Source organism: Polyodon spathula, chromosome 10 (genome assembly GCF_017654505.1).
Source record: "Polyodon spathula isolate WHYD16114869_AA chromosome 10, ASM1765450v1, whole genome shotgun sequence".
NCBI lineage: Eukaryota > Metazoa > Chordata > Actinopteri > Acipenseriformes > Polyodontidae > Polyodon > Polyodon spathula.
The window spans coordinates 14,059,084-14,131,172 of record NC_054543.1 but is presented as its reverse complement, the minus strand read 5'-3'; the positions used below and the strand labels follow the sequence as shown (position 1 = coordinate 14,131,172).

General features: G+C 36.8%; 3 protein-coding genes across 3 annotated transcripts in view; 2 read left to right on the top strand and 1 right to left on the bottom strand.

Annotated features, from left to right (window-relative positions):
• Positions 1 to 11,057, top strand: part of LOC121322490 (bifunctional 3'-phosphoadenosine 5'-phosphosulfate synthase 2-like) — a 22,231-nt gene extending 11,174 nt beyond the window's left edge. Inside the window, exons 2-12 of the mRNA XM_041262557.1 lie at positions 3,151 to 3,265; positions 3,565 to 3,800; positions 4,405 to 4,543; positions 4,892 to 5,010; positions 5,618 to 5,731; positions 6,540 to 6,651; positions 7,479 to 7,684; positions 8,030 to 8,165; positions 8,256 to 8,524; positions 9,200 to 9,429; positions 10,723 to 11,057. Coding sequence (XP_041118491.1) covers positions 3,151 to 3,265; positions 3,565 to 3,800; positions 4,405 to 4,543; positions 4,892 to 5,010; positions 5,618 to 5,731; positions 6,540 to 6,651; positions 7,479 to 7,684; positions 8,030 to 8,165; positions 8,256 to 8,524; positions 9,200 to 9,429; positions 10,723 to 10,864 — 1,818 coding nt within the window. The 3' untranslated portion in view covers positions 10,865 to 11,057. The remainder of the gene's footprint in view (positions 1 to 3,150; positions 3,266 to 3,564; positions 3,801 to 4,404; positions 4,544 to 4,891; positions 5,011 to 5,617; positions 5,732 to 6,539; positions 6,652 to 7,478; positions 7,685 to 8,029; positions 8,166 to 8,255; positions 8,525 to 9,199; positions 9,430 to 10,722) is intronic.
• Positions 11,058 to 14,453: 3,396 nt separating this feature from the next.
• LOC121321861 (outer mitochondrial transmembrane helix translocase-like) lies at positions 14,454 to 24,651 on the bottom strand. The gene is made up of 10 exons (XM_041261155.1): positions 24,590 to 24,651; positions 23,150 to 23,337; positions 22,321 to 22,419; positions 21,526 to 21,646; positions 20,924 to 21,124; positions 20,087 to 20,193; positions 18,721 to 18,810; positions 18,139 to 18,189; positions 17,695 to 17,831; positions 14,454 to 15,531 (listed from the first exon to the last, which is right to left on the bottom strand). The coding sequence occupies exons 2-10, from the start codon at positions 23,321 to 23,323 to the stop codon at positions 15,411 to 15,413; spliced, it is 1,101 nt and encodes a 366-aa protein (XP_041117089.1). The 5' UTR covers positions 23,324 to 23,337; positions 24,590 to 24,651; the 3' UTR covers positions 14,454 to 15,410.
• Positions 24,652 to 33,840: 9,189 nt separating this feature from the next.
• On the top strand, positions 33,841 to 65,349 carry LOC121321860 (phosphatidylinositol 3,4,5-trisphosphate 3-phosphatase and dual-specificity protein phosphatase PTEN-like). Its single transcript, XM_041261153.1, has 9 exons — positions 33,841 to 34,690; positions 50,726 to 50,810; positions 53,918 to 53,962; positions 54,191 to 54,234; positions 54,483 to 54,721; positions 55,073 to 55,214; positions 60,263 to 60,429; positions 60,667 to 60,891; positions 61,567 to 65,349. The coding sequence occupies exons 1-9, from the start codon at positions 34,606 to 34,608 to the stop codon at positions 61,750 to 61,752; spliced, it is 1,218 nt and encodes a 405-aa protein (XP_041117087.1). The 5' UTR covers positions 33,841 to 34,605; the 3' UTR covers positions 61,753 to 65,349.
• Positions 65,350 to 72,089: the final 6,740 nt, after the last annotated feature.

Below are 72,089 nucleotides of genomic sequence, written 5' to 3'. Positions count from 1 at the left end.
TTTGTTTAATTGAACTGTACATGTTTTCAAATAGGGACCTGGTTCTAACAAGATCCTGGATTGGAATGGACTGAAACACGGGTACTGCTGGTTTAAACGGCTAGGGCCTTTGCATTCATTTTAAACAAATTTAAATAAACGTTGGTTTAAATGAAGGTGATTTTGTTTTCAAAGTCACTGCCTTGTACAACAGTTAGTCTTGATGTTTAAGGTACAGTTATTATTTGTCGTAAGATACATTTGGATAAAGGAACCAACATGGTGTCTAGTGGCCTTTTTCTGTTTGTTGTTGGGGTTCAAATGAGCTCCATTGTTAAGTGTAAAAATGACACATTCTAGCTATAATTGCTTTCAAGTCCTTCAGTGACTTGACCATTTGTGTTGTACCAAGTACAGTTTTTACAGAGAAACGTGTTTCATGTGGTAGCTGTTAGCAGAGTCAGGGGCAGTAACACTACCCCTTCATATATAATTACAGGAATCACAAAGAAAAAGAAGGCTGTGCATTTAATAAAAAAAAAAGGCAAAGCTCAGGTTTCCTTTTACTGGTTAGTTATTGGAAACTTACGAAACGACAGGGTGTGTATTTTCTAAAGGCTTCACGATTGTCTCTCCTGTATTCTCATCATCACCTTTGTACTAGTTTCATGGTGCTTTGTCATTGTTGTTTTGAAAATTTAGAGGCTCCTTTAAGCCTCTTGTTTGTTCTATAATGCCATTGTGATTAAGGTAAATTTGATTTTTTTTATATTGAATATATTATATATACCCTTGCACTTAATTTAAATCAGCTCTCCAGTTCTACAAACCAGATGCATCGACCTCACAGGAATCAATAAACTATACAGATTAAAATTTAAAGCTGATGTCAGAATTACTTCATCTCCATTTTTTATTCATTGACGATGGAGGTTACAAGTAAAAATTAATGTGTTTTGTCCCCAAGCGACCGTTCTCAGCGTTTAGGTTATTACACATTCCCAGTGATACCTACACCCAAGTAATACAATTGTTCAGTGAAATACTGTAAACAAGACATCTCCATTTAATAAGTTACAAAAAAGTAGTTCTAAATGATACATTTCCTACCTAAATTAAAAATAAATGGGTTTTAAAACATTCTCTGATTTACCTCAATGGACTACAGTTTTAATCTGCCAGCATTTAGCTATATAAAGTACATCGTAGTTGATAAATAGTTCCTAATAATCATTTTAATAATACAATCCATTAATAAATACAGATGTTAGTATAGATTATATAGTGTGTCCAATTTATTTTAAATTAAATAACTGTACTAAAGCTATTAGTAAAGAAAATTAGTTAATCAATTCTTGCCAGTTTTTCACTGCTAATCTTCAATTCACCGAATTCTACTTTGAGAGGTTATATAAAGGAACAGTGAAATTGAAAGCATGTCAGCCGCAAGAATAAGATTCTACTGGTACTGGAAAGACGAGCCAAAACGTGACTCTTCTGGGAGTTTGTGCTCCCTGTATTTTTCATTGTCAACTATATTCCATCCTGAGCAGATGTATAGCATTGAAATATATACATCTGCCAGTTATTTGTTCACTAATTTATCTCTGAGAAAAAAATGGGATTAGTTCAAATTTCAAAGTATGATTTTATAATTTTAAAAGATTAAACCAGATTCAGCCCACTGATGTAAGCAATTCTGTATTGTGTACTTCACCAGTTATTTAGAGGCCAGGCAAGGGGCAGAACTTCTATAATAGTGTACCAGGATTCAGAGTGCTAAGGTGAGAGCCACTGTGGCCTTGATTACAGTTTTGTTTTAACGATACTGATAAAGTTGCACAATCGGCCATCTTACGGATTGATAATTATCTAGTAAGGCTGTGCGTGTGTTTCTGTAGTGTATTGTTTTTGAGTTTTTTTTTTTTTTTTTTAGTTTTTTATTTAATGCGGTTCAGTAAATCCATTCTCTGTCCATTAGCAAGCTTGCCAAGAATATTTATAATATACAGTGCTACAAAATGGAGCCTGAATAGGGAGGTGGTCTAATGACTGAAGGTATAAAGTTGAAACATTTGTCAATAATTTCTACTGTTAATTACTGGTATTTTAGTTTTCTTTTGTTCTAATTCATTGTTTTAGTTTATAATAGGTTTTTAATCTTAATCAAATTTGCAAATCACGTTGCATCACGTTGGATCTTGTATTAAAACATTTTATTCATATACTTTGGTAAACATGTATCACTGTTTACTATTTATGCAGATGTTAAAATGACCTCTTTTTTTTTCTATACGATCTGCTGGCCATAGAGAATGGTTGTCAGTTAAAAAAATGAATGAAGTCATCCCTGTAGGGCCAGGGCTGTCCAGACAATTAGGTCATCTAGGAGGAGATGAAAAGCATTTGGCCAAGAAAAGCATGTTGCTGTCCAGTACGGTCATTTCTAAGCATGTACAGCAGTTATTATTCTGGATACTGGCTGCTATAAGTAGCAGGTTGCAAAGTGCTTTTTTTCCTGGGGAATATAAAAAGGCGTGCATTTGTTTACCTTTGGTAGTACCTATAAAAATTACAGTAATGACAGCTACAGTAAATTTTATATATTTTTATATACAAATGTACAGTATATTCCTGAATGTTTCCGACCTAAAAAATTCTAATTAGGTAATATGATCTGGTCAGTCTTTGGATGCAAATCTTTTCTTGGTATTTGTGGTGGTGGAAAACTAAAACATCTAAATATCACATTCCAAAAAAAAAGAAAATCCTTTACTCCTGGAATATATACAAGTACCAATACATCAGTTATCACACAGCTTAATGGTGATTACTGGATGGTATTTGTTTTACTGTTTTTAGGAGTGATGGCACGACCGCTCCAGGAATTCAGTAATGGCCTAATTTTGGAGTTAAATTAGCTTTAGAAGAGGAAACTACTTTTAACCAGGGCCTGTAATGACCATTCTCCAATTTGTGTATCTATAATTTCAAACACTCAATGTTAATATAAAAAATATAGACACATGTTTAATGTCCATGGGGTAAATCCCCTCAAACAGCTACCTGAATTTTCCTAATAGTTTTAAAAAATAATAATTGACCCTGTTATTATGTGGTTATTCTTCATCATTATCACGGTTTCTGAAATATTGTGTGTTTTCCTTTCAGGATCTGCAGAGGTCTACCAATGTTGTGTACCAGGACCACCATGTGAGCAGGAGTAAGAGAGGGCAGGTGGTTGGCACCAGGGCAGGTTTCCGTGGATGTGTGGTCTGGCTGACTGGTAAGCAGACTGTCCTTTTGAACTGAACACCAGCTTGGACTCTGCTAGTGCCAGAAACAAATTGCAGTCTCAAATGAACCCCTTTATTTTCATTCAGTTCATGAGATTTTTTTTTATAAGGTATATGATTTTAAAAGTTTCAAATTAGTTAAACATTAGGATCCTAATAAATGGTGTAAAACAAACAAGGAACTACTCAAAATCCTATATAAGGGTTCCTTTTGTGCCTTTTGATTGGCTTCAGAGCCTTTGATATCAGTTTGAAAATGTTCTAGTGCAGTGCAACTTTTGACCTGCAGGTCTTTCGGGGGCTGGTAAGACAACCATTGGCTTTGCCCTTGAGGAATACTTGGTGTCCCACGCCATTCCCTCCTACTCTCTGGACGGGGACAACATTCGCCACGGACTCAACAAGAACCTAGGCTTCTCCACCACGGACCGCGAGGAAAACATTCGTCGAATCGCTGAGGTGGCAAAGCTGTTTGCGGACGCTGGTCTCGTTTGCATCACCAGCTTCATCTCGCCATACACCAAGGTAAGACTGAGGCAAGCCACAAAGAAGATCAAGTGTGCTGGGGTTCTATGATCCCTTGTATTGTTCTTCTCGAATGGATTTTAGGTGGTATGCTTTGAAATAGCACAGTAAAGCATGCCCTCGTAGCTCTGCTAGGAAACCTCAGTCCACACCTGAATATCCCCTGCTATTTATTCATGGGCCTCTCCCAGCAGAATCCCAGAAGGTTAGAACTGTGTGGGCGTTTTCGGATGTTGGTTGACTGGGAGCTGGGTTGAGACCTGTAACAAATGTATATCCAGTTCTCAAAGGCAGGACAAACAAATGAATTAATCCACTGCGCCACCAAGCCCCTTGGCATAAATTGACATGACGTCAGTTTAATGTTTCATCCGGATATGAAAACAAGCGCAAGGGTCCCTAACACCTTTAGCTCAGAAGAAAGAGGTGCCTCCAGCACCAGTACATTTCATCTCTTTAAAACAACACTATTTAATCCTCAGGACATGTTGAAGAAATCTGTTAATAGGATTTGGTTAAGTTAAACAAGGCTGCATGCAAACCGGATTATTCTAGTCATCACATATAAGCTGTGTAGCATAATAATTCCTCTGTTTCTTTCTAGGATCGTGCCGAAGCACGCAAGATTCTCGAGGCTGCAGGGCTGCCCTTCTTCGAGGTATTCGTGAACGCACCGCTGGATGTCTGTGAGAGTCGAGATGTCAAGGGTCTCTATAAGAAGGCACGTGCTGGAGAGATTAAAGGTACTTTTATTCAAATCGTTTCTTATACTTTTAACAGTGCTTGCCAGAAGCAATACATGTCAGCCATAACACCAATAGTTTGTAACATCGTAACTGCTGTTGAGCTACTATTGCCTCGTAGTACAGACCTGTTTCCATTTCCATACCATTGCAGTGGTTTTGCATTGTGATTGCAGATCATTATGACTGTGTCCCAGTCCTATCTCTGTAGAAGATAAATAAAAATTTAGAGTTGAGTTAAATGATATGAAGCTGGAATTGTGCTGCACAGAAATATTCTAATCCCAGTTCAATTTTGAAAGGTGTCGTATGACTGCAAAACTTGCCTGTAACTGTTCCTTTGCCCAGGTTTCACAGGCATTGATGCCGAGTATGAGAAGCCGGAGGCTCCAGAGCTGGTGCTGAAAACTGGCCAGGCGACAGTGAATGAGTGCATACAGCAGCTGGTGGGGCTGCTGCAGGAGCAGGTGTGCTTGTGCTTAAATTAGGTCTATAGATAACACTATGTAACACAATTTTTGTTCCTGGGTAGTAAGTGTTATTTCCTAATTGTTTATGCCTCAAAAGTATAGAAAATGGCTATTATTCCCCACAAACTTTGCTTTTGTGACCAGGACAGGTAAATTAAAAAATATCACTGTTTCCAAGGAGAAAACGGGCGAATTTGTGTCTTTTCGTTCACGTAAAGTCAGAAAAAAACAACATATGAATCCAAATTAACATGTATTTATACTAAAGTAATACAAAAATGACTACAAAAGATTTAGAAGTGAGTTGTTTTTCAAGATTTACGATTATACTGTAAATGTAATTATTATTAATTTATTTTATTTTATTGGTATGGATATTATTGCCCGAATACAGTCAATATACATTTTCTTCTGACAAACTGGCTCTCAAGTGCATCAATTTCTTTTTAGCAGTAGGAGAAATGCATTTTGTTGTAGTTGGGATGAGGAATGTGTTTTTTCCAGGGCCCAGCTGTTGCTGTAATAGATTATCAGCCATCCTGGTCTGTCCCCCTGAGGAGTTGCTTGGGCTGTTGATTCATCCCGTCTGTTTTTTTTTCTACAGAGTATTGTTCCTACTTCAATGATGGAGGAGGTGAAGGAGCTCTTTGTGCCAGAAAACAAGCTGGACTTGGCACAGGCTGGCGCCAAGACACTGCCCACACTCAAGATCACCCAGGTACAGCGAGACTTCTACTCGGGGCAGGGGGGTGTAGTCCCTCAACGGCATGAGCATTGCAGTTACAGTCAGGTCATTTATTTATTAATTTATTGCATTTATATAGTGCCTTTTATACAAAAGTATCGCAAAGCACTGCCCTTACTCACTGCATTTATATGTCAACAACAATGCATTGATCTACTATTGCATGATACTCCTTTCAAACTATATATAAAAGTGTTAACAATACAAAACAAGCAAATTATTTTCTCCAAATGTACTTATTTACCTCAACATGCTTCTGTTTGTACTATTTGGTGTGTATTTCCATAATCCACACCAAAGCCATTTAAGGTTTACATTAAAATTTCTCAATGGAGGATTGGTATATTTGTACAAGCTTGATTTGCCGTTAGGCCTTGTTACTCCAAAAAGGTATTGGCCCAGGTTATTATGATACGAAGAGAGGAAAAACACAAACATACTTATACTTAAAACTGTAACAGGGATAGATAAGTTATTTATAAAACTAAAGAAAATGTTTGGACAAGTCCCTGTCAGTCTATGTTTCACACAAGTAGGCCACCTTTCATAGATTGCAGGGAATGTTTATTTACATTTAAGCATGTGCCAGTTACATGAGAAATAACTCCTTGTAGCTTGTTCCATTGTCGAAAGAGGCACTGAACTGTACACAAAGAAAAAAAAAAATAGGGGCAGGAGCAGCTCAGAGGTTGAGGTTGAAATACAGGCTCTTTGTTTGGTGTCGGTCTTGCCGTCCAGCCCTGACGTCTCTGGGTCCTAAGGTCTGTTGTGTTGTCTTCAGCTCGATATGCAGTGGGTGCAGGTGCTGGCTGAAGGATGGGCGACGCCTCTGAAAGGCTTCATGAGGGAGAGAGAGTTCCTACAGGTCTTACACTTTGGCACATTATTAGATGGTAAGTGTTTTTTTTTTGGTTTGTTTGTTTTTATTTGTTTTTATTCCACCCAGTGTTGTCTGTCCACTAACAGTTGCTTTACAGGAGAAGAACTTCAGATATACTGCGGAAGACTACATTTTAGTTATATAGCAAAATAAATATAAAAATCTTACTTTGGGGGTGAAGAGGTATTATATATAAGTTTTCATTACCTGTTAATTAGCATGTGTTCTCTCTCTTCTATTCTTTTCTTCCTGGATCATATTCCAGCAATATCCTGTATTCACCTTTTTATTTAAACCATGCCTTATGTATTAGTTTCCTTACTTAAAAGTGACGTACCATTCATTCAGATTCTTAATCTAAAAATACTTTTGGCTATATTTATAAAAGTGCTATGGAACCCATAGATAAAGCATTGTGCACTGAAGCTTGTGCAACACTAATATGCTTCCCCAACTTGCTTCCCCACAATCATCATTGAAGATTTTTTTAATCTACAGTCAACTCTGCACAGCCCTCTACCAGAATTAATTATAGTGATTTATCTGATGATTTTATGTGAATATATATATTCAGCATGGCAATTCAACAGTATTTAATGACCACTTTTAGATGGTCCTTTGAGGTGTCATTATATTCAGGTTGGAAAACTTTTATTTATAATTTAACCATAATGGAGATTTCTCGCTAGCAAACTCAGGGTTCAAAAGCCTTGCAATTCCAGGAATATCTCCCTGTTTTCTGTAATGTGTTCAGGAAACAAGGCTTGATTTGGTAGCCATGAAGCCACTACTAGACTCTGAGGTAGTGTGGCCTGTGATAACAGGGTGTACCCCATGCAGGAGAAACAATCAACCTGTCTGTGCCCATCGTTCTGTCCGTGTCCTCGGAGAACAAGGAGAGTCTGGACGGCTGTGCTGCGTTAGCTCTGGAGTACGAAGGCCGCAAGGTGGCCATTCTCCGCAACCCTGAGTTCTATGAGCACAGGAAGGAGGAGCGATGTGCTCGTCAGTGGGGGACCGTCTGTGCCCAACACCCTCATATAAAGGTTTCAGTTACATTTTGTATTTTCCCCACTTTTTAAAGTTTTGAACTGACCTATTTTAAAGAACATAAAAAGGTAAAAAAAAAAAAAAAAATAGGGATCCACATATTTTATTTTATGGCAGATCTCAAATGGCTGAAATCATTTGTAGGACTTGGTTCTTAAACTACCATTTAAATATTGTAATACTCACAGCATTACAGGAAATGGAAGACCAATGAATTAAACAGATATGCTAGCATGGATATGGCACCATAGTACCGCAGTGTATCACAGTGTGTATTATTTCATACCATTAATATTAAACACTGGATCTGGAGCAGTGATTTACACATTGCTTTTTCACAGATGGTGATGGAGGGTGGTGATTGGCTAGTCGGTGGTGACCTGGAGGTGCTGGAGCGAATCAAATGGAACGATGGACTGGACCAGTATCGCCTGACTCCTACGGAACTCAAGCAGAAATTCAAGGAAATGAAAGCTGGTAAGGAATGCCATTTGATACACTGCCTTGAGTAACAATCGGGCTTCGTTCTTGTTTGGGATTTGCTGACAAAATCTTCTCTCCCCCTAGATGCTATTTTTGCTTTCCAGCTGCGTAACCCTGTCCACAACGGGCACGCCTTGCTGATGCAGGACACGAAGCGCCGGCTGCTGGAAAGGGGGTACAAGCGCCCGGTACTGCTCCTGCACCCCCTGGGTGGATGGACCAAGGATGACGACGTGCCCCTGGCCTGGCGCATGAAGCAGCATGCTGCAGTGCTGGAGGAGGGGGTTCTGGACCCCACCTCCACCATAGTGGCCATTTTCCCTTCACCCATGATGTATGCTGGACCTACAGAAGTAAGTGTCCTGGGTCCAAGTGCTGGTTAAAGCTGGTGAGGGGTTACTTTTGAAAGAAAATAATTTGTCAAAAAAAACTTCATTGAAATGTTACAGTATTACGAGATATCTCTGTCATTTTTAATATTCAACCATGGATTCTGAGGTAAAAATAGAAGGAAATAAGTAGTGGCCAAACATCAGTGTTGTGCCTCATAACACCCTGGAAAAAAGGCCAAGCTCTGCTGAACACCTGTGCATGAAGCGCTTCATTTTACCAGGTAATCCATACCATACACATTTATATACTGGTACATTGCCCATATATTGAGCTCCACATCTGCTAAGTACAGCAATTCAAAAAAAGCTGTTCAGTATGTTGACAGATCGCACACCTGACTCGGTGTGATTAGACTCAGAGAAGAAGGTTAAATCCTATCACAGATGATGAATAATGTCAACACAATGACATTAGCAGTGAAATGTCTAATGAAACCTAGTTGATTTGAAACAACTATTGAAAATTCTCCTTTGATTAAGTCTTTGCTAGATGTTTGTGATAAGTTAACTCCGAACAGGACACAACCCTCCCATTATTCCTAAAGAGACCTAGGCTTTTACTACTTTACAAACACACATAAGGACAAGTAAATGGCACATTCTTTGACTGAGAATGGCTCTTTTGGTTTTTTCCAGGTTCAGTGGCACTGCAGGGCACGGATGATTGCTGGAGCCAACTTCTACATCGTGGGTCGGGACCCGGCTGGAATGCCCCATCCCGAGACCAAGAAGGATATCTATGAGCCGACTCACGGAGCGAAGGTTCTGACCATGGCCCCGGGCCTCACCTCCGTGGAGATCATTCCCTTCAGAGTGGCTGCCTACAACAAAGCAAAGAAAGCAATGGACTTCTATGATAAAGAGCGGTAAGAAGACTGGCAGCTAAAAGCAATTCTTTGGGGTGAATTCATTTTTTCCTTCTCTGCGGGAGGCCTGCTGTCACAAAGTTTGAGAACCCCTGTGACAGGGTGCTCGTGTCACATGTGTGGCCAGCCGCTGCTTGAGCAATACAGAGAGACATGGGAGGTGGAGTTGAAACTCCAGTACAGGCGCGCAGGATTTATTAATACAAAAGTAAATAAACAAAGGGGCAATGTGACGTTACCAGCGATGGTAACGCACAGAGGACATACAGCAAATTGTGCAAAAGGCAAAATAAAACACAGTGCAAAAAATATAAATAAAAGGTGCCACACAGGGCAAGCGCTAGCCTTGTAAACGAGGCGTCCCGCTCCAGGATCGGGCTACACTACGTAACCCTCGCTATACATTACATGGGATCACTATCCCCTAAACTAACCTACTTACGAGCCAGTATTCATACAAGGACTCCTGCTGCTTCATACAACCTTGGCTAGGCATTGCCTTCACATGCACCGCTTGCAGCTTCAGGGTTGCGTAGCTGTCGTTCCTGCAGAGTGGACGCTCTCCTCCTGAGTATATGCAGCTGCCCTCTGTAGCATGGCTTTGCAGTCACCCAGAGCCATCTCCACTGGATGTTTTCAAACTGACAGACACTCGGTCGAGACCCACCCACCTGCTGATTGTGGACCGGCACAGCCAATCAACCACTGCCCCTCCTCTCAACCATACGCATCAGGCAGCGAAGTCTCAATCGAGTGCCTGGCTGTAAACAATCTATTAATCAAACAAATCCAAAAAAACACACAATAAACCCATTTCCACATATAAAATTACACCAACACTAATTCCCACCTGTGCAGAGCAATGGCCCTGTCACAACCCCTGATCCAGACGGATCCAGATATTAAGGTGTTTTTTTGTAGAGAGAGAAATACACTGAAAATACTTGCATGCACCGTATTATCGTGTGATAAACACCAACACAGACATGAGGATGTTAGCAGGACAAAAATAGTCTAAGTGTACCCAGAACAACTAAACTCTGGAAGTAGATATATTGTATATCTGAGATAGTAACTGAGTTTATTTGTGTGGGGTGGGACCTAATGTGAATGGGTGGCAATGTGAAAACAGTGGCACTGTATTATATAAATCTAAAAGCAAATTGTATGAAGCCAACTAATTACTGAACCGGTCCCTATATATTTGTATGGTGGTAAGGGGTTATGGTGTTGAGATCCCCATATCGTGCTCAGTACACGTCAATATATGCATGCTGTGTTTTCGTTTTGCAGACACAGTGAGTTTGACTTCATCTCAGGAACTCGCATGAGGAAGCTCGCTCGCGATGGTGAATACCCCCCTGATGGCTTCATGGCTCCCAAGGCGTGGAAAGTCCTGACCGAATACTATGTCTCTCTGGGAAAAGAGAACTAACGTTTCATTGTAACTGTAGGAAACACTGGTTGAATAGCTGATTTTATGCAACTGTACGTTATCATCTTAAAAAACATATAGATGACCAGTAAAGCTGTCCAATTGTATAGCAATATATAGGCTTGCTACTATTCGATTTTTATTTTTTTGCCAAATCAACGATTAATATTGATGTTTATTTTAGAAAGAATGTTTTCAATCTTTATTTTTCAATTCAATGGATACATCGACCTTTATGCTTTATAAAAAAAAAATACTTTTTATGCCATTGAGAAATGTCTCATTTAGCGAAGCCCCTTTATCAAATTCAACATGCAACAAAACCGTGGTTACCAACACTAACTGAAATAATGTGTGGTCACAGCAGAGCTGTACCTTGTAAAGATAAAGATCCCACACAAATTAAAATATTGTCTCAAAGAAACCGTAGAAAATGCAGCATATAAAAGTGTCTGACTTTTATAGCATTAAAAAATAATATGCACAGTACTCATTAAGTGTTTTCCTCTTGCGCCCCATTTTCAAATCAAACTAGTAACCGTCACCATATACCTAGCAAAAGCCTACCTCAATTTACCCACTAATTTCAAAGTAGGCGCTCTGAAAGAGAGGCGCTTGAGCTGGCAGATGAAAGTGCAGTCGGTACAGGTCTTGATGATTAACAGTCATTTAAACGAATGAGAACATTCTGGTGCTGCTTCAGTCAACGAGATCTGTCAGAACTGGGTGAAATGACAGTGACAGTGAAACTGTACTACCAGATCACTGAGATGATTGACAGCGACCCCTAGCTATTCAGAGTGGAACAGAGGCGGGACAGAGAGTAAGTATAAAAACTAAACCAATTATGAAAATAAAAAATAACGAGTGATTTTACCAATGTTTATCTCATCTTATATACTGGGACATTTATTTCAGTCGGACTCTCATTTTTTGGGAGTTTGAGCTTTAACAAGCTTTACTGATTAATATCGAAAAGTAGCAAGTCTAGCTATATATATATATATCTTCTTTTTGATTGTTTACCTGAATGTTACCTTCTCCAGCCTGTCATAGATAAGTGTGCATTTAGCACCCCGAGTGGTAGAGGCAGGTGGTACTAAACTTCAGAAGCCAGCTACTGCATGCAAAGGATCTGCAACAAATGCTCCCAATTTTAAGTGACCAAATTGAAAAATTTTACAATGCAAAATCATGAAGCAGGTCTGATTGCTCTGGTAGAATGCTTGTTTTTATCAGTTTGCCGCTTTTTATTTGTTTTCCTTATGACTTAAATCAAGTAACATAGGATCTTTTACAACTAGTTGCTTTTTGTCTGTCCAAAAAGCATGTGGCTTCAATCACCTACATTTTATATTGTAGGTATCAGCCAATTCAGTTCTTCTGAGACAATTGTTTTTCAGCTTAGGAAATGCTGGATTCTGCATTAGTAGAAAACAACAACTGTCACGAATCTCCTGTTAATACCAACAACTGGAGAAATAATTCTTGAATGCTTCAAGAACAACTTGATCCTAACACATATCAACAGCTGCCTGAAGGAAATGCCTTTCACTTTTTTAAAGTTGTCGGCAATTTTTTTAATCCGGTTTTTTCTCCCCAATTTATTATGTGTATCGTCATCTCACCTCTCGCAACCACCCTGCTGAAACGTGCTCCTGCCAATCTGTCATTTTTCACACTGCGGATCCACAGTGAGCCACCAGACCTGTAGTGCCAGAGGACAACTGGTGGCTCAACTGCAGAACCACAGACGCCCTGTTGGCCACAGGGGTCGCTGATGCACCGTGAACCGTGGACTCCCCTGCCGACCTAAGCCCTCCCAACCCCTAGGAACCCTCGGTCATGGTCAGATGTGACATAGCCTGGATTCGAACCTGCGATCTCCAGGCTATAGGGCGCATCCTGCACTCCATACTGAGTGCTTTTACTGGATGCGCCACTAGGAAGCACAATGCCTTTCACTTATTGTATTGCAGCTGACAATCTCGGCACAAGAGCCCACATTCTCTTCAAGTGCCTATTTTTGTAAACCCACACTGTTTTAAGTGTTAAAAGCCTGGTTTAGTGACCAAAATAAATGGCAGTACCTCAAATGTGCTAAACATTGCTGTGAAAGTTGTAGTGTGCCGTTTCCTTGCCGGACAACTTCTAGAAAAACATGTTACACTTTATTTGGGTGCTAGATAGGAAGAAGCCTGTGCAAATGTTATTAAAGATTGGTTTTATATTGTATGTTGGTCCAAGTGGCTATCAAGCCTTTTAATTATTAAAACATAAAACAGTACCAAACATTATTTGTGTAACATATTTATTAAAGTATTGAATACCAAACTTGTGCCTTAAATCAGTCTCTTAACATGTTTGAAAATGTGTATCATATTAGCCAGTGTTGTATATCCCATACAATATGATTTAGGTTTTAAAATAAAAGTTTATACAAAACAATCTGGTGTTGTTATTTAGTTCTAATAACAATGTTACAGAATGGACTAATTTTTCAGCTTCTCATTTTAAAACATAGTATTTTATATTGAATTTTAATGGGATTTTCCATTACTGTTGCCTTTTTTTGTGTAAGCTATATGGGTTCTTGGAGGTTTTTATTTTACTATTATAAGTTCTCTTCTGATGTGTCTACGCTTCACATCAAATAGCAGTGGGATGCACTTAAAACCTGCACATTGGACAGGAGACTGTTGAGTAACTAATCAGAATCGTAGACTTTGTTCAATGGCCATTAGTTGAGCCGAACTTCCCAAATAAATTGTAAAAGCACATTCCAATTTAACTGCAAAAGACAACATACACCGTAGAGGTTTAACTTGTTTTATTACTATCACAGCAGTATAATACAGACTGAAAACAAAAAAATATTAACTTTCACGTTACTTTTTTTTTTTTTTTTTTTTTTTTTTTTTTTTTAACATAACGGTATCCATTAAAATCTGATTTAAATTTGCAATGAACTTACAGTTCTTTATATTTTCACATTTTATATACATTCCCCATGTACCCCTGAAGAATTTAAATACATTTCATGTTGAAATGAGACAATATGGTGTTGTGATGAATTATTTGGATGATACAAGTTTTACACCAGTTACACTCCTCTAAATTCAATACTACCACAAAGCAAAGCAAATAGAAAGCACAAAAAACCCTTATTTTCCAGCAGTAATTCTCTTGTAATACAGTATATAATAGATCATACTGCTTTTCATTCAAAAGTAGCCAGGAACTACATAGCAAGTAATACACCACCAATCTTGCAAGTATTTCTGTAAAACACCTTTCCACTCTTTAGTGCAAATTGAGAGCTTATTTCTTTTATTATTAGCAGTTTTGTTCAGTTCACCAGTACTCTATGCTATAAATACTATTTTTAAAGATGGCTAAGTTTAACCATATTTATAATCTACAAAAGCCTATTTTTCTAAACCTAAGCACAACATTCAGGAACACTGAGTGTTAATGCTCTCTGAATCATCCATAACTGCTAAATACTCTGTGGTAAATTTAGAAATGCTAAGACACCTAATAGATTCAATAACAAACATTTGGACTAGAAGTCAAGGACATGAAAAAACATGAACTTGGCCAACTTATGTGATCACCAACAGTGACAATTAAAAAACTAGTCTCAACTGAGCTTAACATCCTTGTCTGGCCGACAGTATTGTGGGGAGTTACTCATAGTGAAACTCACCAAGTACAAGTTTTTGGTATCACACCAAGGCAAATCTAAGAAAAAAAAACATGAATGTTCTGTACAGGAACTGGCCAGGTTATAAGGCTTAGATGAGTGTGTTGGAATCAACTCTCCTAGAATCCACCAGGCTTGTTGCAAATAGAGACTAAAGTAATTGTATTGACCTATGTAATATTTCTCACTTATTTGAACATATCTATAAATGGCTAGAACACTGCTAATTTATTTTTCATCCATAACTTTAAATGCTCGAGCATACATTCTGAGAAGCGTTTGTCTTCTGCCCTCCGTCTTATTACAAGGCATTAGCCCAAATTACCAACTTGGACTTGAGTTTCTATAGTTTTAGCTAATATTTATTTTTTATCACACTAAAGAATTTTGAAACAAAAAAACACATTTTGTACCAATTTACGCAAACTTAATTTAACGAAATATACAGTGCACGGTATCAAAACATTATTGTATTTAAAACTCGATCTGAGGGCACTTCCTTCATTGTTTCAGTTACATGAGTAACTGAAGCATTCACAGTTCCAGTGAATTCTGCAAAAGTTGTTTTAAGATATTTGACTTGGAGCACGTTACAATTTGGTGCTATGTTGGCCTAAATATCTACCTATAAGTGTATTGTAGGAACTCTTTCTTTTGTCAAAACTTACTACTCAGAAACATATACAGCGAATCTTCAGGAAGAATATACCCTACCCTCAGTGCAGAAATTGAATTAGCTTGTACTCAGCTATTTTCATTAGCATCTTTAAAAAACATTTCATTTAAATAAACTGTACAATGGCTGCTGATCAGGGAATAACATTTTGGTGAGTGTGCTGCTCAGTCCAAGGCAGAATGCATCAGAACACCCTGAACGCCTGCAGTTTTCGATTTCTTCATCTTTTCTATTGCCTTTCGAAGATCACCTTGCGCGATTGGTCTGACGAAATCTTCTTCAACACTAAAAAACAAATAAATAAAACAAAGTTATAACATAAATGATGATCCATAATGCAGCCAAAATATTTTACATATGAACAGGACTTCCATCATCAGCACTTAAACTAGAATTAGCTGACAGTGATGACTCTCTGCTGATGTAATTCAACCTGCCCAATATAAAAAAAAAAAAAAAAAAAAAAAAAAAAAAAAAGCATTAAATACAAAAAAGTTGGCAGTTAAATCAGTTTAACAATTAAAAATGCATTTGTGATAATTTATTTTTTTTATAGCTGTTGTAATAATAATAAATACAATTAATGTTTACTGTTTTGAGAGAATATAGCTACAGTTTATCTTACAATATGGGATTATTATCTAATAAAACAGATAGATGTTAACAAAATAACAGATGTTAACAACAAGAACAACAACAACTGCCAGGCAGTTTTACGGCTTCCAAGCTCAGTACCAGTTGGAAATTTTGGCAAGCTGTAGCATTGCAGCACAAGTGACAGCAACAGATCAGTTTTCTGGAGCAGTTTCAATTGAAAATACTGCATTAGTTCATTATCTCACGATGCTTTACAACTTTAAACACCATTATAACAACGACCCTATCTACACATTTTAAGGAGTTGTAAGTTAATTTTACATTTGACCTTAAGGTCAAGGTCAAGACAATTTTTAATAGAACACATATGGGTTCCTATTAAGTTTTGCATTTGACCCATGATTTTGAAAAGTTTTCAAAGAAATGCCTCAGATGGCCACATTGGTTTACGCACAAACACCATTTTTGAAAAAGTCAACTGTATTGACACAGGGATGATGCTTGTCAACTTTGGAGTTAATCAACTAAACCATTTTTCAACTGAAGCGGTTTTAAATTTAAGAAGAAAATGTACGTCTGGTGGCCATCTTGTTTTACAAAAGAACCCCATGTTGCCCTATTTGAATTCCATTGTCCCCAGGACGATGCTTACCAAGTTCAGAGTTAGTTGGTTAAGCGGTTTTCAAACAAGCAGTTTGATGTTTGGGGCGCGTTTCAGTGAATGTGCTGGTAGCCATTTTGACATTCATTTATCGCTGCAACTTATGCTTCACAACTTGAAGCGGGTTTGGTTGTTGATGACATATGTAATGTTTCACATCAATCGGTTCAGCGGTTCCCCAAGAATAAGATTTTGAAAATGTTTCAAAGAAATGAACCAGGTGGCCATCTTGGTTTACGCACAAACACCGTTTTTGAAAAAGTCAATTATATTGACACATGCTTGTCATCTTTGGAGTTAAATCAACTAAACCATGTTCAACTGAAGCGGTTTTAAATTTAAGAATGAAACATAGGCCTGGCGGCCATCTTGTTTTACAAAAGAACACCATTTTGCCATATTTGAATTCCATTGTCCCCAGGGTGACGACTACTAAGTTAAGAGTTAGTTGGTTAAACGGTTTGCAAACAGAAGCAGTTTGATGTTTGGGGTGTGTTTTGGCAGATTTAGTGGCAGCCATTTTGGCAGTAAAATTTATCGCAGCAACTTGAAGTGGGTTTCGTTGCAGAGGACACATGCGAAGTTTCAGATCAATCAGTTCACTGGTTCCCAAGAAAGTAGTGCAATTTTGAACTGTAATCTACACAGGATGATACCTGCCAAGTTTAATGTTAATTGGTTACACAGCGTGCAAACAGGAGCAGTTTAAAGTTTTGGGAAGAAAAATGACGAAATAGTAATAAATAAATAAATAAATTTAAAAAAATCTTTAGAATAACAACAGGCTTCCCAAGCCAGCTTGGAAGCCTAATAATAACAAAACTATTGTTGCTCCCAAAAAAAATAAAAGGAGGCATCATGCTGTCAGCACAACAAAACCACCTTAAAACCCCTTTAGTACTGGGCTACAGACAAGAATGCAACACTTTAACCTAAAAAGCATTACCAACAACAAATGTGTGCTGAGCCAGCAAAGTGCAGGCCTTGAAATGTACACATTTACCCTTTGATCTCAAACTACATTAAAACAGATAGATTATTTGTTTTTCTATTTCCAGGAATGAAATCCTCTGAACATTTATTTATTTTTTAAGAGAACAATGCCATCCTGTACAAGGTTAAGGTAACTTTCCACAAAAAAACTTGTTGCATAACCTGTCCAATAGCATGTTTTTATGTTTATACATTACCTGCTTTCATGGGTGTTGTTACGGACGTAGTCTCTGACACAAAGCAGAGCAGAGTCCCTGCACATCTCTCTTAGGTCACTTCCCGAGAATCCATCTGTATCCTTAGCAACTTCACGCAGGTCCACAAGGGTGTCCACCTAGACAAGGGCGAAGTTGTGTTTCAATCAATATTTACAATTTCCTATGATTCATCTGCAAAGCCTACTTTTAGTCATTACATTTTTAATGGCCAAGAAGGGGAAGTTCTGGGATTTTCATTTCAAAGTTCCAGCTATTCAATTTTTCAGTATTTATTATTGCAAAACGAAGGGCAGATATATGCTAAGATTTTTTTTTTTTTTAAAGGAATTATAAAGTCTTAAAACAACTACAGTGTGTACTCCTAATCCAAATAAACTATTGCCTTTACACAGCAAGGCAAAAACAAAAACGCCTTGTACTCACACTTTCATTTTCTAAAATGAGTTTGAGAATTTCCTCACGTTGCCTGTGGTTCTGTAAAGAAAACACAAATTATTTTGGAGGACAAGCTTGGTGCAGGACCTCTGTTCTTTTAAAAAAAAAAAAAAAAAAAAAAAAGGTACAGATAAGCTAACTTAGTTACTACTGGCTGGGATACATTTGTAAAACAAAGATGAAAACATTGGTTTTAAACCCAACTCCTACAAACTAAGATAAAGGATGACAATATAGCTAGATAGCTACTTTGCAATGTCAAAAAATATTCACTGCATCGCAACCAAATGATGAGCAACAAGACTCCAGGAGTACCAGCATGGGCCATAGCGGGTCATATTAAAAGTGAACTATTTGTGTTATTGTATTTACTGCTCAATATGGGCACCATTTGACTGAGGGAATCCACCATCACATCAGAAATAGCTAATCACACTTTCTTGCAGGACCATGCAACTGATGGGATCAGAATTGTGTACAACTGTCACACATCTAACAGAAAAGGACAGTGCATGATGGAGTACAATTTTTTGCCCCCCTGGTTAGGCAGTGTGCTCCCTGTAGACTCACAGGCTGATTGATATGGAACCTCGTTGGCATCCTCCTTAGAATGGCAGAATCCAAATCCTGAGGACGGTTTGTAGCTCCCATAACTATAACCTAGGAAACAAAACAATGAAAATATAACATCCTGAAATGTCCCACAATCTTTAGGGTCCACCTCATGTGAAAAATCCTGCCAGTCTTGGCCCTTTAAGTCTTTTTACACTGGCACTGTTAGAGAGCCCTGCTTGCGGGGCACAGTTTGAAAGAGGAGACTTGGGGCTTTACAATGAGGTCATATTCGTGTATTTCAGGCATTGGAGCCTGTCAGTAGATGCAAGTGTTTTGAAATGTTACTGCTGTGCTGTATGACAGACCTGTCTCGAACAAACATTTTCAGACAAAATCTTTCCAAAAGAAAAGAAATGGCGACACCAAAGACACAATGACCTATTTCCCGATAAATATATTATTTGTCTTTCATGTTGACAGTGTTTGTGGATCAGACGCACGTCACAAGTCAGTTGTTAGGTTGCCATGGTCGCCAATTTGTTCAAAAATGTCCACGTTCCCTACAGGTTGAAGTTTTATTGTACACTATCAGATTTGAGCTGGCCATGCTAAAATACATTTTATAAACAATGAATAATGTTTTTTTTTCTAAAAAGCTCAGACTATTTAACTTGTTTTAAATGGAAGCCTAGTGTGTGCACATTCATTCTGTGTATGACATGTACCTGTAACGTTTACAGTTAGAGTTACAGGCACAAATCTAACCGCAGTAATAAAAAAACCTGAAAAAAATAGCTTGGACCCTAAAGGGTTAAAAGCAATCTATTTAACTACTTAAATTATTTATTTTTCACTTTTCTTTCCATTTTTTGAATACTCCAAGTGGTTCCAAGTTCTGTGTACCAGAAGAATCCAAGTTCACATCTTCTTAGGAGTCCAAATCAACTGTGGCCCCACCTTCTTCAAACTATTACAATGGTGCTAACATAGTTGCAAGGTAATCATGGCCTTTTGGAATCAGGAACTTACAGGACAATGGTGGGTAGACTCTGATTCACTGAAAAAATTATTAATATTCAGTACTTGAACAACTGATCACAGAATCACTCAGAATAATTGTAAACATAATAAAGGGGAAGGTCAAAAACTATATTTAAAAAAAATCTTCTGACAACTACAGAAGTATATGAGCAATACAAAAGATCACCATGACCTACATCTACAGTATTTACAGTCTAAACTGTACAGTATATATGCTTGTAATCACAGATTCTTGGTGTTCTTTCAGAGCTATTGTAATTACTCAAAAAAAAACATGCATAACCTATAAAAATGAAAGTTGAAGTCTACAGGAAGGTAAGCTGATACATTAAAGGCCTACCTGGCAGTTGTAATCTGTATCCAGGCCATCCCACAGACTCATGAACTGTGCTTTCATCATAGCAGTTGCTTCATGGTCAGAGCTAGAGCGGCTCCTCAAGAAAGAATCTAAAAGGAGAGAGAAAAAAAAACAAGATCAAGTCTCATCTTACAATTCACAAAATACACCTTAGCATTTGTAACAAATATGGAGCTACAAAAAAAATAAAAATATTCATATTTACCTGCATTCGTATAATAAAATGTACATTAACATGCATGCACTTATTAGCAATGTAACTTTCATGATTATCTGACAAAACTATTACCTGCAATAAGCCCCTTTTTAGTCCTTTTGCAGTTAGATTTGAAGCTTCTAATGTTATGCATTTTAACCAGAATTAATACAAAATAGATGTTAAGGTTACACTGGAGGACTAGCTCATTAAAAAGAAAGTGTTCTCTTATTGGATAAAGACTGAACTCCTGTGGTCAGTCAGTGAACTACAATTGTAAAGTGGGAGCTCTGAAGCAAAAACTTCCATTATCAAACGTACTCTTATAATGCAAGTATAACCACCAATACAACCATTGCAATCAATGCATTTTTCACTACTAATTATACAATACTTTTACTTGTAGCACATTATTCTACAATGTAAAACATTTATTAAAATAGATAATTTAAACAAGAAGGGAACAGTACATCATAGATAGACTATACAATATATAAGAAAAAACACATCTCCACAATCCTTAAAAAAAATCAAGTCATTTGTACATCCCTATGCTACTACAGCCCAGGTGGCTTACAAAGTCTTCCATTTGGTCTTATAGTTGAAGAAACAAATGTATTTACCAATTTCATCGATGAAGATGATGGAAGGCTGCAGTTTTATCGCTAGTGAGAAAACAGCAGCAGCAAGTTTCTGAGATTCACCGTACCACTTGTCAGTCAGGGTGGAGGGCTGCAGGTTAATGAAGCGAAAGCCTGCTTCTTTGGCTGTAGCTTTGGCAATCAGGGTTTTACCACAGCCTGGGGGACCATACAGGAGCACACCTGGAAAACAGTTAGCGTAGGGTGTATTCTTGTATGTACCAGAGGAAAAGTTCAGGCCAGTGGCAGATTACATTTGAGTGATAATTAAACTTGCAACTACATAAGATCACTACCAATACTCAAAATGTTTTTTACTACTCCAAAATGGCTAAGTGACCTGCAATAAACTTTCTCTGGTAGATTGACATAAAGTCTGCCTGTTCTGCAAAAAGGCTAGCTCTTTTGGCTTAGCAGACATCGCTCAGTCTCTGAGATCAGGGTTTGATCCTCAGCCACTACCTCTGTATATGTGGATTTTGATGTGCTTTCCCAGCTGTTCTGATGAGAATCTGGGAAAGGGCCGGGTATTTGTGGCAGACTATTTGTTTCCCTCCCTGCCATCTTTTGGCCTCTCGTCATACCTTTTGGGGGCTGCAGCAGTCTTGAGCCTTCAAACAAATGCCTCTTCCGGATGGGAAGTATAACTGTATCTTTCAGTTCAGTAATGACATCATCCAGACCAGCAATGTCACTCCAAGTGATCTAAGAACAATACATGTTCATTTCAGTTACTGTCAAGGGTTTTTTCAACCAAATATTTTGTACAGAAGTTACAACACTGCAACCTTTCAGCTCTGCAGGCTCAATTCTACAGAATGCAAGCATGACCAACAGAGGATCACATGAAGCTAGTTATCGCTTATGTGAATGGACAACTTGGATTTCATAAGAAAAAAATACAAGTAGGAAACACAGGACTGTGACAATGACCTTGAGCAGAAAAGAGGGCAACTGCTGTTGTTTTATTTATTCAAAGCAATTGACAGTGTTCCTCAATAATCCCCAATTGTCAAAACCTACTAATGCTGGCATTTGTTCAGGGATCATCTTACAGTTAAAAAATGCATAGCAGCTTAGCATCCATAACAGCCAGAGCATTTAAACCAACAGCACTGCTTTGTTTATTCAGAAGTACATACTAGAGTGGCACAGTATTTTGTTATAAGCCTTTTACTGTACTAGAGTGACTGACAACAAATACCTGCACAAAACTAACTTATGTAAAATCAAAACTATATAAAATAATAATAATACTGTATACCATCCACTTCTAATTTTCAACGGGTGAGGGATATAATTCAGATGCACCAGAACACGAGTCCTTTAAAAGGATGTGACTCTTCAATACGGTCCTATTCAAATCAGTCTGTTTTTACCTGCATATTCAGAGGGTCTACCAAATGGGCTGCAATGCTCATCTCATATTCTGAGAGCTTAACATTCTTCACACCAATTTGTTTCATAAGCTTTTCTGCCTGTAACAATAAATAAAAAAAAAACAATGAAACAAATTACGAGCATTTACAGATTAATCTAAAAAATGGAGGTCTGAGGCAGTAGAATTTCAAAAAGAAATAAAATACTATTCCCATTGAATATTTCAACCACAGTAATGCGTTATATAAATACTAGTGCCGAGACAAATAACCTAACAAATTTTTTTTTGTATTGGGATACAAAAATCAGATGTTCGGATTTGCTACAAAAAAAATTAAAATACCCTGCACTTATTTACCGTCTCACCAGAATTTGCACGATAGTTTAAAAAAATAGCAATTGAAAAAAAGAACTGTGACATGTGAGATTAACACATATAAACACAAAGGAGTAATACAGCAGCTCTTGAGCCTCCATTTAAGTTTTAGACAGCAAAACGCAGTGTTCTCTATAGAAAGCATCTGAGACAAAAATGCACTGTGCTGCTTTAGAGCGAGTCAGAATCTCATTAGACAGAAAAGGCAAGCATGTCATTTTGAAATGCCTTGCTTAAATAGTACCCAACTTCCTGAAAATGTCGTGTAGTGAATTTTATATAGATTCTATATGTTATTTTTTTGTGACTTCCTGCTGTGGAATGTAATAAACGAGTAGTGGGATGGCCATTTTAATAACATTTAAATAAAAATAAAAAAGCTAAATTTAGTTTTAAGCTCCTACAACCCATTGCATTAACTTTCTTTGGTCATAACTACAAATACATCTTACCTGCTTCTGTGCTTCCATTTTTTGCTTCCTTGTGGGATCAATAGCATCTACCATCCATTTGATGGTAAAATAGGTTACAGCGCCAAATATCGTCAACCTAAAAAGTAAGCCAATAACTTCATTGCGACCAAGAGGTCGTGTAAAATTCTCAGTGGGGATCTCCTTAAGCACCATCTCTTTTGAAGGACCTGTAGGACCAAGATGGAACGTTATTCTGAATGACAAGTAAGAGAGTTACAAATGTCTATTTTTTTCTGTTTCAGGTTTTGAAATAACCACACATTTTCTGTATCCCAAGAAATCTAGCTTTGGATAATGAAAAATTATATACACATGGCAATTCTGAGTACCTCCAGTATTTGAACATGTACCTAGTGGCATGTCATTTCAGTTGAGCATACAGTAACACAAGACACCTTAAAAGACACCTTAAATGGAACAGGACACAGAGACCAGACAAAACTGTTCAATTTTCTTTAACCATTAGGGGTGCTGAAAGCCACTGAACAAAACTGTGACCCGTGTATGATGGAAGCCATGCAAAGCCAGGGGGCGGTGCCGCACCCCCAGCACCCCTGGCTTTAACTAGAACACTGATCTGAAACCTTCTGTGGTTACTTATCTGCTAGAATGACAACCTTCACATATTTCTGAGACGTTAAACTATTTCAAGTTTCATATTTAAAAATAATGAGCATGACACGAAATGTATGCCTCGTTTCCACTTCCTTTCCCCAGGTTACAGCAGAGGTGGATGGTGATGCTCAGCTATTCCGTCCCAAAACCTCAGACAGTACACTTTCGTATCTCACATTTACACTCTACGGAATTACGTCATCGAAAGACGCTTGCTAAACAGAAACTTTTGAACAATGGTGCCTGTCCACACATACACAGCTCACGTGTGTCATTCAATGATCTATCAAATGCTTAAGAACCAAGAACGGACCGCCACAAAAGCACATCTTAAATGTAACTGGTTGATGAGCAACACCAACAGATGAGTTAATTTATATATAATCATAATTAGCATAGTTTACAAAATGTGACTAATATATTTTAGGGTATATTAATTTCTATCTGTATCCTCTTGTCATAATATTTATACATATAATTTATCCAAAGCTGCTACATTATTCTAACTTACACTCGTTGCAACCAAAGACTGAATTACGTACAATTTAAATTTGTGTTGATAAACCTAATTTATAGTACATCTTGTACGCTATTCGCTTTAATTTAGATTTTCCTTTCGGTTTTATTTTAGGAGCTAAACCTATGACCTTCCCGGTTACGCGCCAGATAAAAATGCACACCACTGCCAAACGTGCACTAGCCAGTCTTCCTTTGATGATGTACACACTCGATTTCAACGCACAAATTAGTTTTTTGGGTTTTAATTAAATGTAAAAACTTGAAAAGATTGTGTAACCTGCTCACCTCAACCGTAAACCCAACCTGCCAAACTGCTGCTTCCGAGATTCCAGGAAGTAGAAAGAAAAAGTAAGCGCTCTGACGCAGTGCACGCTGGCGTAATGGAAACGAAGAAACAAGCTGAAAAGTTCCACCGTGAAATAGACATGTTTATGTTGGGATTGAGACGGCTTGATCAAATACTCCTTTCTTTATTTCTACAAGTTTCAAATTTCTGCAATAATAATAATCCTTACATTACAATATATATGTTTTTGCCTTGTGTCAGTGGATATGGGCAAAGTCTGAAGCATTGTACAGATAACTACATTTGGAACAGACTTTCTGAAAGCGGCATATTTACCCATTGCTGTGCTAGGTGGCACTACCAGTTTAAGTGACTGTAACTATGACGCACACTGCCATTTATTTATTTTATACATCCAACCTTAGTCTGGTATTGCATTTGCGGGATAAATTCACCTCCTATAGATGTGGAAAATCTGTTCAGTGTTTATATATATATATATATATATATATATATATATATATATATATATATATATATATATAGGAGCATATGGGCTTATGTCTTCGTGTGTGATTACGTCACCTACCAGCTCTGCTGCTGCCTTCCCCCTTGCACGCTACAATATTGGACCCCCGCCGTGGTGACAGCAAAGCAATAAGAATTTTTCCACCCTACAGCACAATCACCGCTACACAGTATACACACAATTGTTGAATGAAACTGACTGGGGTTACCGTATTGTGCTGGTGTTGATACATCTCAGCACATTTGTATTTGATCAAATTGTTAACGTCTTTCACGCCCTTCAGTTTATTAAAACATCTGATATGCCGTTTTTTGTTTTATACAGACCGACGTCATAATGCATTAATAAATATTGACAACTGCTTTTAAAGGCAAGTGTAGCATGTTTGTGCTAAAGGCGCCAAATAGCCCTTAACCCCGAAACAGCATTTTAGTCGCTGTACGGATCCTTCAACTTTTAATTTGGATCAAAGTGATCCAGATTTTGTAATCCTATATTTTGTGATCGAGATTACTTTTTTCTGGATCATTTTGATCCGGTCCTTCAAAAAATGTCACTGCTGGATTACATTTATCCAGATAACAAGTAATCACGATTACGAAATCCAGATTTTGCTAGGTTAGTTCTTTATATATTTTTTAAGAGGCCTTATTTATGATATAACCTAATTTAACAAAATAAATAAGATCGAAGTAATAATGATTAATACACAACTTTATTATTTTTATATTACTTCTTTTAACAAAATCAAAATCACTTTTAGTATCAGTGCACATATAACGCATGCAAATAATGGTTTTTTTATTTATACCTACTTGGCAGGAATTAAATAACTCTAAACTGAATAAAAATAAAACTTTTGAAAAGTGGTTGTTTTTTTAGACATCTTCACCGTCTTCCTCGGCGGCTTTAAGGAGGCGTATGTGAAGGTGTATGCATATGCTTTTTTTTTTTTTTTTTTTTTTTTTTTTTTTTAATTAAAGCTATACCACTAAATACGTGTTTTCCTTTTTGCTTGCACGGATACAAAATTTAAATAAATATGTAAATATATTTTAACACTCTATTTGGACATATAACTTGTGTTTGCTATGACAATTCAAACAAAATATTGCTGTTCTATGATCATTTAAACGTTAAATCCACCTCTGCAGTAGGATCACAATAATCCTGGTTTTGGTTCAAAGTAATGCTGATCTCCTCTTTAAATTCTGAAAAACCCAATTGCATTATTTAACTTAATCTGGATTACAATAATCCCAATCGCATTTTGATGTTTTGAAAAACCCAATTGCACAATATAATCCAGATCGAACATGTTAATCTGATTACCAAAATTTTGAAAAACCGGACTCAGGAGCCCCCAGTAGGTGTGTGTTGAGCTCAATGCAACTAGTTTTTTTTTTATAGGTGCTTTACTGTGTAAATTTCAGCCTGATAATGCTTTTGAGTACTTCCAAATGCCTGGTGCATTCATCCATGAATTAATCTTAATGTCATGGTATGTATTTTAATGCATAAGGTGTTGTTTTTATCATTCACAGATCTCAAATGTCTGATTTCACAGACCCTGATTATCAATAATCTTGGACTAACTAAAGTTATTTTAGATAAAGTAGTCCCAAGACTGGTAAGCAGGGTCTGTGAAACCATCTGAAATAGCAAAATACCCTGACTAGCACTATCACAGCCTACTTTACCTTACGAAACCTTAGGTAATCCAGAATCACAGTTTATTGTGGTCTGTCAAAACAGATTATTAAAATAAGCAAGACATCCCTTTTACACTGGCAATAAAATAGCAATATTCGTAGCCTAACATTAAAACTAAATAGAAAATAATAATACACACATGGGCTGACATTTAGAAACGATCACAATATTAAGTTAATCTAACAGCTTGCTTCCACACACTCTACAAACATTTCTTTACATGTACAGTATTAATAATGTTGACAGTCTTTTAAAATGTAGATGTGTTGAAGAGTTATGTTGTATTATCAACTGCTTGCTCTGCCATGCAGAGAAAAGGTTTCGTATAAAATAAGGTGATTCCCAGTGAGCTTTCCCTAGGATCAGATAATTTGCTTTGCAATGTTCCAGTTAATCCTATTTAAACTGCCTAATTGTTCTTATCCCCAATCCACTGTACTGTACACTCTAAGAAAAATGTGATCCTGTTCATTCTATGTTACCATATGGTTCCTTAGGGCTTTCTCTGTAATCATTATTGTGTGTAGGCTTCATAAAGAACCATTCGGCTGTACCTAACAACAGAGGGTTCAATACAATTTGTTTAAATATATAAAAAGAAAGGGTACTGGGAAAACATGATTTGAATATTGAATATACAGGATTTGAACAACAGAAAATAGAAACATGTGCAATATGTAGCACATGCTTTGTGTGTAATCAGTCACTGGCATCCCATACACATCGCCCTGGTGCAAGTCAGTTTCATTCACGATATTCAAATGCAGATCTGAGAGTACTGCTTGGTTGGCAGGTGCTTCCAAGACTTACAATGTTTCACAAGGAAACTTTCTGGAGGAATCAGATACACTAATCACTGAGAAAAGTTCACAAATGCACCAAAACCACTTAAAAGCCTTTCTGACTCCTCACATCTGCCCTGGCTGTCTGTAGTGGTCATACCATCTATACAATATAATTACTGATGACCTCTGGCCAGTGGACACCCAGGGTTACCTGGACCCCAATTTGGGAATTAGTTCTAACCAGTTAAACTAAACAAAGTGAATTACTACAGTGTTCCAGGGTTAATAAGGTAGGCCAGACGTAACAGAGTAAGTCTTTCCTTTTCAAAGTTACCAGAACATCAGAACATAATCATCAGGCAATCTCCTAAGGACAGATAGAGGTTACATAAACTGTTGTCCGGTTTAAATGTTTCTAACTAAACGTGTGCACTTTGTGATTGGATTAATAACAACCCATATAGAATTGGCAATGTAAACATACTATGACCAAGTGTTGCAATGTTTGGCCTTAGCATTGGAAGACAAGCACACTATGATAACAGGTTGCCACCAATGCCAGTAATATATGACACACGAAGAACAACATTCCTCCGTCCAGGGGAGAAACCACCAAGAAAAGGTATTAAAACCAAAACTCATCTAGGACAACTGGAACCTGCTAGGGACTGGAAAATGCTAGCAGATGTTGCACAATAGCTTATTTTCCCACCAGAGGTCACTATCACTAACCTTCGACCTGATATTGTCTTGTGGTCTGGATCAGCACACCTTGTTCACCTTTTAGAGTTAACGATGCCATAGGCTGTGGATCAGGTGTACGAAAGGAAGGAACTTCAGTACGCTCAACTAGCTGCTGAAGCAAAACAGCGAGGATGGAGAGTCTAGGTTTACCCACTGGAGGTGTGTTTTCTAAGATTTGTGGCACACTCCACAACCCGGTTTCTCAGAGACATTGGATTCAGTGGTCAAGAGTTGCAATGCATAGTGAATAACTTACCTAAAGCAACACAGAGGAGCAGCAGCTGGCTCTGGTTGAGACAAAAAGATTCTGGTTGGGGTCCTCAAGCAAGTAGAAATAAAAAAATAAAAAAAACATTGATGTAAAGGAAGGTAAGTAAGCTGGGCTGAGCTGAGTGGCGGACGGGGGGGGGGGGGGGGGCTGGGATGCAGAATCAGTGTTGAGCCATCTTAAGGTGTAGTGGGCTAGTCAACGAAACACCAAGGATGGAAGATGCCCACTTGAAGACCCCGGAGAAGTACCCTACTTAGCTCAGTCCAGATGGTTGTCATGCTGAAGCACTAGGGAGGCTGCACTGTGGTTGATCCCTAGAGCCAGCATTGCAGCCGTTGTGTGCTGTTGTGCCAGGGAGGCAAAATAGGCTGATCCCTGGAGCCAGCATTACACTTCAGCCATTAACACCAAGCAAAAGGATATCTAATCATCAAATGGAAGGAAACGCAGAAGGATCACATTAGTTTATAGTAAAAGGAACTATGTCTTAGTTGGTGCTTATCTTGGCATGAGCCGAGTCCAATATCAGCATGAAGTTTAAACATCTACTCTCAGGTAATGGAAATCATAATAATCATGCTGGGATTATACACACTAGCCTCCCCTGTATTGGAAAACAAGGGTTTTGACTGACTCTCTGTCTTTTTGGAGGGTAATACATATGTAATACATACAACATTATATCAATATATTTATATCAGTTTTATATGAGTTATATATTCAAAGAAAAGGAAAGATTAAAACAAGGAAATCTTCATCATTTGTTTTTATAAATAACACATGTACACAAAGGGGTCTATTTTACTTATCTAGGATCTAAATACTGCCACTCTTTCAACATCATTTGAAACACATATTGTTTAGAATGCACAAGCAAAAGGCAAACTGCTGTTTGCTTCTGTTATAATCAATTATGTATAATCCATTCATCTATCATTTTGGAAAAATTACTGAGAATGTTTTTGCTTTTTATTTTTAAGCATCGCTTTGCTGAGTTGCCAAATTGTCCTGATAAGAACTGTCCTCAGTTGTTGTGGAAATAGCCCTCCAGTGAGCAGATTGAAATGGCTAAGAAAACAATGGAGGAGGTCTAGACATGTCTCATTCTTAATAGGTCAGCTGTAGGACTGCCTGAGTCAGATATGGCTGCCTCAGATGTTTTACTGTTAATGGAAAGGAGAAAGTTCTTTTAAGCTTTATAAACACAGAACTATACTGAAGTAGTTACTTAACAATGGTTAATTGGATTACAATATATTCTCAATGTAATGCATGTTAAAGTTCTTGGCTGTATGATGAAAATGAGTAACTGTTCTGTATTTTAACAGAGGAATTCAATTTCAAACAAAGCTGAACACCCTTATGTATAACATACTGATACTTTTTTATTACTGTAGAAATTGTGTTTTAGAACTGAGCGTATCTCTTGGGCAACACAGGGCACAATAGATTGCTATAATGCTAGTGATATATTCTATATCTTTGTTATTTATTACGTGTTTAAATCTGTGCCTTAATTCAAATTTAATCCCAGAATGACCATATAGGACAGGGGTCATCAAACCTGGTCTGATCTGGAGAGCTACAGGGACTTCTGGTTTTCATTTTAAATGAGCTCTGTTTAATTAGTCAAGATTAACACATGTTCCAGATCTTTAGCTATTGACAACATAAAGACACCTACAAAACCTGCAGGAGTGTTGCTCTCCAGGACCTGGGTTGGAGACCCCTGATACAGGATAGCTAGCATTTTGTTAATGTGACATTTTTAGAAAGTAGTCTGAATAAGAAAGAGGGCACAGTAGAACCTGAAAGTTATGAACACTACACTTACAAAGTTACCGATCAGCCAAACACATGATCTCAAACCAGAATCAGGGCTCCTAACTGTAAAAGATGTGAAGATCAGACACTGGGAATGTTGACTTGTTATACATATCATTTCTGACTCGTGAATAACCTTCGGTTGTGCTTGTAACAGAGTTTTTACTGTATTGGTAAAGGCCACTATAGTTGCCCTTTAGTGATGTATGATCTTGTAAAGACATTACAAACTATTTTTAAAGGTTTTTAAAAAACGTACTGCTTCAGTATTTGATTTTGGTAGCTCCTCTGTAATAAGTTCAACATGGAGAGAAGTAGTAAGGATGTAATTCGGGAGCTTATCAAAGCTAATGCTGATGGCTTGTGGTGCTTTACTTTAAGGTTACAGCCCATTGATTGAAATGGGGATTTTGAAGATGTCAGTGTTGAATTTTCAAGTCTAAAAGGTTTAGTGACGTTTCTCCCTGCTTGTAGACAAATCTTAATTTCTGTCTGATGACAGAAAACAGACACTATAGTGGGACTTCAAAAGCGAGAGAATCCATATGAAAATATATATAGAATGTGGTTATAATTAGTAATATTTCAAACAGATAATGCATGTATGGCATAAAACAGTATTATATTCTTTAAACACATATCTGTATGATTTATTTTAATTAAATCAAAAATAGCCAAAAATATATTTAGATATTCAGAGATAATAGAAACACATAATTTATATATTCCTAGTTCATACAAATACTTCCCACCACTGTTGCATATTAGCAATGGATGGCACCCTTCTGTAATCAATTATGTATTTGTTTAGAAAGAAAATCACAAAAAATTAAAAATAAACAAACAAACACATTAAAATGAAATATAGATTGTATATATACAGGTAGTGGACAAAAAAAATGGAAACACCTGGTTAAATGAGGGACACCAAGTATATTGAAAGCAAGGGCTTCCACACAGGTGTAGCTCATGCGTTAATTAAGCAGATAACATCCCAGCATGCTTAGGGTCAAGTATAAAAATGCTGGACAGGCCTGGTTGCCTATAATTATGGCTATCATGGCTGCAAGAGGAGATCTCAGTGACTTTGAAAGAGGGGTGATTGTTGGGGCGCGTTTGGCAGCAGTTCAGTGACCAAGACAGCTCAACTTGCATGATGTTTCACAAGCAACGGTGTCTAAGGTAATGTCGGTATGGAATTCCGAGGGAAAGACATCATCAGCAAAGGGCGACAGTGGGCGGAAGTGCATACTCCAGGATCGTGATATCCATGCATTAATTTGAAGTGCAAGGCAAAACAGGCAAGCAACTGCAGATCAGTTGAATGCAAATTTTAACTTTGGGCACGAGCAGCCAGTTTAATCAAAAACAGTCCGCTGAGAACTCCACAGAGCGGGATACCATAATCGGGTTGCAGTGCACAAGCCGCTCATCACACCTGGCAATGCACATATGTGAGTCCAGTGGTGCAAAGAGCACAGGCAATGGACTACCGAGCAGTGGAGAAATGTGATATGGTCAGATGAATCAAACGTCACCATGTTCTCAACAAATGGACGAGTGCACATGTGGTGCCAACCTAAAGAACTCAACAGCCCTGAGTGCTTGTTTCCAACAGTGAAGGGTTCTGGTGGTTCCGTAATGTTGTGGGGCGCATTTTCCTGGCATGGTTTGGGTGCACTCATTCCCTTAGAAGAAAAGGTCAATGCTAATCGCTACTTAATGGTATTGAGTGATCACCTTCACCCCATGTTGCAGCATTTCTTTCCTGCCGGTGGGGGGTGGTCTTCCAGGATGATAATGATGACAATGCCCCCAACCACAGAGCACGTGTGGTCGCCCAGTGGTTTGATGAGCATGACACTGATGTTATCCATATGTCATGGCCTTCTCAGTCAGCAGATCTGAACCCAATCGAACATTTATGGGATATTCTGGAATGACACCTGAGACAGCGTTTTCCACCTCCATCAACCAGGTGTGAGTTGATTGACTTTTCGTGGAAGAATGGTGCCACATCCCTCCTGTAGAATTCCAGAGGCTGGTAGACGCTAAGCCACAGCGCATACAGGCCGTACTGGCTGTAGGCCCAACACCCTAATAAGTGACTTTACATTGGTGTTTCCATTTTTTGTCTACTACCTGTGTGTGTGTGTGTGTGTGTGTGTGTGTGTGTGTGTGTGTGTGTATATATATTATATATATATATAATTCAAATTCAGTTGGGGCCTGCTATATAATAGGTACAAATGAAATATAGAGAATTCTTGAATACATTCTTCACAGTCATTACCCTGCATATTTGTAACCTTTTTTTGATGGACAGTAGTAATTTAAGGAATAGTGTCTTTGCTGAAGCCACTTAAAATGTTGCCAATGTTATTTTAATATATAGTTAAACCATTTAATACGACTTCAAAACAACTAAGCAAATAAGGGGACACCAATAACCTGTCAAAATAAGTGTTAAAATACAGAAACACAAAATAAAGTACTAGATTACAACAGTGTTTATCAATACAATTATTTTCAATACATATACTTTAATGTAACATATAGTTGTAATAATTAAAAAAATGTTAGAAAGCTGTAAACACGCACATTGCAGTGTTCTATATTCTACTACTTTGTCAAATGTCAATACGTACATGTAAACGTTCTAAATGTGTGGGGTTTTTTTCAACGTGGTATAACATCAAGTGAAAGTAATAAACAGAGGTGACATTACCAGGTGTGGTTTTATGGTTTGGTTGTATTGTAATTTTGACTGGACCTCATCAGAATACTCATTAAGTGCAGCTGTTCAGCGTCTCCGTTTATTCCATTAACATCTGCCAGGTGGCGCTGTGGCACAATCATTTGCTTCCACGTCGTGAACTACCAGAACATTCTACTATTAACAAAGCTAAAGTAAATGCAAAATGTAATAAGCCGCCTATCACAGAACCACATAATGTAGACTTTTTTTGTGTGCTTGTCTGAGTTTTGCATTTTTTTTACTAAATACTTGACACATACCTCACTTCAGCTGCAAGGTGGCACGACTGGCTAGCTACCCGGACTGGCAACTTTTACTTTTCTGCTTGCGTAAGCACTTTAACAACTTAGCTGGGTCATTGTTCAGAGTATGTCTGATTTTTTTTTTTTTAATTCAAATGGATGACGCAAAAGGCGTGCACTGTATGCTCGAACATTTAATTTACACTCGGTTAAGGTTAAATGGGTAAACCAGTTCATCCATATCAAGCAAATGCCCAGATGTTAACTAATTAGCACGAAACAAAAAAATAAAATAGAGTCTTGGAAACTTCCCCATTTATTAAAACACGTGACCTCCATTTAGCAGGGTGACTATGTCCTTCCGCTCTCAATGTAGCAGCAAACAGGTTTTATATGAACGGCTCTGCGTCTGCTGTACGCGTTTTATATTAGTTTCAGACATATATTGCCTATTCCATATAATATCGGTTCACTGCGGTTAAATAACCCGTAAAAATAAACGCTGTGGAACTATTGTACGTGGCGGCAGGATATGCGGTGTAAGCCCAGTTTGTCATTTTTATCTCGGAAGCCATGATGGAAGTTTGAGAGTTTAAATGGAGTGAACGGAAAAAGGAAGGAAAATCTTAGAGAAATAAAACAAAGATACTTTTAAAACATATAGATTTTAAGGTGGGCGGTCAGCTCCCCCTGTATCGATTAGTATTTTGACGAGGAGTATTGTGAGCGCGGAGGGTTTTGTGGGGTTTTAATATATATGTGTGTATGTGTGTCACAATTTTTTGGTTTTGGAAGCGCTGGAGAGGTTTTTCTCTCCGCTTTTTTCGCCATAATCACGGCGGCGGCTGTAGATTCAGAGACTTGGGCCGTTTTTAAAACGTTACGTTTCGGGAATTGGACGAATATAAACCTTTTCGCTTGGGAGATTGTGAGAGAAATTGCGGGTTTGTGGAAGCCGGGCCTCTGGCGGAGCAGAGTAAGGCCCTTCTGTGTGAGCCAGCAACAGCCATTCTAATCCAGCTAGCGACGAAAGAGAGATAGAGAAGGGGAGCCGCAAAAAATCAGAGCAAAAGGGAGACGCAAGGACATAATCCTTTCCAATCAAGGAGCCAACAGTACTTTATCAATAAAATCACCCAACAGACTATCATGGCAATGGCTGGGATCATCAAAGAAATCGTTAGCAGAAACAAAAGGAGATACCAGGAAGATGGATTCGACTTGGACTTGACTTGTATCCATTTTGATATATACAGATATTCATATTTGATTCCTCCATAGTATACAGGTGCAGATGAGTGGTGATAGGCATAAAACGTTAATTTGGTACGGTACGCGGAGATGCTTATCCATTTACAGCAATAAGGTGAGGTTTTATTTTTTTCTTTCTTAACAACGATAATTATCATATTAGATAGTTATTTTTATGATTTTTTCCCCCAGAATAAATTCAAAATGTTGCAGTACGTTAGTATAATTAAAATGCGGCTGGTTTTGCGTTTATTGAACAGTACTGTAAAATGAAAAAAAAAAAAAAATTGTATATATCGTGAGGTGAGGCAGAAACGGGCTTTCTGTAGAACCAGTGCGATGGGGTCTTGGCCTAGATAGGAGCTGGATCAGATTGAAATTGGAAGTCAGTGCTACACAAAGAGGCATTGCATCGGCAGCTTGCAGAAAAATGAATATAATTTATATCACCTTTAAGCAAATACTAAACTGAGGTGTTTTTTTTTTTTACCCAGTGATACTGCGGTGGGAGTGAGTAGCCTGATCTGTAAATCTGGTTACTAATGTACGAGATAATCAGATTGAAGTGTTCGTATTTTTGGTTTGTTGGAATGAAGTGTGTGTATGTATATGTGTATGTGTATATATATATATATATATATATATATATATATATATATATATATACCTGATATACTTCGTTGCTACTTGTTGTGGAATGTAACAAACGAGACCTATACATTATAGACCTATATATTTCATATATATTATATATATATATATATATATATATATATATATATATATATATATATATATATATATATATGAGATCTATAGAATAATAGAGAGAGAGAGAGAGCGCGAGAGCAAAGGCCATATTTGTGGATTAAGCTAGTGTATCCATGTTTGAATATATGCTATCTTTGCAAAGAGAAATACATAGTTATATAAAAAGGTTAGTATTTACTCAAGTATTCTCTTTTTTTCTCGTAATACAGTATCGTATTAAAAGGTACCATCCTTGACCTGAATTAACTGTTTGACACCTGTTTAACTTTTGTAAAAGATCAAATAAATGTAAGTTGCCAATACTTGACATTTCCAAAAACCAGATACTCGATTCTAACTGGCCTAAAGTCCGGAGTACAAAACTGTACTCATAGGCCCTGTCCGCACAATGCCTTTAAACCGTATTCGTTGCCTTTAAACAGGCTTAAGTGCGAATGTGGTTTCCGATCACACTACCCAGCGTTTAATACCGGACTCGAGGTACCACGTCGGTGTCGTATCGAGTCCGGTTCTAAATTGGATCGCATCAGGTAGTGCGTTTTGACAGAAGTGTGGACGCTGTGCTGCCGAACTACGTTTTGTGTGTATCCTCCAATATCCCAAAATGCTTTGTGATATATTTTGGCGAAATACTCAAGAAAACTCATGCTTTTTAAAACTGACCAGACATCTCTCTTAATCTAGTGGGGAAAATAATCAAAGTACAAAGTTAAATTGGGCGACTGCAAAAATGAAATGCGAGTAAAACTATGATCAGGGATGAACAATTCACGTAAGGGAAGCACAATTGGGTTCAGGCAAGGTATGAGGGTAACAGCAATTTGTAATGAACTGCTTTTTCAGAGGGATGTCATCCCATTAAAAACAAAACCCGAAAACTTAAATACCTACCTTCGCATTTGCTTTTTCCAAAATACTGTACATGTTTTACTACTTTAGAAATATGGATCTCTATTAATATGAAGCATAACATATTATAAAATAAAATTGTTTATGGTGGGATACTATCGTATTCATTTCCACTGTTCATTGCGCTGCCAGGAACTAACCGAAATATTTTAATAGTATGTGTGTGCTCATGAAGCCCGTCTAAACATGAAACGGTACTTCAGTGTGGACGCTTTGAGCTGGATTAATTAAACCGTTTTTGATTGCTGCTCTCGAGATGGGTTATGTACGTGGACAGGGTCACATACTGGTATAAGCCTTGATTACTGATATTAGATTGCTGTAAACTCAAACATGGTGTTGTATTTTTGCTCTGATTTGAATCATAGTTGATTTTCAAGTACAGGCTGGCTAATTTCTGGCTGTAACGGAGCTCGCGAAGGCCTCCTACTTTGCCTGATGAAGAATAGCTCTGATAAAACACAATTTTTGTGAAGGAAATTAAAGCACAAACATGTTGAAATACAAATGGGAAAAATAGAAAACTATCCCAGGAGTAACGAATAAGTTGTGAAGGACTTGCTTTACCCCAGTGAATTAACTACAGTACAAAGGATGCCAAATCACAGTTCAAGTTAGTGTTTTGTTTATTCCCAAAATATAGTAGGACAACAAATAATTTTCTTCATTCCTTGCCATTGCCGTTTCTTCACAGTAAACAGTGGCCATCGACACGTTTTCATAAAGTACAGTGCTCACCGTTATAAGGCGCCTCGTTAGTGTGGAACCAGTTATAACGCGGTAGGGTCGTGGCTCCCATTTTCTCCATAATGCTATTACAGTAGCCCTTTTGGATTCGTTATAAGGCGGAACATAAATAGCACAGTCTTGTAACTATGGCTCCCGAGTATACCGTTATAAAGGGCGAGCACTGTAGTAACATGAGGTTTACTTATGCCTTTTTGTAGCTGAACAAACAAAGGAAAACTGAAATTTTAACTTAACATTTCCAATAAAACAAACTTGGAAATGGCGTTGTAAAGTGAAGGGGTGGGGAAACCTCACTGTTTTGGTTCTGGTTTGTTACATTCCACAACAAAGTAGCAACAAAGTATAATATGCAATCTATATAAAAATGACTACACAGCATTTTCAGGAAGTGAGATATTAAGCAAGGCATTTCAGAATGACCTGCTGCCTTCTGTCCCATGAGATTCTGGCTCGCTCTAAAGCAGCACAACTAGTTTTTGTCCCAGATGGCCCTTAGTAGAGATTGCACATCTGGTTTGTTTACTTCTTGCTGTCTAAAACTTAAATAGATGCTCAAGAGTAGGGGTGTGCTTTTGGTACATTTTTATGAACGTTTAAACGCTTTGCAATGTCAGCATTTAAACCATATCTACACACACACACACACACACTTTTATATTACATTCTGTTTCTGACAGCCCTGGCTAGTATTTTCTATGCAAATAAACCCTAAATAAGCAAATGACGTTTTAACATCACAAAGACTTGGTGGTCTGCAGAAGTATTAACCCCCTAACAATGTCACATTAATGTTAAATTACAAATAACACAGTGTAACAATTATTATTTTTTGTTCCTGGGTAGTAAGTGTTATTTCCTAATTGCTTATGCCTCAAAAGTACAGAAAATGGCTATTCCCCACAAACTTTGCTTTTGTGACCAGGACAGTGATATTTCAAAATATCACTATTTCCAATGGGAAAACGGGCAAACGTGTGTCTTTGTTCACATAAAGTCAGAAAAAAACAACATATGAATCCAAATTAACACGTATTAAAGTAATACAAAAATGACTACAAAAGATTTAGAAGTGAGTAGTTTTTCGAGATTGTAAATACAGTATAATTGTAAATCTCGAAAAACCACTCACTTCTAAATCTTTTGTAGTCATTTTTGTATTACTTTAATACGTGTTAATTTGGATTCATATGTTGTTTTTTTTCTGACTTTATGTGAACAAAGACACACGTTTGCCCGTTTTCCCATTGGAAATAGTGATATTTTGAAATATCACTGTCCTGGTCACAAAAGCAAAGTTTGTGGGGAATAGCCATTTTCTGTACTTTTGAGGCATAAGCAATTAGGAAATAACACTTACTACCCAGGAACAAAAATTGTGTTACATAGTATAATGTATGCACAGTTTTTCAAACAACCTTTTTTTTTTTTTTTTTTTTTTTTTTTTTAATTCAAAGCTGTGTGGTTTAACTGAATACTGTTATATGAGGAGGAGGTTAAAGAAAATGTACAAAATAAAATTTACTGGTTGCATAAGTATTCAGCTCCTTTAAGTCAGAAAATTGCTCCAGTTCTGAAGTTTGTTGGGGATCGTCGATGGACTGCAATCTTCAAGTATCGCCATAAATTTGATTGGATTCAAGTCAGGACTTTGACTGGGCCACTCAAGAACATTGTCCTGCTGAAATGTGGCTTTCCTCCACAGTTTTAGAGTCTTGGCTGACTCAAACAGGTTTTCCTGAAGGATTCGCCTGTACTTTGCACCATCCATTCTCTCCTCTATCTTGACGAGCTTCCCTGAAGAGAAGCATCCCCATAACATGATGCTGCCACCACCATGCTTGACAGTTGGAATAGTGTTGACTGGGTGATGTGCAGAGTTGGACTTGTGCTAGATGCAACTCTTGGAATTTAGACTGAAAAGTTTAATGTCTCATCTGACCACAAAACCTTTTTCCACATTTTTACAGTATCATCTACATGCTTTTGCACGAACTCCATACGTGCTTTAACATTGGGCTTTTTGAGTAATGCTGCTTTCTTGCTATCCATCCATACAGGCCAGCTTTGTGTAGGGACCGGCTTACTGCTGATGTGTGAACACTGACTCCCATCTCAGACGCAGAACTTTGCTAATCTCTCAAGGTCATTGTTGGCTTCAGAGTGACATCCAAAACTGGTTTCCTGCTTGCCCGGTTGCTCAGTTTGGGAGGGTGACCTGATTTGGGTAGTGTCTAAGTGGTACGATACATTTTCCGCTTCTTAATAATGGACTTCTCTGTGCTGAGAGGGATAATCAGTGCCTTTGAAATTGCGGGGCGGGGGGGGTGAATACTTCTGCAAACCACTAACTACAAAGTTTAAAAAAAAAAAAAAATGTACACGGTGTGTATTGAAATGCTTGTTTATACTTTTAAAGTTCCTAGTGGAGATATGAGTGTACACTACAGTGCTCCCTCGCTATAACGTGCCTCAGATATAACACTCCTACAGCATGTCCCCCAATTCCGTATACTAGTGCTTTATGCAATATTTCTACAGTAAATGCATTACCCATGTTAAAACTGTAAATAACTAATTGGTTTAACTTCAGTTTCTGTCTCCCTTTTGATACAGTATCTGAACTGAAGAAAAGCTGCGCTGGCACTTTATAACATGGACATCTTATTCAACTTTCATTTTATAATGAAGTAAATATTAGGCATATTCGTGGTTCTTTCCTAATGCATTTACTTTTTTGCTTTCTCCAGGAGGTGCTTCAGCCCCGCTCAGGCAGCCGAACCTGGGGCGAGCCCATTCCCTCTTCCCCTCTTCTGACCTGCTTTCCTTCTTACACTTTGGTTTGCTTGTCTGTCACTTCGAACTGAACTCCCAACTGTCGTTTAGCCAGGCTTAATAGAGTTTAAAAACTGCTAATTAAAATGATCCACGAGTGGGAATGTTTTTTTTTTTTTTTTTTTTTATTATTATAGAGCATTGATTACATGGAGCATTATGCATGGTTAATTCACGGAATGTTGCATTTTTGGAGTTACTTTATTTAGTATTTTAGTCGGGTGTGTGTTGTGTTGCCCAGTGCCCCCCTCTTCCGTTTTTAATGCTCTTTAGTTATAACACAGGTATTGTGTTTCCCCCCCCGAGATCCGTGTTCAATAGCGAGGGAGCACTGTATATATTGAGCACATTTTTTGGATAGTATAATGTTTTTAGAACAGTGTTTCTTAAAGGTTCATTTAATAATAAAAAAAGAACCTATTCTGTGTGAGTTTTAAAAAAAAAAAAGCAGCTTTGCCCAAAATTTATATAGTTTTAAAATAAATAAATAAAACGAACATCACCCACTGTAAAGTTAATGCAAATAGGTACAGGAAAGTGAGTTCTGCTTACGATTGGGGGGGGGGGTTATACTTCTGGAAAATCAATCCAATATTTATTTTATATAGTGCCTTTCATAGTGAGGAACAATGCAGAACAAAAAGAAAAACTCCATTGCACAACATTACTTTTGTTGTATATGCATTAAATCCCAGCTAATAGGCAGACTGGGCGTTTCAGTGCCTTCACAGGTATAATAGCATTAATGCTTCAATACATTTATGGTTATAATATGTTTTGCCATTAGGCCATCTGTGCAAAAAGCTAAAAACAGCCACTGCTAAATCCTAGAACATCCAATACGTTGCTCTCCAAAGCTAAAATATAAATCCTTTATCTTATAGCAATGCATCAATATAATGGAGATATAAATTCTAAATTGTTATCAGGGATACAACAACACTATTTTTTAATTTTAAAGAACACTGTGACTGATATTAAAGTCTGCCTCGGATTTAAGTTTGCGGTCTTTGATATTAGGGGTGGGATTTTCGACATCTGTTGCTCGAGACGAGTATTTGAGGATTACAATTTCGGAGTAGTGGAATCCTCTACATAATGTACTAGTGTACATAAACCTCCCAAACATTGCCACAAGCCCTAATTTAAATGCTAAACTAATACACATTGAAGTAATACATCAGGTAATTATAACGTTTGCCACCTTGTGCAGTTAATTGTATTTGGTCAACTATTAACTAAATAATATAATGTGTTCAAATTCACATATCCACAAAACTTTTCATTAAATTGTAAAGAGATCCCTGGCCTACCTGTTTGAAGTATGTCTCAGAGGTAGTTTACTTTTGTGCAGTAGTTCCAACATACAAATAAAAATTGCACTAAATATAAATGGTGGTTCGGTCCAAAAGCTTACCGAATAATTTCATTGAAAAAAGCCTTCCACGTATGGGGAAGATTGGGGAATGGGGTCCAAGAGTCTGTGGTAATTACAACTTTTTCAGCATTATGAAAGTGTTTTTATGAACAGCTGCAGCAGGATTTTCTTATTTTTTCCAGCCTCGCTGTTATTGTTTTATGGGTTGGCGCAGTATTGGGATAATCTTGCATCGATTTCAAAACTGCAGCATTCCCGATTTGCACTGTCCTCGTAGGGGATAACGTGATCACGCCCTGTTCGGCAAAATCTATAGCAAATGTTATGGGTGTTTGCTTTTTATTGTCTTCAGTAGCTCCAGCCACAATAATTCTGAATTTGTTTTCATTTCAAATGGTGAAGCATTGAACTAGTGTTTTTGTGGTACAGCAATTTTGTTTGGCAATTATTTACATACCACGGTTTTCTCGTCCAGTTCCTCAAAATACTTCCAAACCTGGCATCCTTTATTTAGAGATGCCATTTTAAATCGAACAAACTCAGAAAAAATGCTTGTCATTAATGTTATTACCCCACTGTGGAATTGATGCCATACCACGCCTACTACAGACATAAACACAGTACACCAATGAAGTGCCAGATCGACTGAGAAAAACCCCCGCCTCAGTGTCAATCTTTCTGTTGCACCAATTAGAAAAACTGCTTGGAGGCAATTGCCAAACCCCTTCCTTTTTAAAATGTCCGTCTTTACTGTGGCACTAGAGCAGTCTGATACGTCACACACTACTGATTAGAAATGACTAAAATGAATGCATAAAAATGTTTTGGAGACATTTGTCACATAACCGGCTATACGTCTAGCATGTTAAATTTAACCGCGTCTTTAAAGTTTGTTTTTAAAAGTTTCAAATTCCCATCCATACTTGCTGGTGTGTTTTTTCTTATTTTTTTAAATATATTAATCTTGCACATCAGTCGCATGGAGCTCTTTCATTTGCTTTTTATTCCGCACAAATTCTGGTGAGACGGTAAATAAGTGCAAGGTATGTCATTTGTAGTGAATACGAACATCTGATTTTTGTAAACGGATATTTGGCTAAGCAAGATTCTGCCTTCCACCCAGTCCATAAAATCTGGCCATTTCTTTTGTATGTGTATGGTGGGACTTATCTCTGTGCCAAGAGGCTTTAAAACTGTATCACTTCTCTGGTTATGTAATAGTGTATCTGTGTTCTAGGAATTGGCCTTAAAATAGCAGAGCACACAGATATTGCATCAATATTTACGTGCTTGAGTTATCTGCATGAACAGTGCTATTAGAGGTTTGTGTGTGTTGCCTTGAGGCTCTTCCCTTTTCATTTTCCCCCATCCATGCTTCCTTTTTACACTTTAATTCCATTCATCTTACTGTCTTAAGTTTGAAGTTGTGGCACTTGTTAACTTTGCGATGTTGCATGTGGTGCAGTATTAAAACCTACTAAGCCCCTGTCCTTTTGTTGTGAGGGTGGGTTTAAGAGCCTCTAATGTCACAGTAGTTGGGCTAAAGAGTACCAACTGAGTACTGCCAGTATTAGTCTTTTAATGTTAGCTGACTGCCTTGCTATGGTGTGTTGCCAAGGAAGAAAAAAATGATGGTGTAAAAAATTCTGTTAAAGTATGTGGAGTGGAGTTTGGCTGTGGAGTTGCATTTTCAATGGGTTCATTAGTCAAAGCTTCAGTTTTGGCAGCATCTTAAATGTTATAGGTTTGATTACATATCTGGGCTTAAATCTCTGGCGGTTGACTTTTGCTTCAACCTTCCTGGATTTTTTAAATTACCTGGTCCCGGAGAGCTACTGTGGCTGATTGTTTTCGTTTCAACTAATCTTTTACTTAATTGAACCAATTTGCTTAATTAGTCATGATTGACAGGTGTTCCAGATCTTGGCCGTTGATGTAAAGACACCTATAAAACCTGCTGCATAGGGGCTCTCCGGTACCAGGGTTGGAGAACCCCTGCCTTATACAGTAGTAAGGGAAATGGCCTAGTAATTGTGATTTAAAAAAAATCCCCCATTTGCGGCAACAAAATACTATGTGCAACTAGAAAATGTGCAATATTTATATTTGAGTCGGAAGCTGTCGAGTAAAAAAAATCTGTAACATGGTTTTATAATGGGTTAGTCCTCTGCAGTCCTATGTCGGACCAGGTGCGACATTCCAATTTTCCTTTTCCCGTCCACTGTCAGACCCTGTCCGACATAATCGAAAAGACATAAAGCACAGGTTTCTAGTCCATTTTTTCTCAGGAAAAAAAACTGAGAAAACCTTTCAATGTCTGAGGTGAGACCAAAAAAAAAAAAAAAAAAGCATATCTCATAGCCCCATCCACTACAGAGATAACACGGACGTAATAAAGGAGGTAGCTGCTTCTGCATCCAGTGCTCAAAGAATATCAGACATTTGCAGTGCTTTTTGGGATGTTATAGTTATAAAGTAATGACTTGGATTGCATTATTGAGGAAATCATCTCCTGATCACTCTTTTTATCAGTATGCGCGTCTGTAAAGAGGTATGTGAAATACAGCGAACGGGATGGAGCTTGGCTGTAGATACAATACTGAGTGTCCTTTTATGAGTTCAGTGCTGTAGCTGTAGTGACACCAAGCTGAACAGGCATGCTCATGCTATGCTGCAGTAGGAGGTTACAAATGGCATAGCCTAGGAACAAATATCTTTCAAAAATGAAAGTTTTGCAGTTATTTTCTGTATCCTAATGTGTATTGTATCGTGGTAATACTGTGAAGACCCTGTATTAACATCTATTCTGTGCACACTGTTCTGGTCACTAACCATTCGGTTAGTGTGTGAATTGCTTGATTGTACCTTTTAACCTCTGCAGCCATGATCCTAATTTATTTATTTGGCAGGTGCCTTTTTATATGGCCCCATACTGCCTGTGTCTGTAGAATGCACTCCAATTCACCAGGAAACCCAGATTTTTCCCACTACTGCCCTGTGCTAGGGTACCGTGTCACATGTGTGGGTAACAGTTGATAGGAACCTGTTACACTACGTAACCCTCACTATACATTACTCTCCCCTGAACTAACATAATTATGAGCCAGTATTCGTACGACGACACCTGTTGCTTCATATGGCTTTGGCTGGGCATTGCCTTCACAAGCACTGCTTGCAGTTTCAGGGTTGGGTAGCTGTTCCTGCAGAGCAGACGTTCTCTCCACACGTGTGTGCGGCGCCTCTCTGAGGCATGGCGTTGCAGTCGCCCTGAGCCATCTGCACCGAGTGTTTTTAAACTGACGGACACTCAGTAGAGATCCGGCCACCTGCTGATTTTTGAGGACCGACACAGGCAATCGCTCACTGCCCCTCCTCTCAACCTAACCCAGCAGGCAGCAAAGTCTCAGCCAAGCGCCCGTCTGTAAACAATCAATTATCAAACAAATCAACTCCAAAATGCGCACACAATAAGCCCATTTCCCCACGTAAATTACACAAACCCTAATTTCCACATGTGCACGGTAATCTCCCTGCTACATGCCCCTTAGTATTAGAAAGGTCTTGTGTTGTGTGTTCTTTAATACAGTTGATTTTTACTGGTGCACAGATGTGCAACAATTAGTTGATGCATTGACTTACTGGTCATCCATTCTTAAATTTCCAGAACTTCAATATGGTATTGGTGAATCGATGCATCAAATTAGAGCTTGGCCAGTTTGCATTAAAATGGTGATTTATGTAGTTACGTGCTTAGATTGGTGTTTAGTATGGTAGGTAGCCAACTATTTATGCACAACAATGTTTTTAGTTATTGGATTTTCTGATAATGTACGTTCATGATTTTGAAAAGTGAAATCATATTGAAGCATATACAAGATGTCTGTGTACGTTTTCTTGTATTCTGTAGTGAATTCGATGACTGTCCCTAGACATCAGCTGTGTCTTAACTGTGAGCATCAACCACTGCTGGTCTAAATCTTCATGTCCTGAATATGAATGTTTTGGTAGTGGATTTTAGTACAACAACTTTTAACCCTGTGCCTGCCTATGGGGAGTAACCATATGTAATATGTTTGGTTGTGGGATGTTATATTTTTTTCACATGTAAACCACGCCTCCCAAAGAATATAAAAAAAAAATTGTATATATATTTGTAAAACATACAAATGTACTATTGTCAGTGATGTATACAAAAAATAAAAAAAATTACTCTACAGGAACTGCACAATTTTACAAGGATTTCAGATCAGAATTGAAACTGCTTGTATAGTTGAGCCGTACAGGGTTTTGTAATGTATGTATTTTATAAAAAAGCTACCGAAGTGATGATTGCAGGTCGGCTGTGAAATGAAACTGGAAACGTAATATCTTGTTCGTGATAAGACAGTTATTTATATATACAGGTAACAGTATATCGCAGAAGATGGATTTTTTTTTTTTTATTATTATTCAAAAAGAAAAAACTTGCGAAATCAGTATGCTACCGTATTGGTAAAGACAAAACAAGTGTAAAAAAAAAAAACTTACTACCAATAGATAGCTAAATGATAATAAAAGTAATAATTACATCCAAGTAATTATCCATCATTTTACACACACAGAAACAAAGAAACAGGGAAAACGCACTAATTAAAATATTGAATTTACACCTCGGACGTTAAATGCATACAACTCGTTTACATTAGTTCCACCCCCGTCCGGAGAAACTCTTTCAAAACATGACAAAATAAAAACAAATAATTAAAATAACAGTAAAACAAAATAAAAGGGAATCTCGGATGTCTGTACAGTAACTTTATTTTTTTGTCTCGTCATATCCTGCCCAGCATGCAATCAAACACACACAGCATTACAGAATTATTTTTTTAAAAAGTGTGTAAAGTTTTTTTTTTTTATTTTTAAATAAACATTAAAATGATTTATTTATTCCCAGTTCTTAGCTTTCGGATGAGTGTTAGATCAGCACTTTAGGGCGTGTAGAAGGGGAGATACAGACGTTTCAAATGTGCGAGTACTACTCTGCTGTAGTGGTGGACACAATCATCCGTTTTTTTTTTTTTTTTTTAAAGAAAAAAGTCCGACCTGCACCAACCCTAAACAAATTATAGAGGCATTCACCATAGTCATGGCTATGACTTAATGGAAAAAAAAAAACAAGATTGCTGGTCGGACATCTGAGATACGATGCGTTTTGTAATCTACATCAAAGTATTGAAATATTAGCATGTCTGCAGCAAAGGGTTAAGTTTTAGGAGTTATACAAATCTAAAAAATCGAATTTTGCATGCGAGTGACATTAAATATGTGATTTTATATTATTCACGTGTTGTCGAACAGTTTCTGTTAACAAAAAAGAAACATCTGACAGTGCATGAATGCTGCCTGGTGAAATTTTGAAGGTTTAGAACTACCTTTGAATTCCTGGCTAGCGAATGAACCTTTGAACACAGCCCTAACAACTTGCATGTGTAACTTCGTGCTGTGTATTAAAAGGGGAAGAGTTATGTTATCCAGAAGTTCTGAATACAGGGCTGAGACTAGCTGATATCGTGCTGCAGTTTGCAAGATGTAACTGAACCCTGATGAGGTCACATCTGTTCAATGCTTTAAACAGTGTTGTTCAGGGTTCTACCCAGGAATTTTGTACAGCCGGGCAGCAGAACATTCTAGCCAGGAGTACTTTTAACGGAAAAATAAACTTGCCTTTCCCTAACCCTTAGTGGTCCATTTATTTTAATGACATGTCGGCAAATTTTATTAAATGCAGTGTAATGAAGTAAACAAGCATCAATGAACTCCTTTCTAGCGCATTGCTGTTTTGTTATCTTTGCTGTGACTTTTTTTATATATATGTGCACGCACTGGAATTCGCTTAAACTAAAAGAACGGAAGAAACTAGTGTCAAAGTGAACTTTGGCAAACGGATCGGGGTGGTGATCTCAAAGATATTTCAGTAAATTGGTATTTCCTCAGTTTTGTTTTAAAACATGATTTGATATTTTGACTGTACGCGATCAACCAGATTGCTGTTGTCATCTGGCTGAAATTCAAAATCATTCCACACCAAGCTTCTCTACAGCATTCGCCATGACTACTGCAGTAATTTAATTTTCCCAGAGTTTTTAAAGCACATATTTAGTTTTGTTTTAAAACTAAATTAAGTATAACACAGTATCGAAAAACCGTGATATTAGGTATTATAGGATTTTGGTATCATGAGTTGGTTCATGAGGGTGAAGTAAGGCCTCAGCTTTTAATGGCTAACCTTTTGAAAATTAACAAATATCCGAACATGAAAATTCCATGTTCGTCCCAGAACTTTCATAATATTAAAAAAAAAAAAAAAATAATAATAATCACTGAAGTTGAAATAAAGCTGTTTAGTGTGCAGTTTCAGCTGCTAGGGAACGTGGTTTTGTGTGCTCGTTTTTCTTCTGTTGGATTTAAGATTGCAGAATGTTCTGAAGATGTTGGGTTGTCTCGAATGCAGTAGATGAACTTTGCTTTTTCTTGTCGGTCACTTGGGTGTAACTTTGGCAATATGTCAGGAATCTTGCCACTACCACACACTTATGAGAAGTCATACTAGTGATCCAAGTGGCATATTGTTGGATCAAGATACCCATTGGCAACAGGTCAGTGAAACTGTCAACTTTAGCGGATTGTTGTAGCTAATGAAACCAATTTCTTGAAATACGGTTTCACTGTAGTGCTGCAAAGCAAGAATGCAGGATTTTTAGTTTTCTAAATAAAAATTCAGGTATGCTTTAGATTTTTTCATTGAATTCTAGCAATTCAGTTGCTTCTAGTTGGCAATACAAAATACTGTAAAATAAAGTGGAAAAAGCCTTCAGTCATATTGGTAGGTTTTGGCAAATGTTAAACTTTGACCTCCTGCCTCCTAGTTTGCCTACTACTTCGAAATACCAGTAAGTGAGCCTTTAGAGATGTTTAAAAAGTATGTCATTAAAAAGTTTACAGTGCTCTCCAATTGTATGCCATATAACAGCCATTTTAAGTTTAACAAATCATTCACCAAATGCGAAACAAGTCTGAAAACCTTTTGCAATTTGTTTGGCTAACTTTTTGAAAACCGTGAAGTATAAAATTAACGACGACATTTTGATGGATGACTTGTCGGTTTGCCTTAAGGTTTTACAACCTTACTACTTTTTTTTTTTTTTTTTTTTTGTAGCAATAAAAGCTTTTTGTAATTAAACATTTTCATATTGCTTGGAAATATTGATTGTGAAAGGTTGCTGTTGTAAATCTTGCAGGAAGATTACAGTACTACTGTAAATGGCCAAAAAGCAATCTGAAGATTGTGGATTTATATTATGACAAAATTGGTCTAGGTCACGTTACCTTTTCCTACGACAGACTGGGCTATTGATGGATGTGGATAGTGGTCTGCTTTTTATCTTTGGCGCAGGGTGTCACAAAATGCTTTCATGTTGGTAATACTTTGATCTTCACAATAGAAATGTAACCGTGTTCTAAACCATAGTGTACATACAATGTAGTTCATGATCATAGCTGTGATTGTGGTTAATGCAGAGAGAATTATTTCACTTTGACTGCCTTAAGTTTAGTCTTGGTGATGGGTTTTCTGATGGAGCCTGGTTACTTAAAACTGATGGACAATATAGTCAATTTAAATAGACCTTTTAGGAGTACAGTTGGCCCTCGTTTATTTAACCCCTTCCTTTCTGAACATTACGTTTACAATAACGTAGTTTTATAGCTTATCTACAATTTAGGTTCCAGTACTGGAAAAAACATTCAACAGTTCTGTACTTTTATTAAAATAGTATTTCAAGTAGTGACATGCATTAGTTGCAAACCTAGAGCTTGCAAAACTGAAACCTGCAGTAATGAAAATAAAGCTAATAAAATAAAGTGTACACTTGGTGTGAAGTGCAAGTGTGCTTATGATGCAAGCAGTACTGTTGGCTTGCACTTGCTTTTACTTGCAGTATTTTACAAATTCAGTATTGGCAACAGTACAGTACTATGACTTTTTAAACAAATTAAATACAAAAATCTTGTGAATGGCTTTCCAACTGGTAAAACCTGCATAATAAAGCGACAAACAATATAATTAGGCTACTTGCACAGTTCTGTTTACTGACACGTGTTCCTGCTGCTTCCTGTTTGTTTTTAACTCGGTCACATGTCTTTGGATAGATAAGCGAGTTGTTAATAAGCAATATAGTGTTCACGTAACAAACATACAGACCTGAGTCGGAAAATGCATGTGATGGTTATATGTAGCATTTTATAATAGAATTACTGTTTCAATGTTGACCGATTGACAGGCAGATAAATGGGTGCTGTCTGTCTGATGTTGTTGATATTAAGACCACGGCATAAGCGTCTCCTTTTTAATATATGGTTTACTTGGTGGACCAGTGATTTTAATTTTTATTTATTTATTTTTTGAACTATAAATTATTCTGTCTAATCAGATGCCTGCTTTTCAAAATTTGTAATGTGGATAAGTGATTTGGATTTTGTAATCCTGTATCTTGCGATTATCTGGATTGTTTAGATCCGGTTTGTCAGAAAATTGCTGTATTATATTATTTATCCAGATTACAAATTATGATTTTACAAAACCCCTGTCCCCCCTCAAAGTAATTTCGATCACAATATAGGATTACAAAATCCGGTTTACTGTTATCCAGACAAAGTTTTGAAAAACCGCCCCCTGGAGTACCAAGTGCCTGAAAAGTTTAAGCGATCTGCACTGTAAATGGATTTCAATTCAGATTCTACAGCTGCTATCAGTATGCATTAGATTGTGATGGCGGTTCAGATTATAGGTCATTTGGGACCAGCAAGGTCCATATGAGCGAGAGCCTACTGTACTAAATATCTAAGTTGCTGGACTCCTGTTTTGCTGAGGATTGTATGAATCTGCTTGTCTTCAGTGTCTTGATGTCAATTTTTATAAGTGATAGGTGCACTGTTTAGTTGGTGCGGTTTACCTGAAATCTAATGCTGATAACAACAATACAATAACAAAAGCTGTGGCACTTAAATAATTGTGTACTATAAAACCTGCCTTGATGCCATACGCTGGAATCAATCCCCATTCATGTGGGACTCGAGCACTAACTATTTTTGGTACAAATATTTCCTTATTCAGAAAGCTACTGTCTTGTATATTATGTTCTGGCTTATTCTAGAGAATGCACTTTGACTTTAACACTAATGCTAAAAAAAAAAAAATGTGAAGAGGGTAGTATTAGTTACCTTATAGTAAGTATTACGTTGTTAGCAGTTTGTGTAATGAAGGTGGTATGCTGGGCTTGTACTTTGTGCCTTTTGAACTAAATGCTATTTTCTTCAGTTTTCCTTGACTTCTGCAATCAGATATTTATCCTAACATTATTGCCATGGGGTTTCCTGCCGAAAGACTTGAAGGTGTCTACAGAAACAACATAGATGACGTAGTACGGTAAGGATTTAACATTTTCTTTTTAAATATATTTAATACCACATTTGCTAATCAAGTCATACAATTTATATTCATATACGTGTGGAGGTTTTCATAGGCTTACAGTGCTGCTGGTCTCGTGGCAACATCTGTATAGGCTTGGTAAACAGAACTCGGAAGTGCCTGTGAAGTACCTGCAGTAAATTGCTATTCTATAACTGAAAATGGAAACTTTGAATATTGAATAGTTGCTGAGTAAAGACTATTCTTGAAAGACCAACTCTAGAAGTCAGAATTGGGATTACCAAGTAAACGTGAGTGTGCACACACCTGTGCATTTAAACATTCTGTGTGGTCCCTTGTGATATCTGTCAAAGATGATTGCTCAGTTTGTTTGTCCAATGTACTGATTGCATGAATCTACTGCAGCAACAGCTGTGACCCTGCATGTCTATTAATATAATGTTAGTATTCTGACCTATATATAATATTGCTGAACAGATAGGGTGGCCAGCACCTAGCTTGATTCTGGGTTAGCAGCACAAAGGTTTAGTTCCATTTGCAGAGCACCCTGGATAGGGTGTGTGCAAATGTATTTATTATACAAAAGAGCGGGCCATAATAGTTGAACTCTGCTCTCGGATAGGGTTTCAGGCTATTGGGTAATTTCCTCACTGAGCTAATTTATTTTAGGGAAAAACTGTAAATCATAATTGTTTAATAGATTTAAATAGTTAAGCTTTCTGTATAAATGCTGCTTTTAACTTTCTTATTCAGTTTACTCTTACATTGAATGTATATTGTCCTATTTTGCATTTGTGATTTACAACGCTTGTCAAGATACGATAAATTAAATATTTTTGAAAAAATATTAACTACTAAAAGCAGTGCATTTTTCAGTAAAATGCTAAATCCCAAATGTCGTTGTATTTGCTTATTTTACTGCAAATAAAGTTGAGCCATCCCAAAAAACAAGTGCATGGCTATGCAGCAACAGCAAGGTTTTTGTTCTCCAGTGCTTTAAACAAGCAAAATTTAAAATACTGTATTACTTAAATTTGAATTAGACCCTCTTGTATTGACGCCACAGTCATATATCCTCATTATAATAGAGGCCACCCTTGAATAAACTCTGCTATCAATAAAGAAACATTTTAAGGCTTTTTTTTTCTCCCCGTACTAAAAAAAATAAATAAATAAATAAATAATAAACGCAATAAACAAACGCGCAACAGTGACTATCGACATTTAATGCCCCTGAAGAGACGGGAGCCTCAATCTAGCAGGTAAATTACAAACTAATGTACACAAACATTACGCACATTTTAATTTATGGTAGTACAGTTCTGAAAGAAAATGCAAGATTAACTGCTGTCCTTCTGAAGTTAAGTGGTTTTGTTTTTAGTTCAGTTGTAATTACTGTACTCGATCACGTACAAATAAAAACAATGTGCTTACTATCTATGAGAAGATTTAGTTTTTGGTTTTTCTTGCAGAGAAATTACAATCAAGTAAGTTGCAGTGCGAAAAAATAAGAGTAGGATATATTGTTTTACAGAAATCAAAGATATTCCGAGGTGATTTTTGGTGCAGAAAAACATTACGTCACACTCTTGGATTTAACTGCCACACCAGCGTTGTTCCGCCCTTTAACAAATACACACTCCTGATTCACTGGCATAGTACTCCCCTGACCTTCTAACTCCCACCTAATAGGCTGTTTGTAACTGTCACTGATAAGTGTATGGTAGTCACAGTAGGTGAGCCACACACGCTGCTACATACAGGTAGGCTACCGTATTACAGAAAATAAGCAACCGCGATACTTCTAAAATGTCATAAATCGTAATAAAATATTGCATTGTTTGAAAATCGTAGTGTTATTAATAAAGGCTGCCCTTTTAAGTGCCACAGTCATTATTGATCAATTTAAAATAGACGCTGCAGTGCCAAATTGAAGTAATACGGTAGCTGCCACACTGTTTTTATCGTGTCCAGTATGTCATGGCGGTCTGTTAACCTGCCCTTTTGATTTGTCATAGTAAAAAATATTTGGAATGCGCTAAACGGGACTATTTAAAGATGGACTAACTTAGTTTTAGCAAACGAGTTACACGTGAACTGGACTTGACCCCTGGTTACATTGTCTGAATGACTTCCTCCATTTTTAAATGAGAAGAGTGACCACACAATAGCAAAGGCATGGTAACACACTTGGGTTATAGTAAATTGTGCCCAGAGGTCCCATGATCTAGTATAAAGTTACAGTATCTGTAGATAGACAATGTGAAATTGTGATAACTTGGTAACTCTAGCCCAAGTTTCAGCATTATAACATGGGGATATATGGAGGAATCTAAACTGATGCATGTCATTGTGTCCACTGGTCTTTCCTTAAAATCTAGGGAAATACAATTTTACAGAGAACTAAAACTTCTTTGTATGTGAATGTTTGTTTGTTAAAATCCCTTAAGTTTTTTTTTTTTTTTTTTCATAAATGATTTCCCTTGGATTAAACCTAGTTTTAAACTGATAGCAGCTGCATGCTGTTTAAGTTTGGTATAGGCACATACCATCCTTGGTTGTGTTGTGCCTTGTATTAAGGGTTTGTTGTTATCTAGGATTTTGCCATGTCATGTTTCACTGCAGCAGGAGACATGCGCTACAGATTGCAAGTGATGTAATTCATTTAGGGAGACACAAACACAAAGGTTGATCTTGAGTACAGAATAAACATTCAATTTGCTGGTTCTTTTATCAAACATAACCAGGTGATTTTAAGAATGCATTCAGCAGGCAATGGTGTTGGCCTCTGCCTTTTTTGCTGGATAAGTTTTTTTTTTTTTTTGTATTAAAGTATGTATCAACAATAGGAGCATATGCCAAAAAGAGTTCAGAAATACAACTGGCTACTGTAGTCCTTCCCTCTCCCTGCCAGATGGTGCCATATTTAATTTCAGTTGATCTGACCCATAGAACATTGTGGCTAGACATATGCATTGGTTAATTTTACTTTTAAACTTTTTTGGTTTTGTTTAAGTACACAAAAGAATGTTTGTATATGCATGAGTGTGCACAAATTGCTGTATGACTATGCACATTACTAATGGTATTTGTCATCTTTTTAGGTTTCTGGATTCAAAACATAAAGATCATTACAAGATATATAATCTGTAAGTGAACTTTCTGTAAATTCTGTGATTTTTATCGAATTCATCTCTGATATAAATGATCAATCTGTTTCACATTTCCATTTTACTTCGTTTACAAACCTTTTGATCTGATATGACATCCTGGGATCCATGCTACCAGGGATGCTTTATTTTTGTTTTCTACCACAAACTTCTAAATGCAATTAATTTTTTCCAGTGTTTTCATTTAACGTGTACATTTCTTTGCAGATGTGCAGAAAGACATTATGATGCTAACAAATTTAACTGCAGAGGTATGTTCTCTTGCATTTATACCAAATTGTAAAGTATTGCAACCTGATGCTGAAATTGCTAATTTATTTTTAAATTAATACAAATACCTGGATTAAAAAAAAAAAAGTTAATACTCCTAATTTGCTTTTTACAATAATTTTGCATTCAGAAATTCAATACTTTTTGGACTAATTCCAGGTTTTTAAAGCAAATCAATGTGTTGTCTGTGTTGGCTTGAAATTGACTAAATGTGTTTGTTTTCCACCAGTTGCACAGTACCCCTTTGAAGACCACAATCCACCCCAGCTAGAGCTTATTAAACCTTTTTGTGAAGATCTTGACCAATGGCTGAGTGAAGATGACAATCATGTTGCAGCAATTCACTGTAAAGCTGGAAAGGGACGAACGGGTGTAATGATATGTGCTTATTTGCTACACCGAGGCAAATTCCTAAAAGCACAAGAAGCACTAGATTTTTACGGTGAAGTGAGGACCAGAGACAAAAAGGTCAGTCGTGGCAGCTTGCATACATTTGGCTGAAAGAGGTGTATATGTATGAAATTCACAAAATGCAGTTTAAGCCTATGATTTCAGGTGACAGGCTTGTGCATTACTTGCTCATACAGACCTTTTGCCATTTTAATGTGTTCACATTTTGGCATGTAAAATTTGTATGCTTGTGCTAATGTTATTAAAAAAGACATGAGAGATAATGGTGTGCAATCTTACTTTTGCATTTAAATATTTAATATCTGGAGAATGTACGTGGATATGACTAAACTATGAATTTATTGATAAATGCACTTTATTTTATTAGTGTTTGAACAGTAATCGATCACGTGAATTGGTCTTTTTCAGGGAGTGACAATTCCCAGTCAGAGGCGTTATGTATATTACTACAGCTTCCTGTTGAAAAACAAGTTGGACTACAAACCAGTGGCATTGTTATTTCACAAGATGGTGTTTGAAACTGTACCCATGTTCAGTGGCGGAACATGCAGTAAGTGACTTATTTTTTATGCTTGATTGCAGACTTTTGAAAAAATATAATGCAGTATTTATACTACTGGTGTGCACATTGTACGCTTGAAGAACTAGACTAACGAATTGTGCACTGAAGCCCAAATTCAAGTCTAAGCACTGGTACAGTGCTTTTATTTCATCTCGTATGAAATGGTGGGAAATGTAAAAATATGCTGGTAGTCAGGACTCCAAACTGTATGCATAAGTCCAAATGACAAATAAATGCACTACAGTTAATTCTGAGTCAAATGTAGATGCTGAAGAAGCTGTGTATATGGCAGACTAAAGTTTTCTTCAGGTTCTTCACTATGTAACAATAGGTCAGGTGCTGGTTGAGCACAACAGTGTTAAGTAATTTGGTAATGCCCATTTGGGGGGGAGGGGTTGGATATTTCACCTGCATCTTCCTCATTAACCTCACGTTTTAGTTTGAATTACTTGTGCTTTTTTTTTTTTTTATTTAATTTTAGAATTGTATTTTTGCATGTAGAGGTTAGTAAATTGTTTTTTGTTCCTCTTGAAGTTTGCATTGTTTTTAAAAGATCTTGACATTTCTTTTGTCTTTTTGCCTCTTGTCTTGATGCTTTTTATTACTGTTTTTTAAATGTATTTCTCTTACTGGTTTCAAAGGGTAGCCTGCTATGAATCTTGATACACAGATGTTACCAGACATTTTCCACAACTGTGTAGTGTATTCTACACCAGGGGTCTGCACCATATAGAGTGGTGACAGTGTGTGTGTGTGTATATGTATGTATGTGTGTATATATGTGTGTGTGTGTGTGTATATATATATATATATATATATATATATATATATATATATATATATATATATATATATATATATATATATATATATATATATACACATACATACATACACACAATTTGTTTATTGACCACGGACAAACAAAACAGAAGTTATATGCAATTGTGTGACATTCCCTGCCTCAGACACTGATAACTCTCCTCTGTGTATGGACAAGCTGCTGTACACATTTCTTTTTCAACCTGCATCTTGTAGAATTTCTTTCCCTCAAGTGCCCTATTCTGAAATGGAAAGTTGCTCAGCTTTTCATATATTTTAAGCAAATACCTCTCACTTGAGATGAGCAGAAACCACTTTACAATAGAAAAAACAACCCCCCTCCCAAAACCAGCCTTCCCCCAGCTAGTTGTAAAATCTCACGTGATATGCTTGCTGATTGTAAATGTAACTGATGCTACCTTGAGATGCTGTAGATGGCGGCTGTGATGTAACGTAAATCTGAATAAACCATTTCCACCAACACGACAAATCTCTTTTCCATGCACCTTTTATTAAAGTAAATTGCTATACCTCATACCTAAGATGGCATTTTAAGAAACTGTATGGAATAGTAACACCCTGAAATTTACAGTACTTTGATACGCAAATTCGATATTTGCCAAGTAGACATTTACGCTTGTATCGCTAGTCAAATTTAAATGTACGTAATGCATCATGATGGAGCATAAACTTATTTTTGCTTCAACAATGAAAAAGTGACAACTATATAGCAGAAAAGGTATTAAGGTGGATGATATATATATTTACATTTTAACTTCCCATTGCGTTCGCTAACAGTGACATAAAATATTTATCTATATATATATATATATATAGATATACTATATATATATATATATTGTAAGCTATATACTACCATATATATATATATTATATATATATATATATATATGTATTATATATAAAAAATATTATTTTTTTTTTTAAATTAAAAATAAAATTGTTAAAACTTGGGGTCTACCCCAGCAAGTGTCTCCAGGACCTAGTTTTAATCTCTTTTTTTTCTCTATGATGTACAATTTTTGTTCTCAAAACAAGGGCGTGAGCAGATTCCGCATGGTTTCAGAAATAAAATCAGCTTTTCATCAATCTATTTTTTGAGGATTTTTTTTTTTTTTTTTTTTTTAAATCTTCCATACATATATTGCACGTTAATATGTTGTTTCTTGGGCCCTGTCCACACAGTGCCTTTTAAACCAGCTTAAAAGTGGTAAATACGGTTACACAGCTTTTAATACAGGACTCAAGACCACCTCGGTGTAGTCTCAAGTCCGGTTCTAAATTAGATCGCATCAGGTAGTGCATTTTGTCAGAAGTGTGGATGCTGTAATGCCGAACTAAGTTTTGTGTGTATCCTCCAATATCCCAAAATGCTTTGATATGTCAGGTGCCTAAAAGACTTGCTGTCAGTGTACACTCTGCACTAGGTATTCATTTCTATGCTTTAAAAAAAAAAAAAAAAAAAACTTTCCGAACATCTCTTAATTACACAAGTTTTGTGTACAAGAAATTACAAAACACAAGTTTTAATTGTACAAAACACGCTTCTGTGGGCCGTACAATGTAATAAGTAGTACCATTTTATATTTGCTAAATGTACAGTTTAAAAACGTATACAATTTGAATTACAACGGCTGTACCAACAAAAACATAGGCAGGAAAAAGTTGCCGTTTTATTTTTTTCTGACTGCCCAAATACTGCTGTGTCTGTCATTTACTGTCCCAGATGTACCTTATTTGCACAAAATAATCCCTGTGGAACAGGAAAACTGTACATATTAAACTGGTCCGTTTTAACCACAGTAATTCCCCATTAAAAACCTGTTTGGCAAGGACATGGCTCTCCAATATGTTAAACACAACTCTGTTTTAACAGGATCTGTTAGGTGGAGTGCACCTGTACCAATAAATAACATTTTACTAGCTTGTGCTTCAAAAGCAAGCAATGTACTCGCTTTACCTAGGAAACTAATCTTTTATTATTAATTTCTTGGCAGATGCCCTTTCCCAGGGTGACTTAGTTGTATACCATTAATTCATATCAAGAATTACAGAATAAATAAGAGCAAGATATAAAATACAATGACTTCAGTCCTATATGCTCTTGCCATAGCAGAGGCATGCAATTTAAAAAAAATAAATCTACTTTCCCTCTCCTCGTCGCACAAAACACGCAAAAAAGTAGAATATAACTTGTAGGATTTTGATTTGATTGTGAACACAATCAATCAATCAATTAGTGATTTAACAGGGGTGGATCTAGCCTTGTAGCTTGACTGGTTCCCTAAATTTAACATGCACAATAGGTTCCCTGTGACACCAGTTCGACAAATTTTATAAGGAAATGTTAAACATGTCAGTCTTAATGTTTTAATAGTTTCCCAAAATCGATGGATTGTGCATGTCCGGTAAATAACTAAGTAATCCAATAAAAACAAATTATAGCTTTTTTAAATCCCCCCCCCCACCAAGACAGTGAGTTTTTGTTCACAATGCAGTTTGCAGATGCACTCTGCTCATTTTATATGGTGTGTGACCCGGATGTTTACAATATCCTGCAAGGTGTATTGAAAGGTGGTAGCTATTGATGTATTGCTCTGGTTTTTAATATAGCAGGGGGAGCACTTCACTAATTTTAATACATTTATAGAATGCCTTGAGTAGGAGAATGCAATTTAAGCAATTCTGCATGTTTCTCCTAATGTGGGCATTAAAGTAATTTGAGAAAAGTCTACTATTTGAGTTTTGTCCAGTTTCTTGGATTTTGGTGTTTGACTAAATTTTCTATCAGCTTCATATTCTTGCACTGGTATAGTTTTTTTTTTTTTTGTAACTTCCACAGATAACTGGACTTTTTTTTCTTCAATTCAATGACGATGTGATCAAAAATAACAGTATATAATACAACACAATAGTTTTAAAAAAAAATTAAACATCTGGTGACTATTGCAGATCATAACTAATTATTTTTATATTGTCATCTAATCAAAAGATTAAATAAAAAGATAAAGATAAAAAAAATATATATCCATTTAAACATGGGATACACAGTCAATTAAATAATCCATAAAATTGTTTAATACAGTAATACCTAATGCATTACTCTGCTGTTTGTTGGGTATGCTGATGCAGTAGCAAAACAGGCTTTTTTTCAAATTTTTTTTAGCAATTTTACTGTTTAACTGGGACAAAAAATCAAGGCTGAAAACTGACAATCCTAAATTTCCCAGAATGTCTGGTAACCCTAATGTAGTTCCCGACAGACATTTTGTTTAATTTTTTACTCTACTTGTTTCCACAGAATATGAACTAAACTGCAAAATGTTTAATTCCTAGTTAAGTTACCTTGTATAGGCAGTTTGCTATGTGCAAAAGGACAGAGTCCAGCTGTTCACATTGAGTTTTTTCAAACAGACCGAGACCACCTCTTTTTAGGTGGACTTGGTATGATTAGTTTCCCAAACAGACTTTGTTATTCACTTTTCACACCGAACCGTACAGAGTGAGGACCCAACCCTCTAAACAGACCTACTGTGAACTTCTTTTTTTGTACGTTTACTAGATTACTGCTTTTTTTTTTTTTGTAACCAATAGAAGATCAGCTAGTTTTCTGCAACTAGCCAATCAAAAGTGTTAGGTGTGGGACGTAAACACATTTTAAAATGTTTGTGTGGTAGATGCTAGACTTCCGTTGGAAAACTGAATTACAGGCAAAGCATAACAGCAAAACGTCTTGTCCCTCACACAAATCTCGTCTGGTGATACGAATTGCACACCCCTACATAGTTCCCCACTAATCTTTGACCTAAAATTTATTTGCACATGCATGTCTAGTTTACATTTTAATCCACGTTGTCAAAGTCTCATCCCTAATTTTGACTAAGTTGTAAACTCGTTTAGAAGAGCAGATCCATTATTTTTCAGAATCGGGCCATTAATGTAATCATACATGACATTTAATAAAATGTTTTGCATCTTTACAAGGATGTACTATTTCAATCTTTCCCTTTTTCTTTGTGTTCTGCTATGTGTCTGCGCTTTTTCTTTACTAGTTTGAACTTGGATTCGCTGGTAAAATGGAAAGATGTCTCGCTTTCTTGCTTTTGCTCAATTCACTTTTTTCACTGTCTTTTCAGCTGCTTTAGAAAGGTTTCTTATCGAATTAAAGGTGTATGTCATGTTGTGCTTTGCAGATCCTCTGTTTGTGGTTTATCAGCTTAAAGTGAAGATCCACACCTCAAATCCAGCACACACAAGACGTGAAGATAAGTACATGGTTTTCGAGTTTCCACAGCCATTACCAGTGTGTGGCGACATCAAGGTGGAGTTTTTCAACAAACAGAACAAGATGATGAAAAAGGTTTGTTCAAACCTATTTTTTTCTTCCTTTTTAATGCAGTTTGTGAGTTCAAACAAACTGTTGTATTAAAATGTATCATAGCGTCTTCCACAGAGATATTGAAACAAAATGTTAGTCGTTAAGTGCATCTGTATTACTTTAATTCATGATGTGGCTGTGATTTGATTTTTGTTTTACATTTTCTTTATGGTATATTCTTCTGCATGTTGTATTTGTGTGTGTTAAAATTTTTTTTAGGATAAAATGTTTCACTTCTGGGTCAACACATTCTTCATCCCTGGACCCGAACACAATTCGGAGAAAGTAGAAAATGGAAGCTTACTTGGAGTAAAAGAACTTGATGGAATTCAGAGTACAGAACGAGAAGACGACAAGGAGTATCTCATCCTCTCATTGACGAAAAATGATCTAGACAAAGCAAATAAAGACAAAGCCAACAGATCCTTCTCTCCAAACTTCAAGGTCAGTAGATTAGCATGGAGGGTTAAATACACTGCCTTAAAGTATCTTCTGGAAGTGGTACTCAACTCTGGCCTTCAGGATTTAATCCAGTCCAGTTTTTACTTCAAGCAAGTTCTAATGTTGTTAATTGAAGCTGCTAAGAGGCAATTAACTAATTTAGGACTGGAGTGGATCTCGAGGGCTAGAGTTGAGTACCACTGTTCTAGACCATAACCCACATCAAGGTCACATCTTGCAAAATTATTCAGATATTTAATGCTCAAACTGCTGATTTTTTTTTTTTTTTTTTTTTTTTTTTTTTTTTTTGTACAAAAAATGAGGCTTTAGTTTTGGTTTATTTTTTTTTAATGTATTTTGTGTTTTGGTTTTGGATTGGGAGCTGTCCGGGATGCTTTTTCCTATGGAAATAGGTTTTTCACACACTTGCCACAATGTGGAAAACAGGATTTTTGCTGTAGCTTTTTCTTTTGAATACCTGATCAAGGATCTAAAACCAGTTTCCGTGCAAAATCATAAACCCAGACAAACAAGTACACAGTCTTTCAGGTTCTGAAACACTGAATTTTGGCCATCTACACATCCTGAATTTATAAAAAGCAATTACGTAGAGAAGCACACTAGAGATTCTTTATTGACTTTGAACCACTGATTTCTCAATATACTTCTCTCCCTCAGGTGAAGTTGTATTTTACAAAAACAGTGGAGGAGTCGTCAAATTCAGAGGCCAGCACATCAACTTCAGTAACACCGGACGTTAGTGACAATGAACCTGATCACTATAGATACTCGGACACCACTGACTCTGATCCAGAAAATGAACCTTTTGATGAAGATAGACATACTCAGATAACAAAAGTCTGAAATATTTTTATGGAGGGGGGGGACTAAAAACCACAAGAGAAAAGGAAAAAAAACTTGAATATAAACTGAAAAGCAAGTACCTTTTTAAAATGGCAATAGGACATTGTGTTGAGTAAAATGCTATCAATTATAGGAACAATTCTTTTCCTGACCAATTTTGTCTTGCCCCATACATCCACAAGGTTTTGACACTGTTATCCAGTGGAAAAAGGCTGCGTAATGTTATGTATAAAACTTTTTTGTCAAAAGAACAGTTGAAAAAGAAACTCAAATCCGGAGATAAGACGGCACTTTCCCATTTAATTCCAATTTTATTAGGTGGAGACAGTTCTGGTGTGTACATAAGATCTTTCCTTTTGTGTTCCGTCACCAACTGTAGGTGCTAAAATGCTAACAAGGGTTCATATCCTAACCCACTTCATTCCCACACAACACAAACGACAATGTTACGGTTGGCTAGAAGAATTGCTGAAAAGGTTTGCTGCATTTAATAGAAGCAATTTGTGTAAGGGATGGCAAGAGCACATTTAGAAAGTGTGGGGAGGAGGGTTTGGGAATGGTCTTTGCTGGTTTATGCACCACCTCAAGCTGCAGAAATGCACCTTTCTAGCTTGTGACGGTAGTGAATCCTTGGATGATTATGGAATCAGCTGCTGCTTTTTGTTTTGTGCTTTTTTTTTCTTTTTTTCCAAAAAGCATAAGGGTGCTAGAAAAGGCAGCTAGACGGAGCGATTCTTTTTAAATGGAGGGGTGGAGGAGGGGGGGAATAAAAATTTAAGAAATGCTGCTCCATCTACAGTGTAAAACCAAGGCCAGTGCTTTTGTCAGTCATGGTTTTATATTCTTTTTCCGCCCAGTTTTACCTACTGTGAATGCTTAATGTGCTCTTTGCAGGCTGTTTTTCATAATGTGTAATTATGCAGTAGAAACTGCATGTTGAAATTCTAGTCTAGCAGTTTTTTTTTTTTTTTTTTTTTTTTTTTTGGCTTTATGGCATCTAAACATTTTCCATTCCTTCTACCACTGTGTATTCTGTTAAGTATGCAGGAAAACAGTATCCCATGTAATTGTCAATGTGTTATTTTTTTAATAATAAAATGATACACAAAACAGCAGGGAAACCCAGTGTTGCAATAATGTTAACACTATTAATTTGAAAAGGCTAATTGTATGTTATTGGCATTAGTGTCCATGTCCTTTTTTCTATTTAATATACATTGTTCTAAATAGATTTCTAATCTGTCATTTGAACTGTATTAAGCCAGAAGTTCATTCAAAAATACCGTTAACAAGTTCCATGGTGTCTGGCAGATATGGTAGAGTAGGACAGTCAAATCCTAATAGGATTGCACTATGTAATAAGGGAGTTTCACTGTTCTCCTTGGTTAATAATAAACTGAGGATGTGCTCAATGTTCAGTGTTCATCTTATGAAAATTAACCTTATTGGGGTTTACAGTATCAATAGGTAACTACTTCAGGCAAAGGGCAAATTAACCTTGGATCTGATTTAGCTACTCTGGGATTTCAGATGTTTGGCTCCCAGTCAACTGTTTGTAGCCTTATTGTGTAAGGTCTAACTAGAACTAGATCATTTTGTATATCAAACAATGGTGCTTACAAACTGCCAAACACCAAATGTTAAATAGCTAATAAACAGGAGCCAAGAATCTCTGCCCAACATACAACGCAAGTAGCATTAGTGACACACGCGTGTGTGAGAGGGAGAAAGATGTCACTAGAAGTACAATGTGCTCCTTGCTTGTAATTGTACAATCCAAAAAGTAGGTGTCTGTGACAATGAATAGGTTTTAACTTGTTCTCAGTCAGTTTGGAGTGGGGTAGTACAAGTGTAGGTTTCAGGAAGTCTCTTGCTTTATACATGCCCTTTTATGATCATTTCATACATATATATAATATATATACACACACACACACACTAGAACCGAAATCAGGATGTCTCGCCTATTAGTATGCAGGACAGACCAAAAACACTTTCTTGGGCAGCAATATTTGGCGAGTGGTACAGGCTGCCTTTTGCACTACTAAATGTGACTGCTGTGTTGAACTGTCCCTGCTTTATACAACTCTACGTGCTCTTCCCTGGGTATTTATGAGTGAGGAGTGTATTTATTTAGATAAGAGCAAATATAATTGACTCGAGCCAACCCTTTAATATTTAACATTTAAGATTTTTTTTTATTGTGTACATCTTCCAACACAACCTGCCAAAATGCCAATGTGCATATTCATAATTTTTGTTTGTTTTTGTACTGTAATTGTTCAGCCCCCCCCCCTTTTTTTTCCCCTTACAAACTAGAGAAATCATGGAATGTTTTTTGGGATGGCCTACTGGACATTTCCCTTGCCTTTTACATGTTGATGGTGCTTTACACTTCTACTGCTTTGGAACTGATCTACCTTTCTGCACAAGCATGACCGAAATAATGTTTTGGATGCTATTGACTGGGTTAAGGTCACTACATATTCTTAAAAGCTTTTGCACTGTGCCAGGTTTTGAGGATCTCAGTCAGGGGTCCATAAGTGAGAATGTCACTTAAAATTGTCCAACAGGCCTTGTCACATGGTGGAACAAAATGGAATTGGTGCATCACCCCTCCCCCCTCTCCTCCATCCACTGTTTTTATATAGTCTTGGTGAACATTACTCAACCCCCCCCCCCCCACACACAGAACCAAATGCCTTTTTCTTTGACTGTTTTTCTTTTTATTTACTCAGCAGTATTCATGGTATTCTGGTAAATGCATTCTGTAGGTATTCTTTCTCTTCACATCAGTTTCTGGACTGTACTCTTAATACTTTTGGATCTTCAGCAGCTTAAATATATGAAACTGTTCAATGGCATCACTGTTAAGGAGCTTACTGCTGGGTCCCAGGCCATCCCTAATCATCTGTAGCCCCACTTCAGAAAGATTTGCCGCAGTACCTTAAGAGAAGAAAACAGAAAATAAAACTCTTAACAGCCTTAGAGGCCATTAACTGTGGCACAGGTTATAAAACTCGAGTGGAGTTCACAGGCAGCATCACAATTAAGTTTCAGCTTTAAAATATTCATCAAGGTGCCAGTGTTCACGTTTTCATGTCACTAGTTTCCAGCAGATTTGTGCAATATGTTTTAACAATGCCTGTGGTTGCCACAAAGTGCCTCTTGTTTACTGTTAAAAAATACTGTTAAAATACTGTTATGCATGCAGATGGACAGGGTGGAACTGCACTAAATTAAAGGGGCTTTAACTGCAGTGTTGGGCAGAGCTGCCTGCTGCTCTGCCCATTCAATTTTGGGTTTCTTTTCATGTAGAGTATGTATACTCAATATATTTTCAGTCTGTTATAATAATAATAATAAAAAAAAAAAGCCTTATTCCATTTCAGCCTGTTCTGAATACTATTGTGCTGTGCAACAGTCGCTCTGTGTAATGCTATGCACTGAGAATACACAACCAACAAACAGATGTATAAAATTGTGTAATGATGCTCATACAAGTCGGATGTCCATTTGTTATTGTATGTGTTTAACTACCCTTTATCTTAGTGTTATAAACTCCACTTAAAACCAATTAAAGTCTCATTCTTGTCACCATGCATGGAATTTGTTGGTTTTTAATGTTGCATGAGAAAAAGCCTTTAAAAGCCTGGGTATGTTCCTGCAGTTTTTTTTTTTTTTTTTTTTGTATTCACAAAGGGGATTTTCACACCCCTCACCAGACTGACATGTATTGTTTGGTGCGGAGTTGCAGTCTGACTCTGGGAGTGCAGTATGTTCATTTCAAACTCCGTGTAACATTTCTTTTCAGACTCAACTGGAAGGGGTGGGTAATTTACCTGTGTTCGAGGTACACCTATTGTTTTATATTTGCATTTTTATTTTGCAAAACTAAGCACTGGCATAGTGTTCTCCAAAACAGGATTTGTGGCAGTGGAGTCCCAGCTTTTGTTGGTGGGTAAATATTGTCATTATGACAGTAGAGCTTCCGGGTATTTTAAGTTGGCGCACTATCCAAATATCTGAATTATTTAAAGCATGCATTTCATAGAACTGATTTTGTTTAGACCAAGACTGGTAAGAAACATGATACTGAACTCCCTTGAATGTGTCATGTGGATTTAGTCCAGTGCATGAGCTGGAGTCTGCTTTGCCAGTTAAATTATTTTTTGTGGTGGCAGTGAGTCTATTGACCCACTCTGTTTCTTCCACTACTGTACCTTGCACCCAGCTACATTGGTGCATGATAATTATATCCCTCACCTCAGGCTTCAAATGCACTGCCATGCATATGAAAGCCAAGTTGTATCATGCTATCTCAAGATAGAATTTGTTAGATGGTTCTCAGAACTGAAATTGAGGAACTTTAATAGAGGAAGTTCTAAGTGCATAAGCGAAATGAAAAGGTGGGGTGGTATTGTGTGTGTGTGTGTGTGTGTGTGTGTTTGAAACCGTACAGTGAGGCAGGTTAAACTTCTTTTTATTTCGCCAGATATTTTATAAACTGCTCAAAAGCTGTTGCTAAAGAAGCAGACTAGAGTATCCAGATCCGTTTCAATCATATTAAACTAATTTATTTAATAAAGACTAATAAAACAATATTTAAATAATTCAATACTGTGCTATTATGGCTTCTGGCAAAACTTTTGGTCATAGCTGTAAACACAAAATTTAAATATATGAATGAACAAAATACTGATGTAATCTGTTAACCACTCCCTTTTAAAAAAAAAAAAATCACATACATATGAGACAAGTATATATTTTTTAGATGGACATCAACTAAGCTGGAAAAACTAAGTGATTTTCAAAATATTTGTCTAATGGTCTTTGCTTTTGTACTAGAACGTCGAATGTTTTGAGTGGCTATCTTTCTTATGGCTGCATACAGATCTGCTGTGTTTAAATGGTTAATGTATAGTTCTCTAGGCCTTGAATGACTTGGTGGTTCTGCAGCCAGCCAGCCTTATCGTGTTATATAATAGGCCACGCTTTGTGTTCTCACAGTCAAAGACGCTTTAGTGACACAGCTGCTGAACATGTATTTACTCTTCAATGACACTGAATAATTAAGTACCAACATGACACATCAACACAGATGATTACTTTTCACTGCTTTTTATTGTGTAGTGAAATGGAGGGCCTGTCATGTAAACACATGAAGCAACAAATATAATGTTTCACATTACTGTTTTGTTTTTGGCTGGGTGGTGTCTCTCTGCTGTAGATGACAGAAAGTTGCCCTGCACACCTTTTAAGCTGGGACTAATCTTGACTTGTTTGGTGGCTGTGTTGACATAAATAGACATTCGTAAAGTACGGTAGTACAAAAAAGAATCTTCGATTTTAGAAAATAAGTCTGTTATATGAAAGCCATTCAGAAAATCAGCCTGATATTAAATAAAAATCATTTCATAATGTTTATGGGATATTCAGCATTTCCTACGATTGTGTGAGATATAATGTACAATTGTGAAATATTATTAAGGCCACCAGGACCTGGCATTTTATACATTGAGAAATGGAAACGACTCGAAGTATGTACCATAAAAAGTTGTTTTTGTTAGCATTGTATTAAGCTCAGGTTTTGATGACATAGACAGTTATGCCAAATAGAAAGCCATATTGTATTGTGGCTGCTTGTGTATAAACTACCCATCTTGGTATGAAATTTGGTACAGTCATTACTTAGCAGGTCAACTTAATACACTCTTATATTTTGCTGCCTCCAAGAATAGTTTATAATCTTGCTATTATGCAAAAAGGGTAAAGTATTTGTTAACCACAACAATATATACTGATGCACACTGAAAACGTTTTATATCAATAGCTCATTGAGCACATACATATATTTATAGGAAAATTGGTCCTTGTGCCTTTGATGTCGCCATTTCTCTTTTGTAAAGATTTTGGCTGAAAATGTTTGTTTACTGATGCACCGAGGTCGGTCTGTTTTACAACGCACCAGTGACTTTGCAAAACACTCGCATTCACGACTATCTCCTGACATTGTCCAATGCCGGAAATACACAAATAGGACCTTGTTTTGAAGCTCAGGCTTTCCTCTGTCTATAGTGGCTGAGTAAAAAGATTTAAAGGGCCAGGTTGGCAGCAGGATTTTTAACATTGGTGAACCACCTTACTCCAAACAAGAAACTCCCTAGTGTGTTACGGTGACATAATAATTTAACTTCCCAATAATCCTGTCGTTATTCACAGCTTGTTTGAAGTGCGGAAAGGAAGTGGCTGGAGAGCATATAAAAGTATTGATGTCAGCATATAACATCAGTCTCAAAGGTGTAATGGGATCATAAATGTTGTCATTTTACTGCACAGTGTCAAGGAATAGCAAGATGCTGTTAAGTCAATATTATATACAATTTGTTTAATAGGAAAAAACTCAGTCCTGCATTCTAAACAGGTTTGGCTTGTACTCCAACAACAGATACACTTTTTTTTCTCACCCTCGGCATTGTCGAACCAAATTGTAATTCTACAGGGAATCAAAGAGTTTCATTACAGTGTCACAGCTTTAGCACATTTCTTTATACAGATGTCAGATGTCTTAACATCATTTAAAAGGTTATTAAGATAACCAGGATATAAACAGTACTTTCTTTGCATTATCTCCAAAGACTCCCTCTGCTATAATTGATGGTAGTGCTATAGTGTATGAAACAGAAACTAATTCTGGCTGATCAAGTAAAAAGCTTTATGACATCTGTTTTTAAATGAGTTACAGGCCTTAAAATGACATTACAAAGAGAAAAGTGACAGAGTAGGTTAAAGCACAAACCTATCACCAGACAACTTGGCTTTCAATGCTGTTTGACTCACACACTCACCTGTAACTAACACTCCCTATGCTGCGCATAGATCATAATAACTATTAAACAGATAATCTGTCCACCAAAGGAACATACTACTGGTATAAGATAGACATTTTGCCTACAAGTGAGAGCCAAAAGTGAAATGTTTTCTATGTAAGTTAGTTCACTTTTAATGGAACTACCATTTAATTTGAAGCAACAAATTTCCAAGTCAAGATAAGAGTCATTGCCCTTTTTCTTTACAATATGCTAGTTTAAAATAGACAAAAACAGAAGTAAAAATAGAAGATGTCTGACATTGCAATGTATGTGTGAAATACAAACTACTACTGCAAGCAGTTACTCAACAATATAATATTATGCCATCTGGTTAATGCTTTATATTAGCCATGCAATAATTACACTATGTAACACATTTTTTGTTCCTGGGTAGTAAGTGTTATTTCCTAATTGCTTATGCCTCAAAAGTATAGAAAATGGCTATTATTCCCCACAAACTTTGCTTTTGTGACCAGGACAGTGATATTTCAAAATATTACTATTTCCAATGGGAAAACGGGCAAATGTGTGTCTTCGTTCACATAAAGTCAGAAAAAAACAACATATGAATCCAAATTAACATGTGTTTATACTAAAGTAATACAAAAATGACTACAAAAGATTTAGAAGTGAGTAGTTTTTCGAGATTGTAAATACAGTATAATCGTAAATCTCGAAAAACTACTCACTTCTAAATCTTTTGTAGTCATTTTTGTATTACTTTAGTATAAATACACGTTAATTTGAATTCATATGTTGTTTTTTTCTGACTTTATGTGAACGAGAAGACACACATTTGCCCGTTTTCCCATTGGAAATAGTGATATTTTGAAATATCATTGTCCTGGTCACAAAAGCAAAGTTTGTGGGGAATAATAGCCATTTTCTATACTTTTGAGGCATAAGCAATTAGGAAATAACACTTACTACCCATGAACATAAAAAAAAAATTGTTACACGGTGTTATCAGCTATCTCTGCAATAACATTACTAAGAAATATTGTCTTAACCCTAACCTTAATCCTAATCAATATTAACATATATTACAGAGGAACAGAAAAAAATACAGATATTCTATATAGTTTTCTGATTAAAAATGTGACCAAAATTATGATATCATAAATCTGTTCATTTTAATATGACATACATATTTGCTCCTTGAAATAACTGGATTCTGTTATTTTTCAGCTTCAGTTATTTCTCATCTCACATTCCCCTTTGAACATGCATGCTCCAAAAATACAATAAACTGCTGTTTTAAAAGCTGAGAAAACCCAGTCAACATTAGGGAAATCAATACACCAGCTGTTCTGCAGGGGTTTGAACTTAGCTTTTATTTCATACATCATGTATTTAATGATATACAGAAGCATATACAATTCTGGAATAGCCTGTCCTATTAATCCATTCCATTTAGGTACCAATAGAGAATATACAACATTGAAGCAATAATACCCTCCTTAACCTGTGTTCAAAACGACCAGAAGTCTCTGGTAATTCCATGTCAATGAAGATACAGTGTGCATTATTTTTATTCTGGGTGCACTTGGTACGGAAGTATAATAGTTCTAGTTTGTGATGATCGAGCCTCAGGCAGGTTATCTGGGAGTTTTTTTTTTTTTTTAAATTAAACTGGATGAAACCTGTTTACATACACTGTCACCTTTTAATATATTGCTAATGCAGAATAGTTACAAGTCCTATACTAGCCTATGGTGTTTTACACTTGAGTACATTTTATTGCCTTTTTTTAGTCAGACAACTTTTCTCAGACCGTAGGTAATGTTTGGTTTCAGGCAAAGCTTTCAGACACTAGACGGTTGTGGCTGTAGGCTTGGGGGCCCTTTCAGAATAATTACATATTTTAAAAAAAAATCCGCAGAAATGGTCCAAACACCATCTATCAAGATGATAGGTTTGGCAGTTGCTCCAGCTTCTGAACATTATGAGAAGAAATGGATGTGCCATTTAAGATGAAACCTTGTCCCCGAGCCAAACTTGCTTTTAAACAGTCTCTGAGCCCACCGCAGTCGCCACAAGCACAATACCCGCTGGCCTTGGAGCCAATGGGGGAGGAAGCACGAGGCTTTTCTCGGTTTGTGCCTCTGTCTCTCATATCTGCTGCCAACTGCAGGATGGAGGAAAATATTTTAGCCTTTTTAAATTCTTTGCTCCTAAGACGAGACTATAACGAGACTATAACTGTAAGACGTTAAGCCTTCAGGATGTGCTTGCTTTTTTGCCTGTCTTTCTCGTGCCTTAACAACTTTGTTTATTAAATATTGCATGCAAAGTGTGTTAGTGACATGGTCTTGAAACCTAAATGCTATCTTACAGGGCATTTTTAAACAAATGCTGGCAGTATGTAACACTAGCACTTGAGTTTATTGGAATAAACTATGATTGGCTACTGTTTTTTTTTTTTTTTTTTTCTCTGTTGGCTAGTTGAGAAAATGCATTTAACAGCTGATTTGGGTAAAACCTGTTTGGACTTCACTTGCAGATCTCTTGACTACTACTGTTATGCATTGGACTTGCCTGACCAAAGCACCACCTTACTGGATCCTCAGCTATGCGCTATCTTCCACTATTGCATTACTAACATGCAATTGTAGATATACCTTGTTGTAATCCTAACTTGTTGCATTTTAGTAGTATCATCTGCACTTACTGTAAACTTTACTGTATTCAAATGTGAATCTAGCATTGTAACCCTGTACTGACCTGTAACACCTGTGAGTCACATTGGATAAAAGGTCTGCCAAATAAATAAATAAATAATATGAAAAGTGTTAGTCAGAATGCAATAATAAGATTCTACTATTGCAGGGGATTTAATGGGACCCGCAAGACCTGTTTTTTTTTTTCTTTTTTTTTTATTGCCTCCCCATTTTCTTTGGCCACCATCCGGTTTCTGATATACCCAACCTTCAGTGCTGTGGTCGTTACTGATAAAATGTAATGTATTAGTCGTTATTCGTTACTTGAGCAAAAAAGTAATAATATTAGTATTACGTATTAGTTAATTTAAAAATAGCGCGCGATATTACTCGTTATATTACCCACTACATTCATTCCTTTTGACCTGCGAAACAATTGTGACTAATCTCCATAGCCTGGTAATGCGATTTTTAAATGTATGCCAAACAAATAATCTGTAAAACCGTGGGTTACCTTAGTTCTCGGGTCAGTAGCGTAGACAACTGCAAATGAATCAGGCAGGGCGATATTATCTTGCTTTCACTCAAGTTTTATTAATCAGCGACTTCATTACAAAGGCTGAGCAAAAATAGAAAACAAAGTAATCTGCCAGTAGCATGTTCTAAACCGTGTTACAATTAAAACAGTAAACACAATTAAAATGGAAGCACAGTGAGGATGGTTGCACATTCCACAACATCTGCTGCACGAACTCACACTCATAGCATCCTCATTAGCTACGCAGGCTATTAAGGTACAAAATAA

Bases quoted from the DNA above. Each gene is read 5' to 3' on its own strand.
- LOC121321860 (XM_041261153.1), top strand. From the start codon at position 34,606: ATGGCAATGGCTGGGATCATCAAAGAAATCGTTAGCAGAAACAAAAGG. The intron at 34,691-50,725 runs GTATCCATTTTG...TTCTGCAATCAG, and splicing joins ATTCGACTTGGACTTGACTT to ATATTTATCCTAACATTATT. The intron at 53,963-54,190 runs GTAAGTGAACTT...ATTTCTTTGCAG, and splicing joins CATTACAAGATATATAATCT to ATGTGCAGAAAGACATTATG.
- LOC121321861 (XM_041261155.1), bottom strand. From the start codon at position 23,323: ATGGTGCTTAAGGAGATCCCCACTGAGAATTTTACACGACCTCTTGGT. The intron at 22,420-23,149 runs GTAAGATGTATT...TTATTGTTACAG, and splicing joins AAATGGAAGCACAGAAGCAG to GCAGAAAAGCTTATGAAACA. The intron at 15,532-17,694 runs GTAATGTATAAA...TTTGTTTTTTAG, and splicing joins AACAACACCCATGAAAGCAG to TGTTGAAGAAGATTTCGTCA.